The sequence below is a fragment of the Leiobunum rupestre genome, chromosome 4 (genome assembly GCF_980474605.1).
Source record: "Leiobunum rupestre chromosome 4, qqLeiRupe1.1.hap1, whole genome shotgun sequence".
In the NCBI taxonomy this organism is placed as follows: Eukaryota; Metazoa; Arthropoda; class Arachnida; order Opiliones; family Sclerosomatidae; genus Leiobunum; species Leiobunum rupestre.
In genome coordinates this window covers 62,554,007-62,626,095 of record NC_143387.1, presented here as the reverse complement: position 1 = coordinate 62,626,095, position 72,089 = coordinate 62,554,007, and the positions used below count along the sequence as shown (strand labels likewise).

Here is a 72,089-nt window from a genome sequence, read left to right as displayed (position 1 = left end):
CATTAGTGGATTACTCTTTCCGGTACACTGAATACCACTAGTGTAATTAATAGGTTTCGTCAGTGGATTACTCTGTCCCATACACGGTCTTCCCCTAATGTAGCCCATAAGTGTCATTATTTAATTACTCTTTGCGATACACCGTATAGCCTAAGTATAGCCAATATTTCCCAGTAATATATAATAGCAATTTTTGGGTATATTTATCACGTAGTATGTAGAATATCGTGCGTAAATTCAACGCGGAAAATGAAATTTTCTTCGTTCGTTAAAAGCCGTTATATTTAACAAATGACCGTGGTCCTTTCTCGGCTGGCCTCAGAAGCGGGTGTAATCGCGTTAGGTTGAAGCGGCTATTTGCCCCCTACATTGGTCCCCTCGGACCCATTCGGCAAGCTTCATTAACCATGTCCGAATTAGGCTCTTCGGGGAGATGCATTTGAATAACGCGAACAATTAGATGACCGTATTCCTTCGAGTACCCGCGCAAATATCATTCATTTCAACCGGCCCCTCTTTTCTTTCACCGCCTTGAGTCAGTTTCCGCACGGCCGCGGTTGATTCTTAAGTGCCAAAGTTTTCCAAAATTTGCCCAAATTTAATTTTCTTTTCTCCCGGCTCAAATCGGGGAAAGAAGCAGTCTCGTAAGAAAGCAACTGCCGCCGCTCTCGACAGGTTCTACGATTCCCACTTTACAATTTGCTCCTTTCAACCGACGAAGGCCCTACCTGTCTTCGGATTAAAACATTATTTCTTTGATGGCTTTTTAAAGATATTTATACACTATACAGGGTGTTTTAAAAGGTTAGGCAAAAAATTTAAGTAGCTGTATATGGGCTGAGTTGAGAAGTATGCCTGTTTTTTTCCATTTTCCTACTATGAATTAAAAGATCGCCAGAGAGCTTCAAAGTGTGGCCTACTAGCCCCTGGAAGTGGGCTGAAACAAGCGCAAAACCAAGCAGAAGGGAAATGCGAACATTAAGGTTTGGGTTCGTGTGATAGGTCAAAAAGGACTTTGTATACGAATCGTTGTAACCATCGTAAAAAAGTAAACTTAAAAAGTATTTAAGTCCCTGTTGCTTGGTTTGGCGCTTGTTGCAGCCTACTTCCAGCGGCTAGTAGGTCAAAGTTTGAAGCTCTCTGGTGCTCTTTTAACTCATCGTAGGAAAATGGGAAAAACAAGCATAATTCTAAACTCAACCCCTACAACTCCTTCAAATTTTTGCATAACCTTTTGAAACAACCTGTGTACATTATAAAGATTGTCTGAATTTGCTCTAACCAAGCATTCTCCTCAAAAACTATAATATACAGGGTGTTACGGAGAAGTATGTCAAGAATTCCGGGGCGTGTTCCATAAGTCCCAATGAGGAAAAAAATGTTCAATGAACATGGTCCTAAAGTGCTTCGTTTCAGTGATATAGGCTCCCAAAAATCAGCCCGAAAAACGGGTACACAGCCAAACTGACGAACTTTATTCCTCTACGTCTTCTGGAATATTTTGCGCTCTGTCCCGAGCGTTAGCTGGTGGCGCTTGTCCCAAAATTATCGGTTGTTCATTATAACAAGTGGCAACAGTTAATCATTGTGCTTTTAGAAGTAAGATAAGTCTGACAAGGGATAGAAGCTATTTTAAAAGTATTAAATAAAGTTTAAAAGTTTGGTCCTCACGAATGCTTTTAATTATAAAACTTAAAGATACAAATGCCGACAATTAATTTAAAATTTTTAAATCGGTGGAACTACAGATCGAATAAGAAAATTTTCAATTTCATTTAAGTATAAAATAGCGTTTTTTGGAAACATTCATCAACTGCTTGGGTGGTTGGTTCAAGCCCAACCAACTACTTCGACCAGAGGTCTATTGTGCAGCCCTACCCTTTTAGACCGGGAAAAGCCCAGTCTTAGAAACGAAGCGCCAGATCTGCTTCACAGAGATATTGGAAAGATCTCTCATTTCCAACCTATGCATACCAAGATGCTAAAACCTTTGAGCCACATAAAAATCACAGACACAAAGGAAATGAGTTGAAGTTTCCTCCTCTGCAAGGTACGCCCTGCACATAGGACTCTCACTGATGTCAATCATATGCAAATGCACAACCCATCAACAAGGTCGGTAATTGACTATAGAGTATTGTCGAAACAATTTAGTGGGGCAACATTCCCAATTAGCAGACCTCCACCAACCATTATGTAGTAACCGATAGGCACCCATAATTGCAACCTCCTCTATCAGGGTTTAAAAAAAAACATTTTTTTTAAATACCCAGCCCAGTGGGTTTTTTAGGGTTTTATGGGTTTTATTGGGTTTTTTATTTTTTAAATATTAAATATATTATTTTTATTAAATTATTATTGTTTATTAAATATATTATGTTTATTAAATTATTACTGTTTATTAAATTATTACTGTTTATTAAATATATTATGTTTATTAAATTATTATTGTTTATTAAATTATTATTGTTTATTAAATATATTATGTTTATTAAGTATATTATGTTTATTAAATATATTATGTTTATTAAATATATTATGTTTACTAAATATATTATGTTTATTAAATATATTATGTTTATTAAATATATTATGTTTATTAAATATAATAACAATTTAATTTTACAATTTTACATGTGAAAAGTCAATGAAACATGTGAAAGTCTATAGATATTTCCGCGCTGAACCAAAACACTGGTAATAGGCTAATAGTCTAATAGACTAGTAGCACTATGTAGCTTTGGCCATGGCCGCCATTTTGGTCGCAAATGTTTTATTTATAGGAAAGAGCATGGGTGACGTACTTGGACGTCACAGTGCCATTACTCTATAAAGATTTAGATATAAGGTTGTTTAGATAATAAAAGTAATAATAATCTTACTCTTAGTAAGTTAGTCTTTTTACGTTCTTTACAAGTTGTAAGAATATTTTTAAATTTCTAAAATAATAAACATCTAAAAGTTTTCCACTCGTGTTTTTTAAAATTCAAAACTTTGAATGGGGTTTTTTAAGTGGGTAATACCCAAAAAAAACCATGGGTTTTTTTGGGTTTTTTTTTTATTCGAACCCTGTCCTCTATGCACCACAGCAGGGGTGAAAGTACACCTCCTTCACTCTTAAAAAGGTTGGGTCAAATGGTACCCAAAATGGGTGAAATTTTACCCAAAACTATGGTCACTATTGCACCTATCCAAGAAGTTGGGCAAACCTTAAAATACCCAAATTGGCCAAAAAGTATTACCCAAATGTGGGTCAATCTAAAACTACCCAAATGTGGGTCAATCTAAAATTACCCAAGATTTTGGGTAATAAAATATTAACCCAAAAAATGGGTTATATTCCAAATAGCCCAAATTTTAAGGTTAAATTGTTAATTTAACCCAAATATCTTGGTAGTTTAAAATACCTAATTATAAGGGTTGATTGAAAAAGTGGCCTAATTAAAAGAGCCAAATATATATTTGACCCAAAGAACTGGATTACTTTATCAGAAACTTGAAATATATATTCACTCGTGAAGGTACTTATTCCACAATTCCCACTGTTACTAACCATTATACATCCAGGGTGCCCTATAGGTGAGCGGTGCATTGAATTTTACAGCGAAGTTATTCACCTTCTATTGCATGACGGTCGCTATACAGCAGACAGCTATTAGGCTCGAGCTTCTACTTGAAACTCCAACGTTAAGAAATATATCCAGAGTCAATATTTCAGTCAGAGATTCAAACCGCAGACCGGTTCCCCAATTTGGGGCTAATCAGCACTGTGTAGGAACTCCGTCTTTACTCGGAAGAAGCTGTCGATATTAGTAAACTAATATACATCCAGGGTTCCCTAAATGTAAGCAGTCCGTGCTAACTTAACAAACGTGTTTTATACTACCAACTATAAAAATCAACGTTACGTCAATTTTAAGTAGGGCACATTAAATCTTGGCTTGGATTAATTATTAACGGAACCTAATAGTAAAGAAGATTAATAGTACATGTTGCTTTAACAAAGCAACCAGTTCAAAGACCCAAATCTTAGGCTTTTTAAGCAGGGTTGGCAAAAAACCGGCTTTTTTAAAAATTGAAAAATCCAGTATGGTTAAATCCGGCTGTAACCGGTGGTTTAAACTGGTTAAATACATTAATAAAAAATGATCAAATTGCTTATATTAAACCCTCATTGCTCAAATTTCTCGATTTAAAAATTACGTTTTTGCGCGTGACAGTACCTTTACATTGTGAGGTATAGCAGACTTATTTACCCGCTTTTATACCCTAACATGGCAGCGTATTTTCACGGGCAAAATTAATTTTAAGATCCCCCAATTGCTTATATGTTAGCTCTCATTACTCGCGACAAAAAGTGAAGGTTAAGTTTTGTCAATGTTTCTAATTAATTTCTCAATTTTTTTTATAAAATAAAAGTGGTTTTAACCATGGATTTTATTTGGTGGTTAAATCCGGCTTAAACCAGGGTGGTTTAAACCAGTCTGGCTGGCTCTTGTCAACCCTGTTTTTAAGAGCTATGGCTTATTACAACAGTCTGGAAAGCTGCTGGTGAAGAAGTGGAAACTTGTCAACAGCCTAGATTTATGCAAATTAAATCTTATAATAAACCATTTATAAGTCGGATCTAATTCTAAACGCATATTAAGTACGATAAATTAATTTACCTTTAAGCAAAATTCTTCCAACGTCTGTCGCTATTTTGTGATTCGAAAAACGAATATTCGAAAAAGTGGGAAATCACTTTTATTTTATGAACCAGAAAGTTGAAAAGACGACCAAATTTCTTTTACTACTTTGTGGGCAGAAAATAACACAAGTTGGGCTGGTGCTATAATCCATAAATAACCCAAAAGTCTTGGTGAAACCCAGCTACCCAAAAAAGTAGTAATAACCCGAATTGGGTCAAAAGTGACCCAAAATGGGTCAAAAAATATTTTACCCAACCATTTTTAGAGTGTGCAATGAGGACAGCCCCGGCTAATGGTGACCCTCAGAGATTCACCAAGCAGAAAGGCTATCGCGACCCGATCAGTCAACATAGAATCGATCCATAGACACAACGTGTCATAAAGATTGACAGCCGCCTCATTATGTCCCTTTTGGCCCCCTCGATATCCAGAAAAACAGCTAGAGCTATTTCTTTGAACCTAATTGAACGTTCAAGGCAATTTGTTATGCCATGAAGGGTAGTCTCAGTAGATTTGCCCTTTGATAGGATTCATCTGCATCAGAGAGAGGTGTCACACCGAGAACCTCCTCCCTAATATGTCTATCAACTAATTTCTCCAGAATGCTTAGGAGAAATGAAGTTAGACTGATTAGTCTAAATGCCTTATCCTCGAGATAACTATTTTCCCAGGATTCATATATAAAGATAACCTTTGAATACTTCCAAGAGCCCGGTAAATTAATAAGAGCAATACAGTAGGATGGGTAAAATTCCATCCAGTCCAGGATCATTGTAGGGCTTAAATGACTTAATAGCCCGCATAAGCTGGGAGTTAGTGACCACTTGTTTGGCCGCATCCCTAGCTTCTTGCTCAGACTTCCACAGTGGTTCGTCAGATTTGCAACCTCCTATGATGGAAGGGACAAGGCATCATTAGGAAAATAGCCCGAAGCCAGCGCTAATTCATCTTCTCCATCAGCTGACGAGGAGAGGATTTTTACAGTGGCAGTGTCCCTAGATTGGTGTAATGAAAGAAGAAGAGCGTGAATACCCCTTCGTATTAAAATACACGCCCTAGGTTCAGCAGACTTATACAGCACCTGCATTTTTGAGACCCAGGATTCTTCCATTATGGATCCAAGGCCCTTGTATGAGGGCCACATCTAGTCCCTCCACAGCAGACCTTCGACAGAGAACTGCCGAGGCTGCCTTACAGTGACGCAGATTAATCTGAATCACCTTCAAACCCCTGAAAGATCCCACGAGTATGGAGGAAAGTAAATGGTCAACACCCGGGAGGAGGACTAACCGGTGGAAGGCTATTTACAGAGGTGTTTCACCTGGTTCCTCGAGGGGATCGTTAGCTGTACCGTATTTTCGCTTCCCCGGTACCATTCAGCCCTCAGCACGATACCGTACACCTTGGCTTAAGGAAAAGTAGAACCTTAGTTGAGGGTTCAAGGTTGCAATTTATAGAACACGCCCCTGAATTTCGGACATACTTATGCGGTTGGAGAAAGACAAAAACTTTAAATGATAAAGTTGATTTTTCACAAAGGTATGAGATAATGAAAAATAACAAATTGGTCATAGGAAATAGAGCCAAAAATTTGAACAGTAGACTGGTAGACCATAGACTAACGTGTGGGTTAGTTTATGGTGTACACATTCTGCCACGCGTGGAATTGTTGCCGATTACAGTAGAAGTTACCATGACCTAATTTTTTTGAATGAAGTTGGTGGATCGCATTTTTTCTAACACATTTTTGACCGGTCGTCCGTTGAAGTCCGAAAGTTGGATAGGCTACCAAACTCATACAAAAAAGGCAGCAATTACAACAGTACAAAATTAGGCCGGTTTCGCCGTTTTTGGGGCATATCAAGGCTCAACTTCCACTAGTAAATATATATCATATAAATATTGAAATTAAAATATCATAAATATTGAAATTAAAATATCATAAATATTGAAATAAAAATATCATAAATATTGAAATTAAAATAACATAAATATTGAAATTAAAAAAGCATAAATATTGAAATTAAAATATCATAAATATTGAAATTAAAATATCATAAATATCTAAATATAAATATCTAAACATAAATACATGAGAGTACATTCTTTAGAGGTCACAGATAATTAAATTTCGGAGAATGTTTTTCTCTTTTTCTGCCGGCTAAAGATAGAACAAAAGTGGACACAAAAGAGCATTGGAGCTCGGTATACGCTTAAAATAGCGAGTCTATTAGCGGGAGGAACAGAGAGAATTTGGCAGGCGCTATTGTAGCGGTGGGGGTGTTCGAAATGAGCACTTTCAGGGATGAATGGAAAAATAAGGAAACACATCGAGCGCCTCGAGAAAAAAGATGGCGGTCAGATAATGACATCAGTCTGCTCCGCGATTTGCCAGCATCTTCTTACGCTAATATACTCTCGAGCGTTAGTTGACGTTACTTTTTGATGTACGATCTTCGTTGTGATTAAAAATGTTTATAAAGTTTTAACTAGGTTGTCTATAGCGGCTCAACACTGTTTAGGGTAGTAATCTACCTCGTAACCTGGCTAACAAACGATCGTGATGGCCTAAAACTATTAATTTTATTTTTAAGGCCTTGAAAACGATTAATTACGCAATCTTGTGCCAAGCGTCTATTTCATTATACTTTAGAGGGAATGACTTCGTTGGAACAATCCACGGCCATCATGGTCGAATTTTGCGCACGCACGATTGGGGGGGGGGGGGGGGAGTTCACCGGCGTGGGCTTCAATTGCGTCACTTGCGAATGAAATATTTGCATCGTAAATTAAAGTGAAGCCCGCCATTGACAGCGCGTAGGGGCAACGTACGTGTAGGGTAGGCCCTTAAGGGGTCGCAGTGGTGGTTTTACCGGGGAGTCGGGGTCCAACTCTTGTAACCCATAAGGGCGGTGACGCACTGGGAGATGTTAGCCGTGATCAAATGGTCCTCTCTCCACCTCCGACTTCGGTCAGGTAGGAGCGGGAAACTGGGTTTCGGCCCAGGCTAATGGAGAGGGGCCAGGCATCCTGTCACCTGGCGGATTGGTTTGCCTGCTGTGGGGTGGCGGGTCTCCGGATGAGGCGCTGTGGCTCTGTTTCCCGGCATTTTGGAGCCCACCGGGATCTCCGGTGCCAGCTCTGCCGGGTTATGGGGACCACTGTGTGCCCGTCGTTCCCCTTTAGGAGCTCTTTCCGAAGGGTATGGCTCTCTACCTACGTAGGTAGGGTGTCGGATGGAGTTGCTATAGCATCCGCTCTTAGTCCGACTGCTGTGTGCGAGAGGGGTTGGTCGTCCCATTGTTGCACCTTCTGCTGGGTTGAGCGACTCGCGTCGAAGGTGGTAGGGCTCTCTCGCTGCCTTCGCTGTTCTGTCACCTGTCCGAGCTGTGGACGCTGGCGTAGGGCATTATGATGAGGACCTCCGGTGATGTGCGCTCTGTTTTGCGGTACACCGGGCTATAAATCTGATACACATGTACGTGTAGGGTAATTAGGTGGCGCAATCTACCGATTTACCTGGGACTCTAGCTTATAGCGCCATCTATTGAATGATATATTTTTATATATTATATTTTATAATATTTGTATATCGCGTACAAATTAAATTTGTAACTTAATAACGTACTTTATATTTATTTATTCATTATTAATTAATATTTTTAAAAAAGCAATCGTTACAGCATTTTCCAAAGTGTATTTAGAAGTAACTAAATTTTGTATTTGTGAGAGTTGCCATTATTAGTACTTTCGATTCCGATCACTAGGTGACGCCATCTGACTCTTACCAAAATAAATAAAAATATTGGTAGAACTCTCGGTAGAACTACATGGAAATGAAAACTGGATAAATCACAAATTTACTAGCGCGATTAAGCGTAGACAAGTGAAGCCCCAACGATTGACACCGTGTGGCCTAAATTGGTAGAGCTACGTCTATACACTCCTACACGGTCTACCCACACGTTTTATAACGTCGACGTGACCTGTCTATTAGAGAAAACCAAAGATTGGTATCCATGTGCACGAAGAATTCTCAAACTAATATTTCGTATTACCTAATTAATTAAATAGACGTCAATAACGGCTTAAATTTACAGTAAAATATATTTAAAAATTAAAATAAAATATTGCAAATTAAAACCGTTTTTTCATCTAACCAACTAAAAATTACCCAAATATTTTTACACATTGCGGATAGTTATCGATACGTAGATAAGTAATTTGTGGCTGTAAATGTTAAATGAAAGCTATTTTAAAACCATTCGAAATTTATTTTTATACAGGGTGTTTGAAAAGGTTATGCAATACTTTTAAGGAGTTGTAGGAGTTGAGAAGTATGCCTGTTTTTTCCCCATTTTTCTGCGATGAGTTAAAAGAGCGCCAGAGAGTTTCAAAATTTGGCCTACTAGCCCCTGGAAGTAGGCTGCAACAAACGCAAAACCAAGCAGCAAGGAAATGTGAACATTAAGTTGTGATAGGTAAAAAAGGACTTTGTAAACAAATCGAGGTAACCAGCGTAAAAAAATAAACTTAAACAGTATTTAAAGTCGTGATGGACCGTGATTTCTCGCAAATTCATCGTACCCCTGAAATCACATTTCCCTGCTGCTTGGTCTTGCACTTGTTGCAGCCTACTTCCAGGGGCTAGTAGGCCACATTTTGAAACTCTCTGGCGCTCTTTTAACTCATCGTAGGAAAATGGAAAAAAACAGACATACTTCTCAACTCACCCCCTACAACTTCTTAAGTTTTTGCATAACCTGTTGAAACACCCTGTGCAATTCGTTAGTTTTAATGTTACGTTAAACAGAAAACTTTCATTTACTCAAAATTCTTATTTGTGAAACCCTTTGAGCTGAGTTTCCTGCCTTATTCGAGTCATCGTAACTCTAACAACACGAATATCAAAAAAAAATTATATATATACAGGGTGTTACGGACAAGAGTACCGAAACTTTATATATGCATTCTATGGGTCTCTATGAGTAAAAAATGTCTAATAAACATGGGTCCTAAAGTGCTTCGTTTCAGAGATATGGGCTCCCAAAAAACTACCTCAAAACCCGGACACAGCCTTAAATCTGGCGAACAATATTCTTCCTTGAACCAAATTGTTTTCTTTAAACTATCAATTGTTTTTTACCCGTGAGGCGAGAAACTTTAACAACAAGTTGCAAAAGTTCATTAATGTCCTTTTAGAAGTAAAATGAGTTTGAAGACAAAAACAAGTCATTTTAATTTATTGGTACGATTTTAATTATTTAATCTAAAGATATAAATGTCATAAAAATTCTAAAGGAATGATTTTAAAATTGTCTAATATTGTAGCTAATATGGCACATTGGTCCAGGAACGCTTATTGCACGGACGGGCTCAAGAAAAATGGGTTAGAAGCTCAAAGATTCAACCAGCAGTAGATTCCTGAAAGGCTGGTGTCAGATTAGAGTTCTTAAATTACGGTAATTTAGGAAATCAGTAAATTACGCGGTGTTAAATTACATTATTAAACGATGCAAAAATACACTAAAACGCGAATAACGTTAGGTTTTGAGTTTTGTAATCTTGTGCGACGTATTTTAGGTACATTTTAGCCCGAAAGATCAAAGAAAATTGAGAAAGTGAAACACGAGTACGATGGTAATTACCAGGGTAATTACCATTTTCGTAATTTACCTGAGAAATTTGTAAATTACTGTTACCAGGGTAATTTACCGCGTAAATTACCAGGGTAAATTACCGATTCGTATCTCTATGTCAGATCGACTGGCGTTTGAGTCTGTAGATAGACGGCTATGAGAAATACAAGAAATTTTTATCTTTAAATTTAATAATTAAAATCGTATCAATAAATTAAAATGGCTTGTATTTGTCTTCAAACTCATTCTACTTCTAAAAGTACATTAATGAACTTTTGCCCCTTGTTATTAAAGTTTCTCGCCCCACGGATAAAAAACAATTGATAGTTTAATGAAAACAATTTGGTTCAAGGAAGAATATTGTTTGCCAGATTTAAGGCTGTGTCCGGTGTTTTGGGGTATTTTTTTGGGAGCCCATATCTCTGAAACGAAGCACTTTAGGACCCATGTTTACTAGACACTTTTTACTCATAGAGACCCATAGAATGCATATATAAAGTTTCGGTACTCTTATCCGTAACACCCTGTATAGTTTAATGAAATGAACTTATACATTATCTAAAACTTTAAACCTTTTCCGCTATTACAGCTAACGACGTTTTAAGACAATACGAACATATTATTCGTTCTTTAATATTTAATTTATTAGGCGCCTATCTAGAAGTCAAGGTTCATTTCATTTTAGTCATTGGACAAAATAATTAATTGTCCAGTCCCGTATGAATGTCAAATGTGGGAACGGCAGTGGGGGTGGGAAACGAAGCTTGTTTCCAGCGCGTGTTATAAATCGGAGCAATTTAATTCGAGCTTTCTTGACGTCAATTCGCTAATTATAATCAAATTTCATTTATTAGTATCCTTTATCGTTCTCCGTATGGTGGTGATGCGAAGACCATCTGATACGCGTTACTAACGCGTTTCCAATAGATGAAGATGGGGGAAAGCGGTGGCTCCGAGCCAATATCGGGAGGCCCAACGCATCCCTCCCCGTTTATTCCTCAAACCATATAATTGCTGGCCTACGTCAGCACCCCAGAGACGAGATAGAGACTTATTGAAGCGTAGCTCGCTTATCACCGACTCAAAATTAATGCCGACATGTTAGGATATTTTATACCTATTAATGTCCAGTATTGTTATGACTCGCGCCTCATTGAATTAAACCATATAAATAGAACGGAAGTAGCTTTTATACTTCTAGATACATTTTAAAGCATTGTCAAAATTGCAGTTGATACTCCTCATCTGTTTTCTTATCATAAGTATCTACTAACATTAAATATGATTACTATAAAAAATTATCTACCAGTTTGTCTATTAATTCTTATGAAAAATTATCACCGATCTGATTTTAAGAGATACTGAGCAATTAAGGATTAGTTCGGCACAATGCCTCTTACAATGTTAGTGTCTAAAAATGTTCTGTCAGATAATAAGTTTTAGAGCAGGAATCCATACCTCTACTTGGAATGCTTATGTTGCCGTATCACGCATGGTAAGATCACACTGACGGCTTCGGCCCGGCCTACGAGAGAAAAAATACCCTTTGCGCGAGCTCCCCTCTCACGCTGTTGTTTTTTAAGTTAACATAGTGACGTCAAAAAACCGTCAGCCACATCGAGACGAAAATCTGCCAAGATAAGCATTCCAAGTAGAGATATGGATTCCTGATTCGCTACTAGCTAGAGATACGTAATACGCTCTGCAGAGCTTAATAGATAAGTAAAGACAGTGCCGCATCCAGATTTTTTATCGGGGTCTTCCAGAAGTCCTGGCCCTCCCTCCTTCCCCGTTTAATAAATTTCTGTGTGCGTAGATGAGAAACAAGCAACCAGCGTGAAACGTAAAAAAACAAAAGGACGAGGTGAACAACATCGGGCTTCCAGAAATACAACCTTTTCCGCGCCACTAACGGGACTTCCACACCAGTGCTTATAACCAATTCGGAGTCGTGCCTTCTCCGCCTGTTGTTGACGGTTTCGGTAGCGATGTGAGCTTCCCCGCGAGAACCATGACCTTATAACGCAGACCCGCTGAACCAGATCGTTCAGATACTTTAGCTGGCAGCTTTAGGACTTGGATTACACGTCTAGAAATTGCTCAAGCCGCATAGCGTCTTATAATATTGCGGTCCAAGTCCAGATTAAGATTTCATATTATTCTCAAATATTCAAGTATTACCCTTCGAACTGGCCGGGTCTTCTATAGTCAATCGCCTTCTAGTCCCGCCGAATTTCTCTGGCTGACGCAAATATATTTGTAAAAACTAAATGAAAAGAAGTACGAAACCAATCCCGCGCATGCGCCAAAAACGGGGGATTACAGATTAATTCGGCGCCCTGTTTTTGAGAAGCATAAACAGGTTAAATATATAACTATGAAATCGGGGAATGGCAAAAAATAAAGGGGACGACTCGTTTAGACCAGTGGCATCGCTACAAAGATCAAATATCCCTAAATAAGCAGTCATGGACCCCAAAAATGACCTTGGAAAGGGCTATCGTGACCATAGAAATAGAAATGAGACTAGTAGCAAGACTAGATTGTGGTGAGATGTACGAGTTAGAAGGCTGCCATGAGAGTGGAATCGCCAGTATTCTTTGTGGGAGCACGCCATCTATTTAAAAAATAATAATAGATGGCGCACTCATGCGTGGATTAGTAGCGATTCCACTCTCATGGCAGCCTTCTAGCTTGCCCGTTTTCCTTGAGATTACCGGATAGCGCAGTGGTTCTAGTTTCATTTCAATTTCTATGATCACAACATAACAGCCTACAGGTGACTCATGCGGATAATTTAAAGTCTTCAAATACTTACTTAAACTCGACTCCCACCTTTGAGACAACTTCCGTTCGGTATCTTGTGCCTTTGAGGAATCTGGGTTTTAAAACCTCAATTTCAAGGTCCGAAATGCAGGGACGGCATTTCAAGATTTTTCAGGAGGGGGTGCAAATTATAGCTCGTAAACATTCCAGGGGGGGGGATTATTGCAAAAATAAAAGGCACAGTCATTGCGACCACAAGTGGCGTAGATAAGGAGAATTTCCGGATCTAAACCACTTTGACCAAATTGCGCATTTCCACCCCTTGACCTAGATTTGCCTCTAAAGTTACAGGAATTCCGTAACTAACTGAATATCTTAATAATAATAATCAGCTAGGCTAATACCCTTGGCAACACCCTAGGCCCAAGTCATCTAGCGACTTCTAATGCCTTTAATTCGGGTGCCGGGTTAAATTGCGTAGGAGGTTGGTGACAAGCCCTTCATTCCACCTACCTACACTAACTATTACCGTTAACCTCTTTAAGCTTTTATGGAAAGGGAAACCGAATAACACGGAGAAATCCCCTTTAACCAGTGGGGAGAGAACTTGCAAACTCAACGCGGAAGGAGTGGTTCCGAGATTTCACCAAGTGCCACAAGCTGGAATCGAACCCGGCTCCTCTCGCTGCTAAATACTCCGCCACAAAAATTACTATTAAAAACTCTGTAGTATATCTTAAAGGCCTAGGTTTTTTTCTGCCTTTAAATTAACTTAGTGGAGCACAAATACCCTGGTGGTAGGCCAACTGCTGAACATGTTGGCCTAATTTAAAGGGGGACAGGCAGAAGAAAACCTAGGCCTTTAAAGGCATTATAACCTCCAGCACGAAGACCTTCAAGACCCCAACAAACCCGAGGGGCTAGCCACTTCCTTAAATTCTGTACCCCGATTACAGCCTTTGGTAGTGCTAAATCTGTAATCGATTACGTAATCACTTTAGTACAGTCAAAGCTACGGGATTGTACAACGATTACGGATAGTGGTCAGCCCCTCGAACAAAACACTAAGCGGGAAATTTTATTACCTTTTTAAATATTGACTCTACGCATTTGACTTTCTAACAAGTACTCGCGTACAACTAATTTTAGATGTGTATATCTCCCAACGATACTTCTGTAAACCTCCCAGCAAGATGATAATTAGGATTTTTTGACTACGTTCGCGCGTTCAAGGCTGTACCGTCACGAGTAAATATTGACCTTCCCTGCCAAGGCTATACTCCCTTTAATAACCTAATAAAATCGTAATGTTGTTATTGCGTCAGTTATAAATATTATGTAACGTGAAATATAAAATGTTTTATTTCGTTATATTATAAAAAAGGCCGTTTCTCACTTTTGTTTTTAATAATAAGCGTATTTTTTCTTTATCGTTATCCGCAAGCTCGGTCGAGAATGTCAAAGTGGGGCTGTGGGGGGTTTTAATGTTAAATCTTTAACTTTTGAAGCGTAGAGCCGGTAAAACCCAAATTCCGCGTCTTTGCTTCCGAGGAATAAACGATGAATTTTGTAGCTGACTACTCGAATAATCTCCGCGAATTTTTCGCGTCCTTCGCTCGACGTAGATTGTCAAGTGTGGAGGGGGGTAGTAAAGGGGGACGGTATGAAAATAAGGGGGGTACGAAAACGGGGGGGGGGGTTCAGAGACGCGATAAATAAGTGAGCGAAGGAAGAAGAGGTGAGCGAAGGAACTTAGGAAGAAGGAAAAAATTAGTCGTATAGTAGCGCCTCGCATCGGTGAACTTTGAAAGTTCACTTCGTCGCTCCGGCTCCCTCACCCGAGGCTGTGGATATTTTTTATTTATTTTAACCCCCCCCCCCCTCTCGCAGGCACTCACTCTGGAAAGCAAAAGGCTGGCGATAAATATTTTCGTGGGCGGGTGCTTCCCTGTCAAACGAGATTTTACTAGTTTGAACTTCAACGGAGCGCCTTGTGAAAGCCATTCGCTCCGCTCAACGAGGGAAGTTAGGGGAGGGGGTACTATTTATTGTTTCCCCCCACCCATTTTTGGCACGCGCCCGTCGCGTGCCGAGGCGAGGGCCGCCATTTTTTGGATATTTGTAAAAACGTAAGAGCAAACAAACTGTTGGGTGTTTAAACATCTGACGTCGGAACGACGCCTCTTTCAATTGCTAGATGGCGCTTTGAGTAGAAAGGCTCTCTCTATCTCCGAGTGTACTTTGAGTAGGGAACGAAAGAGAACGGCAATGACAATGCCATCTAGCGTCGTGTTTTTCCCCTTTTGTTGTACCAGATTTGGTGGCGCGCTCAATGCTCGCTTTTCAAAAATAATAAAGTACAAAAAGAGAGAGAGAGAGAGAGAGAGAGTCCGTAGTTTTTAGGAAACGGCTTGAAAGATAAATAACTCGCTCACTCTCCTTTCGGAAAGAGAACTAAAGCGAAAATGTCATATTTTGTCGTTGCGCGCGTACGTACTACTGGCCTGGCGATTTTCTAGTGCCTTTGCACTTCAACAAAAAATTTTGATCCATAGTTTTTTATTGAAGTGAAGTGATGATAAAATTTGTTGGTTTTTTCTCTTTTAGATTTATTGACAGTTTTACCGGCTTTTAGCCAAAAAAAAATTCTTTGATTTCTACCATAAATCTTTTTGTCAGGTTGGAAATGTAAAAAGCATCCAAATTATGTCCACTCTGGTTTTTAAGGTAATAGATCGATTCCAAAGGGCAGTAGGTGCAAATTCCCTCCCCCTTTATTGTCAAGATTAACTCCCTTACGTCATAACGTCGTCTGTTCCGTGGACCCGAATTTCCGGTAGCTTCTCCCTTTGCACAACTAGGATCAACAAACACAGCGCCACACACAAGAAGAACGCAACCCGTCAAAAGTCGTGCATTTTCTTGTGTACAATTTTCATTGGTTAAACGCTTTAGCGCCTGCTGCCGTCGGAAGGGGAAAATTCCGAAATTGTAAAACGTTCAGCGTAAAGGCTCGTCCCATGAAATTTGTACACAACACTGCATTAGCGTGTTTAAAGGCTAGCTGCGTTCTCCTTGTGTTGGTTGCTCCTAGTTGCACAACGTGATTCAAACACATGATTCTGCAGCCCCTCCCCCAAATTTCCAACGGTTCTGTAGCCCTTTAAAGGAAGACGATGCAGGCAACACTAAGGTTACGCAACAGATGGAATTTTTTGGAGTACTATATGATTTTATATAAGACTTAATTAAATACTTAATTAAAAACGGCACCTGTGTATGTGATAATAAAACCGAAGTCAAACTACTTTAATTAAATAAATATACCTCTCCTCGGAAGAATTGTCCCTAGTGGTATTAATTTCACGAGATAACCCTTAAAGATATATCTCCGCAATTTAGAGTTATTTGTTAAAAATGTTATCCCAGTTCTATCCCGCCCGGTATAAAATTTTAATTATAATTAAAATAATTGAGACGAAACGAGCAATTTTAATTTATTCAGAATATCATTAGTTAAGTAGTTACAACAGTGAGTTAAACGTACTATAACAATGCACAATTGAATTAAACCCTTTTTACAGTACAAGTTTGTCAGTTGAATATAATACAAACCGAATTTTAATGAAAGAAATATCTACAGAGGGTATTATAACGACCGTTCGCTTTTTGGTTTATAATTTTAACGGAATCGGGCTGATTTTAATTAAACGATAGCTTATCGAAATTTGGTTAAAATAATATTCCCTAAGGCCGCGCGATAAATTTACGAGAATAATTTCCCGTCGCCGTTATATCGAAAATTTATTTGATTCGGGATTGCCAGAACTGTAATGTTGTGGGCGAGTGATTAGAAAATAAAATGGCAACCAGAATTATGCAAAATGATAAATGTTTATTTTTATTCAGAACAGTCTATGGAACGTTTTAGATTTAACTTTCATCAGTAACCCAACAATATATATCCCTTCTACGTAATTGTACAGAACTGGTACTCAAGTGTCTAAGACTAGATTTGTCTTAATTCATCGTGATTGAAAAATAAACCAAAACACACTTACACTTAAGTAAATATCATAAATTATACTGAGTAATTTTAACTAAACTCAAACTACCTAACTATAAACTGTCTTAATTAACAGCTGAGAGCTGTTCGCTACTAATTACTTCCAATCTACTTAATTAGCCTCACAGGTTGAGTTGATAATTTCAAGGGTATAATTAGGTTATTCCAATTCAAAAAATAAAAACAATCAATTTTATCTTACAGCTGACTTGAGTTAGTTCACAATTACTTTAACACTTTCAGTCTTAAACACGCACTGTTCATACACTTAAGTCCATTCGATCACGTTCCAAACGCGAAACACAATTTAACTATTTTCTTGTCCGAAGACCGAACATACTAATTAAAACCGCAAAGTTACCTCAGTAACTTTTGACCGACACCAGGACCCCGTCCTGTAGCAGTTCGTCTGACAGCCAAGAACTAAGAAAGACTAAATCTTCTATATTGACGGCAACGGCTTTATATACTTTTATTTGGTGTTTTTTAGACCCGTCAAGATTTGACTAAAGTTCGAAAAATTGAAGAGATTATATTTTTTACCCGGTTTGATTGATAGTTCTCCACACGGTGGCGCTATATTATTACTTTGATATAGTTTCCGCGGGAGTTTTGAATAATTATACTTTTTCTAAGCGTTATTAAAAGGTAACAATTAACTACTTTTTGTGTTTTAACGAAATTTTGTTAAGAATTTAACAAAAATTTAAAACAACACAAAAAACCGTACCAAAGAATAAACAAACAAAGTTCAATAAACAATATATACGGATATATACGGATATTGTATTAATCCGTTTAGTAAAAAAACCCGCCTTATCATAATTGTTCCTTTACTTTAATATTTTCCCTAAGGAAGTCAATGGCTCGGCGGTGAACTATCCGCATTGTTACAATGCGACCCGAGTTCAATTAAATAAAAGAATAATTTATAAATATTTAAAATGATGTAGAATAAATTATAGTACCTAACGTTATAACTTTGTAAAGGACATTCGCCAAAGCTGTTTTTTAGAAAAACACCGTAAATTAACAAGCGTTGGTGGCTGAGTGGTTAGAGTACATCTCTTGCACGAGGCAGACCCGGGTTCGATACTAAGACGAATACCGTGTACAACTGGTGGAAACCCTGCCATTGGACGTATAACACTCACCATAACACTCAGCACTCGGTTCGTCCCAAAGTCGTTAAGAAGAAGAAGTCATTGGAGAGAAAACGCCCGTACAAACACAACAAACTCAACACCCACAACCGTCATAACACGAACTCAACTTCCACAACCATCATAACACAAACACAACAAACTCAACATTCACAACCTACACATAAACATTACAATAACGAAATATCCAATCAAACTGAGTTAAAACTGTCGCGACGGTGAGCGTTGACGAAAAAAAACCAACTAAACCCAACATCAAATCAATCCGTTAACGCTCACCGTCACACGGTGGTTTTGCCAACCCTTCGAGAAACTGCGAACGCAGAAATTTCGAGAAATTGCGTACGCAATGATTAACCTTTGCACGAATAATGCGAACGCGTTCGCAGGACAGACACACAGACACACAGACACAGAGACACAGACACACGGACAGACAGACAGACGGACGGACAGACACGGTGATTGCATAACCCCTCCTAGGGGACTTTGTCCCCTCGGAGAGGTAATAAAAATTATAATACATTGTACAGAGCGCACGACTAGTTTCAACGTCTAATCCTTAGCTGGTAATATGTTACTTATGTTCGCAGCGAATAGCTGAATCGGTTTTATTGAAGCGTCTTTTATCGTGGTAAAATATAACTTAAAAAATAAGTTAAATATCGTTACGCTGTGTAATTTTTGAAACAATTTTTTAATGAGTTGAGCTACTATTTACAGTTCTTACTAAAAAAAAATTAGTGCCACCTAGTACGAATTATAACATTAAAATCGAACTTTTAAGGCCCCTAAATATTTGTTTCCCTCTAAGTAATTTGTCAATTGGTCTATATTAAGTTTAAATTCGCGGTCATTGAAAGCCACTTATATCAAGGGGTCCGTCATTCTTACAAATCCCGTACATTCTAGAGATAAAATGAAAGATTTTAGAAATTTCGAAATCAACTTCAAAATCCCGAAATCTGGGCAAATCAACACGAAAATTGCACTTTAAAATCTCAAAATCAGTTTCTTATTTCTGAAAATCCCGTACGCAAAATTTGCAAATATCGGACCGTTCGATCTAGAAAGATATTTATCTCGTAAGATCGATGTAATTTACTTCTGGTAAGACTAAACTCTCTAGACAGATGTGAACGATGCTACGCACTAACTCTTTCTAAATTTTCCTTATTTACCATTGGATCTTTGAAGATACGTTTGAAGGGGGGGGGGGGGGGACCTAAAGATAACAAAGTTCTCAATTTCTTCATATTACGAGCGACGTATCCAACAAACAAATCGTTAATCCTTCTCCAATGTTTTATCGGGTTGCGTTCACATGCGATCCATTCTGATACCCGGCGGGGGGAGGAAGGCTAAGGGGGAAGCTAAAAGGGGGGCGTAAGAAAAGAGGCAGGGAGGGAGGGGGAACCTGTTACCATGACGACATAATTGACGGTCGTTAAATGAATATCGCTTAAGAGGTTATTAAATGCGAAACACGGAATCGCGGCCGACAAACTTGTCCTTTAATAACTAGACTCCTTTTTCTCGAACATTTGACGCGTCGTGACATATCCTACACGTAATGATAGAGCAGGCCGGGAGTTCGCGGCTCAGGCGCGAGGGTGGCGGAACGGCGGTTAATTTGGAAGGGCGGCGCGTGTCCCCTAATTAGGTTTTCATTTTGTAGAAGAGTGATTGTTGTCGAGGAGGGAGCGTGGGTCGTCGGCCATCGTCGTTAAATGTTTTTCCGTGTCCGAATTAGATCGTCAAGAGCTCCGGAGGAGGGGACGACGACGCGGGAGCCGAAGGGGCTATTCACAAGCTCAAGCGGACCGTGGCGTCCGGTCTGCAAGAAATGGCCTTAGTGGGCGCTAGATCCAAGCCCACCCTGTCTCATCTGACGCCGGAAGAACGGGACATCCTCCAGAGGGTTTTCGAGAAGGAAGAACGCTTCGAAAAGCAACCTCAGTCTTTCGGGTAATTGACGCCAACACACTCGCCGCTTTCCCCTCAGCCTCTATCCCTGGCTTCCTGATCCTCCGCCAATCCCTTCCCTCGTCGCCCGTTTGTCTTTTCCCAGCCGCCATCGCCATCCTTTCTCTCAACGCTGACGGAAAATTACTTTTCGCGGTTTATTCATTCGAGCCTCTTTCTTAGTGAAAATGAGCCATCTTTAACCGGCTAGAAGAAGGTATCCGTCTTCTCGAGTCGGCTGCTTTGCGTTGTCATCCGCTTCATTGATTTCGATTTTATCGTCTGCTGAGCAGGACCCAAATATGAACTAATATTTTTAAGACTAGAGTTGCCTTAACCGAAGCCAATAATTATACCCGTTCCATTCTATATTTTGGGACCACTCTGATGTATATTAGAATCGTTTTAGATCGGAATTTTGTCATAGTTTACGGGGTAAACTATTCCAAACTTTACGCTAGACCGTTCCGAGTGTTCTAGTGTCGATAAATTATCAAATATTTTATCGTTAATTTTAATTTTCCAAATTCTTGAATTAATTAAAGAAATCAGACAATATCTACGTCCGCCTTTTAAACTCTCGGTATATCCGGAACCGTAGTTGGGGTGAGACAACGAGGGGTGACAGCGGCGGTCAGAAATAAAGAACGGATAATTGCTACGTGCACCTGTGACCGCTACACTTTTCTTACCTCACGAAAATTCATTTTCGTTCTTGTAATATCGGAAGTTCATCAAGTTCATTTTCGTTCTTGTAATATTGGAAGTTCATCAAGTAGGAGTATTTAACTATAAATTGAATTAAAAATCCCCGATTTCCATGGCGCCATTCTAGCTCACTTTTGATTAGCAGACCCCTTAGTTGCTTTTTTTAATTTTTAACGATGACAACTCGTTATAAACGGGTCAGCTGAACACTGATATCTGCATAAACTTCCGGTAATATAAATATTTCTACTGGTCGAATTTCACTCAATTTGAGTAAAATCGTATTGTACGATGTTGGTTTTGTAATGGTGTCATTCTATTTGCAGAAGTCCTAGTAGTAGCGGCTTGAGTACTCCCGTGATCACGACCCGCAAGTCTTCGACGTGCGGCGCGGACGGAGTATCGGCGCCCTACTGCAGGAGCTGCAGGAAGATCTTGAGCACGGACGAACTCAACTACGTTTGCGTCGAGTGCGGACAACTGGTTTGCGAAGACTGTTCCTCCTATTCCAAACCTGCCGGAGAACAGGGCAGACAGGTAAACACAACTAATTGACAATCACGCGCGATACCCGATAAGAGGAAAATTACGAACGCCATAAATATTTTTATTTATTTATTATTTATTATAAAATTATTTCATTTTAAAAGTACTATTTTGTCTACTTAGAAAATAACCAGTTTTCATGGCGAGTTTTTCTAAAGTCACGGTCAGTTATCACTTGAAACCAATTTTCGTGGTTTCTTTAAAGCCACGGTCACACATATCGCTTGAAACCAGTTTTCATGGTGGGTCTCTCTAAAGTCACGGTCACACATATCGCTTGAAACCAGTTTTCATGGTGGGTCTCTCTAAAGCCACGGTCACACATATCGCTTGAAACCAGTTTTCATGGTGGGTCTCTCTAAAGCCACTGTCACACATATCGCTTGAAACCAGTTTTTATGGTGAGTTTATCTTTGATGAAAACTAGTTTTTGACTTAATTCGGTCATCGTGGGATCGAATCGGATTGCGAAGTTACTGGTTGTAAATCTGGTTCCCAAACCAGCGTGGGTTGATAGTACCAAGCACATGCCTACTATTTCCCTACTTTAGCAAAAAACTTTCAGGTCATACTGGCACTTCAAATTGTCGTTTCATTCGCTTCTGAACTACTTTGCACTAGCATTGAATTCGTTTTCAATAGCTGTCCTGACCGTGGCTAAACGAAACTTCGAAGGGACGCACTTTCTCCCCGATAAAGCGGCCTAATGTACACGTACGTTAATCCACAACAACCGCGTCGACAACCTTTCAGGGGCTAGTCCCTCTAGAGAATTCTCGGATCATGATTTATTTTGTCGCAAAACCAAAAATGGGTTTTTTCCTCTTTTTAGTATCTTATCGGCTTATCTAATGGGGAGAAGTTTAATTTTTCGCCCACGAAATTTTCTTTGGAAAAAACTACACGCTTTCATTTTTATAAAAAAATAAAAAGAATGAAAATATGGTTCCCCGGAACGTCAAAGAAAGATGTTGCTTTTCTTCCTTTTTAGTCCGGTGCCAAATAGGTGGCGCCGGAGCTATACTCTGGTCACGAAGGTAGAGCAGCCCTTGGCTATCTGCAAACTGGATCCGAGAGTATATAGAAGACTTTTCGCTAGATTTAAATTTAGATTTAAATTTAGATTTAAATTTAGATTTAAAAGATTTAAATTTAGATTTAAATTTAGGTTTAAATTTAGATTTAAATTTAGGTTCATTTGATGATAACTTAAAATATGGATTGAATTAATAATGTGAAATAAAAAAATTAAAAGATAATTAGTGTTTTTCTGAGCACCAAATTAGTGGCGTATCCAGAAATATTCGACCCCAATGACAAATGGGACAAAGGGCTCCTCACCCTATTATCATACCACAGACAGTTAAAACTATTAATATGAAATTATTTAAATTAAATTCATATGAAATCATTTTTCATTAAATGCATATGAAATCATTTTTCATTATATTCATATGAAATCATTTTTCATTAAATTCATATGAAATCATTTTTCATTAAATTCATATGAAATTATTTTTCATTAAATTCATATGAAATCCTTAACATTAAACTCATATGAAATCATTTAAATTAAATTCATATGAAATCATTTACATTAAATTCATATGAAAGTATTTATATTAAATTCATATGGAATTATTTAAATTAAATTCATATGAAATTATTTAAATTAAATTAATTTCATATTAAATTAAAAATAAATTAAATTCATATCAAATTAATTTCATATTAATTTTTTTCATATTACATTAATTTCATATTAAATTATTTTCATATTACATTAATTTCATATTACATTAATTTCATATTACATTAATTTCATATTAAATTATTTTCATATTAAATTATTTTCATATTACATTAATTTCATATTAAATTATTTTCATATTACATTAATTTCATATTAAATTATTTTCATATTACATTAATTTCATATTAAATTATTTTCATATTACATTAATTTCATATTAAATTATTTTCATATTACATTAATTTCATATTAAATTATTTTCATATTACATTAATTTCATATTAAATTATTTTCGTATTACATTAATTTCATATTGAAATTATCGCGCTCTTCTCACGAAGGTAGATATCGACTTAAGCGCCGGACTATATTTTGGTTTTTGGGAAACTTTCTGGGAAACATGAGCCTGTGGTCGTTGCTCTGTTTCTCTTTTGGTCTCGGTCTCGAGTCGAGGGACGCCGAAAAGATCGCGATGAAACGGAGTATCTCCTTTTCATCCTGTTTATTTTGCCCATTTTGAAATGCAGGGGGCGCTTTCATTATTGATCCTCGTAATAAACAAAAAATAAGATATCTTCTTTTCCTTCCTTCGTATCATTTTTAGTGCCCGAGGTTTAGTCGACTTTTTGAAATATAGACCCTCAAAGCGACAATACATTCGCCAGAAATAAAAAAAGAAACTGCTTCCGCGTCACGATCGAAAAAGAAAGACTTAAAAGTCTCGCAATCAAAATATTTCCGTATTTTTTTTTCCATCGTTTGTTATTTAAAAAAAAATACTTATCGGAATTTGAAGCCAAGGCTTAAAAACTAAATTGGGTTGCTATCGGTAATTGATCTTTTTTATTTTTAAACCAAATTGAAAACGATAAAAAATAAATCAAAAGTTTACGTGACAGTACCGCGAAAAAATGTCAAGTTTGGTTTTTTTTTTCTCCAGGGTAGTACGAATTTGATATATCTTTTTTTCTGTCTTGGAACAAATTTTTACGTATATCCCTTCTCCCACGCCCCCCTTTTTATGTTGTCCAGGGCTGGAAATGCAGTTTTTGTCGTCGTCGGCAGAACCAGGATCGCATCGAGCTGTTCCCCCCGGAACGGGAATGCATCGGGTTCCTTCAGTTCGACGAATGGTAAGAAGCCCGTCCACCTTCTTCTCTTTTATATATCTCCATTTATGCCTCCTTTCTTTCAACTTAGTCGGTTATTTTTGAGGCTTGGCCCTTCTCCCGGTCCTCCTTTTCCACTTTCGTGAGTTTTTGCTAAGGGTTTTTGCTCCATTGATTTACTATCGGAAATGGGTCTTATTCCCATTAACAATTTACTACGGACAACTCTCCCATAATTTTATTCATATTTAGGCCCGTTTGATTTCTTTGACGAAGAAAGGAAACTTAGTAAGAAACAAAAGTGCCCTTATTCTTTTTATGTTTGTTATGAAAATACTCGAATATTATTAAATATCAAAAGGTTTCAAAATCGGTAAAAGGGCTTATATGCGAGGGGTCGGACATTCCCAAAAAAAGCGTACGGGATTTCGAAATCTCTGTGATTTCGCGATTTCGTCAAAGATTTCGTGATTTCGTCAGATTTCGCGATTTCGTCAAAGATTTCGCGATTTCGTCAAAGATTTCGCGATTTCGTCAAAGAGTTTTCGCGATTTCGTCGAAGATTTCGCGATTTCGTCAGAGATTTCGCGATTTCGTCGGAGATTTCGCGATTTCGTCGGAGATTTCGCGATTTCGTCTGAGATTTCACGATTTCGTCAAAGATTTCGCGATTTCATCAGAGATTTCGCGATTTCGTCAAAGATTTCGCGATTTCGTCAGAGATTTCGTGATTTCGTCAAAGATTTCGCGATTTCGTCAGAGATTTCGCGATTTCGTCAAAGATTTCGGGATTTCATAAGATTTTGCGATTTCGTCAGAGATTTTTTAATTTGGTCAGAGATTTTGCGATTTCGTCAGGGATTTCGCGATTTCGTCGGAGATTTCTTGCGAAGTGTACGGGATTTTGTACAAATGTCCGACCCCTCGCTTATATGGGTGTAACACTAGAAAGTGTTGAAATGTGCCTTAAAAAATAAAGAAAAGGAATAGCAACTCGGCTTATTGAAGCAAAATTAATACTGACCCGGCCACCTGTATTAATGCCTTCAAAAGTCGCTTGATGGCTTAGGGCTAAGGTGGAGGTGGTGCCTTGGGTATTAGCCTATCTTATTATTATTAATAAAATGTAAGCAATTTCTGTGAAATGTTTTACTAAATAGTGTCGTGAGGGAGCCCAATTTTAAATTTTCATCTCTGGACTGAGAGTAGGAAAAATACGAAATGAAATGCAACTCGGCGGATTTATCATTTCAGGGTACTTTAGACCTATGGCAATGTTAGGACTCGCGCCTCATTCATTGAAATATAATAATGATTATATTTATTTCGCAAACACTTTGGAGGCCCTTGTTAGAGCTGTAGTTGCTTGTCCTCTTCTATATTTTCTACGCGCGAGGTTCTTTATCCATCTCGCGCCACGTCCCTAGTCTCGAAGCAAAAGCATCCACGCGTGTCGTGACAATTTGATTGGTAGTCTGTGCACTATGTCTGATTTCGATTCCATTTGGCTGGCTTGTCAACAGAATGAGAAATTGGCCAACACTTTGAAGGAAGCCGAGAACATTCACTTTTCGGACAGCGAAATTTCGCTTCCGACGACGATCGAGCGACGAAGCCACAGCATCATCAGCGCGGGCTCCGACGAAAACTTCCGGATGCGGGCCAACAGCGTTTTCCCCATCGAGAGCTCCGGAAGTCTGGGCGACATCAAGAACAAAGGCTCCAGCGGCTTCATCTCGGCCGCCATGGCCTCCACCCTGGGCACCACTCGGCGACAAGACTCGGCCGGCACCATCTACCCCGGCGCCAGGAAGGCCTCCTACCAGGAGACGCTACTCGACGACAAGGGCTCCAAGAAGGAGTTCGCCGCCAAAAAGGAGTCTCGCTCCCTGGAGAAACCCAGGACCATCGACGACACGAGCCTCAAGGAAAATAAATTCCCGGAATTTATCAGAACTTCGCCGAATGCTTCCAGGTAATATTTTCAATTCTGAAATCTATAGAGACATTTTTTGTCGAATAACTGTTCCTGTCAAGTTCAGAAACGTCAAATTATTCGCTACTCCTTGGGGCGTTTCGTGTAGAGTAAAGAAAGGAATGATATTTTGCAAGATGACCTCGTAGTTTAACCTAACTGTTCGGACGAATAATTCCTAAAGATGTAATTTTGTTACATTATCCAGCCCAATATCAAACCGCAGACGAATTTATATAGCAGACTACAATTTAGGCCAATCTTTCCTATTTACACCGATTTCATTAAAAAGTGTAACAACAAATACACCAAAACTTTTAAAAACAGATTAAGGTGTAGTGTTGTTTGGATAAAAGTAATCTTTTCCTTGGTTTAAATGAAACTTGTAATTATAAATTCCCGCGTAATTTCAAAAATAAATTATCATTGGTATGACTACAGGCTATCAAGGACCCGTTATAAAATTAGTTGACGTAAAATGCTACGGCACCGTCAACAACGGGTTAAATGTATCCCGTCAATATTGTGAACCAGATCAAGTCAGTCATAAATTGGGTGTCCGAGGCCTGATTATTCGTGGCCTCGGTAGTCCAATGGTAGTGGCGTTGGCACGGCAACCCAAAGGTTCCTGCCCGAGGTGATATGATTTTTCTCAGTCACTCTGGAATGGCACCACACGCAGAGGTATTCCTTGGTTTAAATGAAACTTGTAATCTTTTCCTCCCAGTGTAAGTGAATACTTTTTGCTCAATATTATAAATGTGGGTTTTAAATGCTGCAATATTTTTACCAATACCGCAAATTCCCACGGTATAGCTCAAAATCCTAAATTCCTGTCATAGCAAACCATGAATGTATTCATTTCAACCATGAATATCGAACTACATCATTACCCTTTCTGCCATCTGGAGCTAAAATGGGCGGTGCCTTTTGCATCTTACGTAATCACTTGAGCCAATCAGGAGACAGGCGATCAAGTTCAATTCAAGTTCAATTTATTTTAAATTCAAATGGTATGTTTACATAGGGGATTAGGGCTAAGTCATTTTTGATTTGTAAGCCCTTGCTGATTAATTACGTAAATAATGATTATAATTATTTTTGGTTTAAATTATCCTTGATTAGCTAACAAATATGGAAATAAAAAAAATATTGAAAACAGTCACTAAGAAGTAAAACATCCAAAAAATACAATAAAAACTTAATTATACAAATCATATAATCAACAAAGATGATGTACAAATCAGTTTAAGGTTTTATTGTCGTTGACTCCATCCACAAAACGTTTCCGGTATTGCGCGACTCAACCGGCGAAGAAAATGACTCGTGATTCTTAGAAAAATACCTGCACTTTAACAAAATTACTTGATAATCATAAATAAAGGAATTTATTATTAATATTCTTATCTATTTTCGTTCTATCAAAACGATGTGTATTAAAAAAATTTAAAATAAATTTCCCGCTATGCCTTGGCACTGAAAGCTAGTCAAGTTTTAAATCATTTCCCTTCGATACAATTTTGAAGCGGCGGCGCGTGACCAACGTCATAATAACTAAGCTCCTCCCATCCGGGCGACTTAGGCTAGACTACCTAATGCAGTTCAATATTCATGGTTGAAATGAATGCATTACATTCATGAGCAGACGCAATATTGCAATTACAATACCGCCATCTCTAGATATGTTGCTAGATTAAAAGTTGCTCGATGACTTGGATCTAAGGTGGTGCCTTGGGTATTAGCCTAGATGATTATTATTGAAGCACCATTTAGCAGATGATAGTTTTTATAATATTGATCTAAGAAGAAATTTTCACCGCTAGTGGCGTGACGGGGTAGGCGGCTCTGGTTTTTCATTGTTTGACCCAAGGTTCGTAAATATTTGGCACTATATGGTCAAGACAAAGAAATGGAATAATCAGACGTCGTCTGCAAGGAGGATCTCTAGCTCCGTCTTGCTCATTGAGTTGGGAATAAATAGAGGTACAACTAAATCTGGCTGGCGCGGGACCATTCTCTTTCAATAAGGAAACTTTATCATTTTTATCGTTCTACCGTGGCGGCATCTGTATCTGGTGGTGGCCACTATATGGCAAGTTAATTTTTGCGCGAATCTGACGCGAAATTGAAATGTATGATTTCTCCTAACAAACAAACCTTTGAAGTGGTTTAAAAATAATTTTATTCTGTCAAAACGATCCTTTTTAACCGAAACTATGGTGAGTTAGCTACTAATTATTTATTTTTAGCCATATACCTTTACAAAATATAGATGGTGCTACCGCCTAATTATAAAGATGAATTTCGTACTGTCTTCTCAGAACATGTCCCGCGTAACCATGGCAACCGAAGTCGTAATTGTAATTCTAGCAGTATTATTCCCAATTCAATGGTCTTGCCACTAGCTTTCCAAATGAGTAATTCAGCGATAACTCTAGGGATGGCGCCACGTTTGCGGCTGCAAAACGGTAGTCACCGTGAGTGGGTAGGCTTATTTTATTTTTTAACTTTTTGACAAGGCTTATCTTTGGGAATTAAAACAAGCCCTTTATTTAAATTAGCCATCGTAAAACTGGTCTTTCTAGTGATTGTTGTTGTTTTCTATGTTTTATAAATTAATCTTTCTTTATTGGCGAGCCCTTTGTAGAGACAGGCGCTGGCTTGGGCTTTTTGCGTCATTTACAAAATATCGCGCGGGGTCTTAATTAGCGTTTCCTCGTACTCTTCTTTTTTTCGTCTTTCCCGCCATCTGGCAGGTATTGATTTCATTTTAGTAGCAACAGCGGGTTATCATAATTGTCTCGACAACAGTGTAATGTCCTCGTCGTGAACCATACTCTTCCTGGAATAATGATACGTCGTGGTAATTAAGATTAAAGTGTCGCTCTTCGTTAGATGAATCCTACGTTAAAAATAATAAGAAGAACAAAAAATATTTTCTCATCTTGCCCCTGTTGCGGGGGGGGGGGAGCAGTTACTATTAGCCCTAATTAAGATGCCAATTACTTGTTCTCAACGATTACCGTCAACCAGAGACCTGTTTTTAATCAGCTTTGGTCAGTGTCAAATAACATTAGGCTTAGGCTAGGCATCAGTAACATGGTAATAATACGGATAATGCAAAATGATACTTAATTATATCAGAAGTCACTGTTATTTTCGACCACTACCAAAGGCGGGGATTTTTCGACCTCCGCCCGAAATATAGACCGCTAGATAAAGTGACCTATGTTAAATATTATTAGATTAGAGTTAGGTGACATAAATTAACTGACACTTATACGAAGTAAGAGCTTGAAAGGGCTTGTAAAATAATTAGTATTCTCTTAAAAATATACAGGGTGTTTGAGAAGTCAGTGCAATAAATTTGAGGTGTTATAGGGGTTTATAAAGATGTTTGACTGTCTTTGTCGCGATCCTCTGCGACGAATAGGAAAAGCGCTAGAGAGCGTTAAAGTTTGGCCTCAAAACGCCTAAATGTAAGCTTTCAACGAAAATAAGAACCCAGATAGAAAACCGGTTTTAAAGGGGTAGTACTACTACCCTACAGTCAAACATCTTTACTCAACCCCTATAACACCTCAAATTTATTGCACTGACTTCTAAAACACCCTGTATATTCCCACTTCAAAATTGAATTTAAAGTAAGTACCTCAACCACCGTCATTCGTAATAAAACCAGCTTCTACATTAAAAACATCATGGTAACTCTGTTTTAAAAGATTTTACAACTAACAAGGGGAGTACCCGAGGTGTTTATTGCCGATTTTGTTCAAAGTCGGGCTTAATGTAGACCTATATGAGATATGAAATTTCCCAAAAGGAGACGTTGCGCTACCCATTTGATTTGCAATGGCAACCGAAAATGTTTTTGACCACTTAAAACAAAAAAAATCTCCATTTAAAAAAGCATGGAATTTTCTCGTTTCACTTACTAAATTTTTTTGAAAATCACGTAAATGGATAATTAAAATTTTATACTTCAAAAAACCTTTCGTACCGAGAAAATCCCATTCTTTTTGGAGATTTTTTTGTTTTTAAGTAAAAATATGAACTAATATTTGATTAAAATATCCTTAAAGTAAGTGGCGGCTCCAAAGAAAATACCTTGGATGTTCCTGTTGTAGGCGCAGCGCAAAATATTTTAATTTTATCACCCTATGAGAAGCTCCGGCGATTTTTTAGTTTAACCGGCGAAGAAAATTACTTCTAACTTTAAAAAAATACTTAATGTACTTCAATCTCTGTTGATAAACATATTTTTGTTCAATCGAAAAGATGTTTCTTATAATTCACGATTAAAATTTATCGCTAAGAATTGGTCATAGACGGTGAACGTGTTAAATTCGAGAGACTAGCGACACCGCATGACCCCGTTCGTAAATCTCAACCAATCGAACCTAATTCACTAGGTTGGAAGAGCTGCCTAAAACGACATCTATTGTGCCATCAAGGTACTACACTAGAGCCGCCATTTGCCTTAAGACCTACCAGGGCCGGATTACCCAATAGGCTGACTAGGCCTCGGCCATAGAGCATCAAGCCTACAAGGGGCACCAAGAAGTTTAAAAAAAATTAAAAGTACAAAAATTTTATCATTTACTTTTCAAAATATAATTTTTTCAGGAGGAATTTTAGTAAATGCGTCCACATTTTTCGGTACCATGTAAGGCAATTATTTATTAACATCACTAAAATATCCGCAAAGTCTACATTGAAATTGTATTTTCCATCCATTTTACAATTATAAATTGTGGAAGGAGCACCTCGCTCGCTCGTCAATGAAAGGGGGCACCAAAACTAGCTTGGGCCTATAAGGTCGCACACAGTCTTAATCCGGCCCTGAGAACTACGATTAACTATCAAATATTTAGTTTGTGTGGATACAATACGAACGTATTTCACGGGTAATTCTGTCTTTATTTCTGCCAATAATTTATATGCCGTCCATGGCGTTTATTCTTAACAACAAGAATGTATTGTGGTATCTAAGTAGATGGGAATGTAGAATTAGCCTCTTGTACCATCATGGAATAATTCGTAAAGTAAGTTCGTCCGCTTTTGAATCACAAAACGTAAACATAGATGGCGATCACCTGTGTGAAAGAGTGCCACGAAAAATCGAAAGCAGATTCTCAAAGGCACACGAGGATCTGCCTTCCCATATTCTTGCCTTCCTTGGTACCTAAATTCATTCTCGCTAACAATAAGTGTTTCAAGTAATTTTTGCGTATTTTTTTACACGTACATGTTAGACCTCAATCGCCCATAGAATTGGTGACAGGTCAATCTTCGGGCACCACTAGTGACCGTCGTTCATCTTCGGAGGGTGGGATGACTGTACCATTGAGTAGCAGGGCTTCCAAACATCACACTTCTACTAGTCGAGGTCACCATCAGCGTCACCCTTACCACGGAGGAGGAGGCAGCGGCGGTCAACTCCAACGTTCGACGGAGGCCAAATCGGACAGTCCGGCGCCACCAACACCTTCGTCTCAGGCCCAGTCGCCGGGCAAACTGTCGACGGCTTCGGGTAGCTCACCGGAGGAGATATCGCGCGAATCGGACCAAGAGAGGCGCAAGAAGAACCGTTTCCGTCGCAGATCTAAGATCCAACGCCAGAAGAGCTACGTCGAAGACCCGGAGGACTCCGACCCGGCGACGGAGGACATCCGGGCCGCGCATCATCGGGACAGCTGGAGATCACGCAGCGGCGGGACACGCGACTCTTCCATCGAGTCCAGCAGTGCCTTAGAAAGCTTCGATAACGAGTTGGAAACTTTCGCCTCTCGCCGGAAGTCGCACGTGCCACCGCCCAGCGTTTCCGGTTCCGTCGGATCCACGGACAAACCCCTGCGTCACATCGCGTCAGACGCCGCCTTGTACACGCGCCGTCAAAGCTCCGAAAGTTCGGACGTCAGCGACGTCAGTGGCGACTATTCGACGCACAGCGAACGGAGCGGCTTCCACGACCGCTACGACGTCAGCCGACAGGGCTCCCAGGAGAGGACGGCTGTGCCACCTAAGAAACTCTTCAGGTATACTTCTCATTGAAATGACATACTTAGAACGGTAATGTTTTTTCCTCAAGTTAAAATAAACCTTTAGGTCCTTTAAAGGGATGGTGAATCAACTAAATTTGTTTTTACCACTAGCATCGCTGTTGATTGATCTTTATGTTGACAAGTATCTAGACGCTTCTATTTATACCACCTAGGAGCAACAAACACAACACCCCACACAAGGAGAACGCAACCCGTCGAAAGTCGTGGATTTTCTTGTGTACATTTTTCATTGGCTAGACGCTTTAGCGCCTGCTGCCGTCGGAAGTCGAAAATTCGGAAATTGTCTTCCCCCCGCCCGTAAAACATTCATCGTAAAGGCTCGTGACGATCTTCCAATGAAATTCGTACGCAACCCTTCGTTAGCGTGTTTAAAGGCTAGCTGCGTTCTCCTTGTGTTTGTTGCTCCTAGATACCACCTTATATTATTCATTAAAAGAAGATACCATTAAGCCACTCACGGCCTAAGCTTTGAGAGGAGAATGTATTAAGTCAGCGGTTCTTTATTTTTTTTGCTATGAAACCCTAAATGATTCACCTAATTTTGGCACAACCCCAACTCATATTTTTTTCTTATCTTAAAAGACTCTTGACACAAACAAAGATGGCCACGCTGCAAATTCTCGGAACCCCTGTGACCCTTACGCGGAGCCATGGGAACCGCTGTATTAACTTACAACCCCCCCCCCCCCCCCCCAATTATAATCACAATTTTCAGCACATTTTATACTCCCCTTAAAGGCTGTTTTCATTAGGGAATTAACGCCATGTTGACCAGCGTCAATGAAAAAAATTTATAAAGCTTAGTTTCCACTAGAGTGCGTAATAATTTATTTCTAGCCACCTCCCTTCTAGATCTAGACGGGAAAGAGGCTGCTATTTTGTTGGCGCTAGAAACGTCGATTTCTCTTCAACGATAAAAATTCAAATTGATGCGTCGTTCGATTAGTATTAGTTACCCCACGGATAATAAATTCGACGTATTATGGTCAGAATGGATCCCTGCGGAACGTCGATTTCTTTTGAACGGCACTCAATTAAATTTTCATTGAAGTGTCATTCGATCGGTATTAGATCCCTCTGCCTAGCCATGCCATTAACATACCGCTGATATTAATAAAACTGGGATTTTGCTTCTGCCAAAATAAAAATGTGACATATTAGACTTCAAATAGATTCCAGCAAAACTTTCTCTTCAAAGGTACTAGATCAAAATGTAATTGAGAATCGGTAATAGTTTATTCTACTTAATCATGTCAGTACCTTATTTCGATAACGATATCAATTCAGTGCCGTTTTAAGATAAAATATAGGAACCAAAGTAACTTTATAATTGGCGCCTTTTCAAATTTGTGGTGTTATTTTGGCCCATCCAGTGGGAGAGAGTTGCCATCTTGTTCTTTAGGCGCGTAAAAACCAAAAAAGTTGGGTGACGCGTCGTTGCGTGCTCTAGTGGAAACTAATTAGGCTTAGGCCTCAGGTTTAGGTCTAAAGCATGTTTCCACTATCACTCGTGAAAGAGTTGCATTCGCTACGTTAGACAAGCTAGTGGAAACTAATATTAAAAGCTTGTTTTCACTGCGATAGAAAAGCAACGATGGCGAGCGTTGACGAAAAATATTGCATTACGCCTAAAGGATAGTTTTTACAAGCGCCAAAACGACACGATGGTGAACGTCAACGCCAAAAATGTATAATGCTTCGTTTTCACTGGCGCGTTCGAACGTTTTGACTCGCGTAAGAAAAATATATTACTACGCGCGATAGTGGAAACTAAGCTTTAGGGCTAACGGGAATTATTTTTGCGTCGACCCTCGCCATCACCGCGATTTAGATGTAATGATGACCGAATGTTTTTAAACGCAGACGACCGTAAGTAACTCCGTCCCTTTTTCTCGCAGACATAAACGAAGGGACGGGTCGGAACAGTTGGACAAACGGTTAAGTCCGCCAGGAGGAGGTCTGGACAGCAGTCCGTCGCCGGACGATACGGACAAATACAGACGGATCTCGAGCGAGCAGTCGCAGTCTTTCTCGATCGACGAGGGTGACGGAGGCGGGGGAGGCTACGGGCGGCAGTTGGCGGAGGCGGCGGTGGCGCCCCCCATCCCTCCGCGCCGGGACATTCCTTTCGTGCTGGTGGACAATGTGGGTGAAGAGCGGCGCCGGAAGCCATCGTACGAGTTGATTTACCCGCCCATCGACTTTTCGAGACGCAGCAGCACCGGAAGGGCCTTGCCCAAGATCCCCGATTCCAGCGGGTCGACGTTGTTCCCAATCTTGACGGGGAGGACTAGGAGCACCCACTCGCTGGACATCCCGCGCGAGGACCTCGGCCTGACCGAAAGGAGAGCTTCGGCCCCGGAGGGAGAGACCATCAAGATTGTTATTGACGACGTGGACTCTGAGAAGACTGGTGAGTTGCCATCCACTTCTCGCCGGGTTTCGAGGGTTTTATTCTCAAATTAAGCGACTAAATAAACAATACTTCAAACAGTTTCGCTAAAAGTGTCTAGTAGTTAGAGTTTAAGCTCTTTAATTTAATTAAAATTTCAAACGTAAAAATTTGGCAGTTTCCTTCAATCATGCGCCTAGTATCTAAGGAGACTCTGGATATGACTGAAAACTTTAGTTGAATTCTCACAGACTTAATGTCGCGACAGTTGAACGCAATAGACGAGTAAATAAAACCGCTTTCCATTTGAAATATTTTTAACGAACTTCCGAGGGAATTGTGGGTAGGAAAGGAGAACCTGATTGGCTATTACGGGAGTCTGCGCAGAACGTAAATTATACTACTTGTACACTTTTACAAAATGTTCCGGCTAAGTGGCGGTTCAGTGTTCCACATCTTAAACTAATTTATTTAAATATTGAGTGTTAATGATTAAAAAGGTTTCGAAAAAAGAAAAACGTAGTTTCTGGAGATGAACTTAACAACTAAAAAAAACATGGTATGATAATATTAAAATCTAAATTAAAAAATATTTTTCGGACAAGGCTTAATGCATCTTTCAATGTAGGTTTGCTTTGAAAGTGATTTTAAATGAAGATTTCAGTTTACCAAAAGGAAAGCTTTTACAACCTTTAAGGCAACACTTGGAACCACCCTGGAAACTCATTTAACAAAGCTAATTTAAACTAATTATATTTAATAATAGTAAAACGATAAGAAATCCTTCATGTATATCGTAATCCAAAAATAACAACATAAGCAGCCGACGTTCATAGACCAATGAAAATAGGTTTATAGTTGTAAAAATCAGCCGTAAGATGCCGCTACCATCACAAATATTACTGGATAACCCCCATTTTCTTCCCTCTGTTTCAAAATACCTTCCCCGTGAAAATTAAAGAAAAACTGGCAACAATTTCTTTACTCGTCTATTCATAAACCCACAAATCCCTATTAAACACAATCCCTAAGGGATTGGTGTGTATTAACTTCACGTACGGTGTAGCCGATCCCACCGCCGCCGTATTCCACATAACTCTCCAATAATTATGAAGGGCCAGGGATATCTCAATCGAAAGGATATAACATGCCGTCGGTAGCCCGTTGTGAATTTTGCAGATCGGTGGCCCACAAGCTGGTCATTGGCCCATTTTAGTGATTTTTGCCGTTTTTTGCATTAAAACCTACATTCTTAAATTAAGTTTGATTTCGTTGAAAATTATATTTTTAGTTAGTGCTGGCCATTTACGAACTATGTTTATGGTTAACTTAAAAATCTCACTTAAAAATGTTAAAATTAAAATTTCTCGGCCAATTCACGGGAGCCCACAGCCCACGTACGCTTTATTACATATTTGCATTTCGTACCGATTCAAGATTCCGAATACAATCGCCATCTGTATAGTTTGACCTTGGAAACCTTTACGGACTGTGGTCATTGTATTCTACATGGCGTTGGTTACTTTCGGCATGCTTTTTAGTGAACAAGCGTTTGTTATACAGGGTGCTAGCTATCTAAAATATTGCGGTAATTTTCTTATACAGGGTGTTTGGAAAATTGGCAAGGTGTTTAGGATCGTTGTTAATACACTAGGTTGTTGAGAAAGCGCTTCTTTTGGAAAAAATTCCTTTCGGGTGGTTAAATGGTGATTAACATAGTGATTGCAATATTGTTCCAAATGAAAAGGGTGATTGATAAAGCGTTGTAATTAATTTGTTTGTGGAAAAGTTACTCTTCGGTTGTTAAGAATTAGTTCCCTTATTATGTTAAAGGACAGGGTGATTGAATTATTGTACAGGGTGGTTGACTTTTTGTGACACTAACACTTCGGTTCTTACAGTGCGCTTATTAATTTAATGTACAGTGTGATTGAAATATTTTTCATCATTAATGGAGAGGGTGATTAATAAAGCGTGCTCATAGATTTTTACAGGGTGATTGAGATATTGTTTTTAATATACAGGATGGTTTAGAAAATGCTCGTTTTCGATAACATATCTCTTGGGTTATTATCGTATGCTTATTAAATTAACGTACAATATTATTGAAATTTTTTTCAAATTTAAATTTAATAGTAAAAATATAATTAATACATCGGGGGTGTACTTAATTGTCCGTGAGAAGATCTTACTGAATTTAGTACAAGATGAGAACGTACAGTAACAAAGTTTCATATTTAGGCCTACCGTGTAAAACGAGCGGCAACAGTGAGTACCCTAAGATTCTTAGGCCACGCCTAACGTTTAAAACGACCGGGAACGGCGAGTCCCCTTATATTCATAGGCCACGCCTACCGTGTAAAACGACCGGGAACGGCGAGTCCCCTTAGATTCTCAGGCCACGCCTACTGTGTAAAAAAACCGGGAACAGCGAGTACCCTTAGATTCCTAGCCCACGCCTAACGTTTAAAACGACCGGGAACAGCGAGTACCCTTAGATTCCTAGCCCACGCCTAACGTTTAAAATGACCGGGAACAGCGAGTCCCCTTATATTCTCAGGCCACGCCTACTGTGTAAATAAAACCGGGAACAGCGAGTACCCTTAGATTCCTAGCCCACGCCTAACGTTTAAAATGACCGGGAACAGCGAGTCCCCTTATATTCTCAGGCCACGCCTACTGTGTAAATAAAACCGGGAACAGCGAGTACCCTTAGATTCCTAGCCCACGCCTAACGTTTAAAACGACCGGGAACAGCGAGTACCCTTAGATTCCTAGCCCACGCCTAACGTTTAAAACGACCGGGAACGGCGAGTCCCCTTATATTCTCAGGCCACTCCTACTGTGTAAAAAAACCGGGAACAGCGAGTACCCTTAGATTCCTAGCCCACGCCTAACGTTTAAAACGACCGGGAACGGCGAGTCCCCTAATATTCTCAGGCCACGCCTACTGTGTAAAAAAAAACTGGAACAGCGAGTACCCTTAGATTCCTAGCCCACGCCTAACGTTTAAAACGACCGGGAACAGCGAGTCCCCTTATATTCTCAGGCCACGCCTACTTTGTAAAAAAACGGGAACAGCGAGTACCCTTAGATTCCTAGCCCACGCCTAACGTTTAAAATGACCGGGAACAGCGAGTCCCCTTATATTCTCAGGAAACGCCTACTGTGTAAATAAAACCGGGAACAGCGAGTACCCTTATATTCCTAGCCCACGCCTAACGTTTAAAACGACCGGGAACAGCGAGTCAACTTATATTCTCAGGCCACTCCTACTGTGTAAAAAAACCGGAACAGCGAGTACCCTTAGATTCCTAGCCCACGCCTAACGTTTAAAACGACCGGGAACAGCGAGTCCCCTTATATTCTCAGGCCACGCCTACTGTGTAAATAAAACCGGGAACAGCGAGTACCCTTAGATTCCTAGCCCACGCCTAACGTTTAAAATGACCGGGAACAGCGAGTCCCCTTATATTCTCAGGCCACGCCTACTGTGTAAATAAAACCGGGAACAGCGAGTACCCTTAGATTCCTAGCCCACGCCTAACGTTTAAAACGACCGGGAACAGCGAGTACCCTTAGATTCCTACACCACGCCTAACGTTTAAAACGACCGGGAACGGCGAGTCCCCTTATATTCTCAGGCCACTCCTACTGTGTAAAAAAACCGGGAACAGCGAGTACCCTTAGATTCCTAGCCCACGCCTAACGTTTAAAACGACCGGGAACGGCGAGTCCCCTAATATTCTCAGGCCACGCCTACTGTGTAAAAAAAAACTGGAACAGCGAGTACCCTTAGATTCCTAGCCCACGCCTAACGTTTAAAACGACCGGGAACGGCGAGTCTCCTTATATTCTCAGGCCACGCCTACTGTGTAAAAAAAACGGGAACAGCGAGTACCCTTAGATTCCTAGCCCATGCCTAACGTTTAAAACGACCGGGAACAGCGAGTACCCTTAGATTCCTAGCCCACGCCTAACGTTTAAAACGACCGGGAACAGCGAGTACCCTTATATTCTCAGGCCACGCCTACTGTGTAAAAAAACGGGAACAGCGAGTACCCTTAGATTCCTAGCCCACGCCTAACGTTTAAAACGACCGGGAACGGCGAGTCCCCTTATATTCTCAGGCCACGCCTACTGTGTAAAAAAAACGGGAACAGCGAGTACCCTTAGATTCCTAGCCCACGCCTAACGTTTAAAACGACCGGGAACAGCGAGTCCCCTTATATTCTCAGGCCACGCCTACTTTGTAAAAAAACGGGAACAGCGAGTACCCTTAGATTCCTAGCCCACGCCTAACGTTTAAAATGACCGGGAACAGCGAGTCCCCTTATATTCTCAGGAAACGCCTACTGTGTAAATAAAACCGGGAACAGCGAGTACCCTTATATTCCTAGCCCACGCCTAACGTTTAAAACGACCGGGAACAGCGAGTCAACTTATATTCTCAGGCCACTCCTACTGTGTAAAAAAACCGGAACAGCGAGTACCCTTAGATTCCTAGCCCACGCCTAACGTTTAAAACGACCGGGAACAGCGAGTACCCTTAGATTCCTAGCCCACGCCTAACGTTTAAAACGACCGGGAACAGCGAGTACCCTTAGATTCCTAGCCCACGCCTAACGTTTAAAATGACCGGGAACAGCGAGTCCCCTTATATTCTCAGGCCACGCCTACTGTGTAAATAAAACCGGGAACAGCGAGTACCCTTAGATTCCTAGCCCACGCCTAACGTTTAAAACGACCGGGAACAGCGAGTACCCTTAGATTCCTAGCCCACGCCTAACGTTTAAAACGACCGGGAACGGCGAGTCCCCTTATATTCTCAGGCCACTCCTACTGTGTAAAAAAACCGGGAACAGCGAGTACCCTTAGATTCCTAGCCCACGCCTAACGTTTAAAACGACCGGGAACGGCGAGTCCCCTAATATTCTCAGGCCACGCCTACTGTGTAAAAAAAACGGGAACAGCGAGTACCCTTAGATTCCTAGCCCACGCCTAACGTTTAAAACGACCGGGAACGGCGAGTCCCCTTATATTCTCAGGCCACGCCTACTGTGTAAAAAAACCGGGAACAGCGAGTACCCTTAGATTCCTAGCCCACGCCTAACGTTTAAAACGACCGGGAACAGCGAGTACCCTTAGATTCCTAGCCCACGCCTACTGTGTAAATAAAACCGGGAACAGCGAGTACCCTTAGATTCCTAGCCAACGCCTAACGTTTAAAACGACCGGGAACAGCGAGTACCCTTAGATTCCTAGCCCACGCCTAATGTTTAAAATGACCGGGAACGGCGAGTACCCTTAGATTCCTAGCCCACGCCTAATGTTTAAAATGACCGGGAACGGCGAGTACCCTTAGATTCTCAGGCCACGCCTACTGTGTAAAAAAACGGGAACAGCGAGTACCCTTAGATTCCTAGCCCACGCCTAACGTTTAAAACGACCGGGAACAGCGAGTACCCTTAGATTCCTAGCCCACGCCTACCGTGTAAAACGACCGGGAACAGCGAGTACCCTTAGATTCCTAGCCCACGCCTAATGTTTAAAATGACCGGGAACCGCGAGTCCCCTTATATTCTCAGGCCACGCCTACTGTGTAAAACGACCGGGAACAGCGAGTACCCTTAGATTCCTAGCCCACGCCTAACGTTTAAAACGACCGGGAACCAAGGTTGGAGCTGATATGTCTCGTATCTGTATATCCTCGAAAACCTTTGGTCAATAATGGATCTTCTCGAAACTGCTAATCGTCTAAAGGCTTGGTCTGGTCGCCAATCAGCCCGTACGGCCCTAGGTGCTAACTCGGATGCCACTAAATATGAGTTCACTAGCTAGCCCACCATTGTAGATATATCGGCGAAGTTATTCGGATTCTAGAATATTAATTCGCGAAACTATTCGGAACGTCAGAGCCAAATAAGCCGATCCCGCCCTGTCATGGTGATTAAAACGCCGTAGCCGCGAACGTGGCGCCATCCTTAGGCTCATGGCGTTAACGAAACTAGCTGGATACTCCTTTTGTTATTCCGATCCCTTTCTAGAAATTTCTGTCTGCTAAATAGTAATTCAGTAACGAATCTAAAGATGGCGGTAGTGTAGTTAGAAAACTTCGCCTGCTTATTAGAACAATTTATAGTAGATTGAATCTCTAGTATATGTATAACAAATTACGTGGTTTGGCATATTAACGGTTTTCAGTGTAGTACAAATTTTGTAATCTACTAGAAATCTACGCGTTAGAATTGAAACAGCAGACGACGTTTTCTAAAATATTATCTGTAGAAACTTAGCTTTTCAATAGGTACTTCGGAGTAGGTTTAAGAAGAGTAATCCAATGACATCATTTTACTCTAATCATCGTTTTACCCAAAGTGAATGCGAGTGGTCATTTTAGCAGACAAATTCTGGATAAGCGGACCGTTTTATTTAAACTCTTTCCTCCGGTTTTGATGAGGAGTAGAAAGTATAGGCCCAATACTCCGGAACAAATAAATAGTTTATGAGTCAGAGTAAATATCAACCCCGGAACAGGCGAATAAAACGTTTCAGAGTAAAAAGAGTACACTTTTAGTCCGGGAACGGGCAAAAAGAAACCACGCAATTTGGGTACAAATATTCCATAAGATATTTTTCTATACAACGGTACACGTAACCCTATACCCTCACCCTGGCAACGCCGCTGATTTATTCGGGACGAGGGCTTTGAAAAGTATTCTTCACTCGATACACCTTTCTTTTTGGCGTTGACCGATGAAAAATAAATTATTCTTGGCGATATTTTGAGAGTAACGGCGAGGGGCGCCGCCTCGCGGTAGAAGGCGGTACTGTTCTCTCTCTTTATTCCCCTCAAAAACCATTGGTTGGGTTAAAGGCGACTTTTTCCGCGCGAGAAAATTGCAGGTTCTTAGGATATCAGCTGAAAATAATACGAGGGTATTTTGCCTTCGCTCTCTGGGCCGTTGAATCCGAAACTGACAGCGCTATTACTTTGGGCGTCTCTATAGTGGCGCCACTAGGCAGCAAACAGCGCTTAAAACGAACCGAGAATTCTCCTTCTCCGAGAGGCTCGGGAAACGAGTCTTATCTCTTTTCCTCGCTTTATATTTGAAGAAACTAAAGGCGCGGATGTTCATGGGTCACGCGACTTTACAGCCGCTGTTCGGCAAATCTGTACAGCTGCAAAACTCGCCCCTTCCGCCAACCCGAAATGCAAATGAGCCTTGGCCTTTTCAATAAAGTTGAACCTCGAAGGGTGGCTATGTTGTCTCCAAATATCGACTTCCTAAGCCCATTTTGATAGACGTTACTGGAATCTCCAGTCAAGATCTTTTTACGGACAGGTCAGCGCACTCGCGTATCTCTGTCAGTCTCTGGTGGGGGGATAGTTCAAAAAGTGGAAATACCAGTGTCTCGTCGCTCCATCTAATGATCGCTAGTGTAAATAATATGATTTTTGGCGCGAAAATTATGGTAGATTGAATAAGGGCTGAACACTGCTATATATTGAATCCTAATATTTTTTTATATTAAATAAATTGTGTTTAAATATTAGAATGTTAGTGGAAGTAATTAAGAAAAAATAATTATGAAAGAAACTTGTTAGTTTGGGGTTACCAGCAAAGGTTTATTTTTTTGAATGCCTGAAGCTGACGAGCAAGTTGCACATAAACCAATGGAATGCGCTGGCCTGTCCATAAGATTTTGCTACAATCTAGACTTCATATAGGTTTCGCTCGAGTGTGTCAAGGAATTTAAACAAATTAAAGTATTGAAGTGAAGAGAAGCACATTGTGAAAAACTAAATTAAAAGAGACTTAAAACGGTTTTAAAATTAATAATTTATTTATTTAAAGTGTGTTACTCGGAACAATAGTTCTTTGAGCACAATATAAAAGACACTCCACCGCTACCCCCCTACTTGGCAACTCGTTGCTATGGGTTAAAGATTAGGTTTAGCTTCTCTTTTTGGTTTTGACCATGGACCAAGAATCAGGCTTTAAAAAGCACGCGTGAATACTGGGAATAGGAAAATCACCGATAATTTTAGTTCAATGTGGACAAACTTGACGTCGCTGAAGTCGATTTCCGACGTAGTTTCGTAGAGAAGCTGAAGGATTCACGTTCAATTTTTACAAAATGGTGTTGTAGTTGTCGGTTAAATGATTAGGCTTAGTAAGTTTTAGACCTTTTATTTTTGAAATTTAGCCTTTAAAAGTTTAAGTAATGGTAATTAACGATGGTGTTAAGTAAAAATAATCAGTAAGCTGAATTTTAATCAAATTTACTGGAATCCATTTCATTTCTAAACTTAAAAAATTAAATGAACTAAGCCTAACCTAACTTTCTCGCACGTACCATGCACGTACTGTCTCTTAAGCAGTGATAGTTGAACTTTCGTAGGCTCAACGCTACATTTCCAAAATTCGATTCGCAAGAAGTAAATTTCAGAGACTATCACATCGGGAAAATATAATTTATAAATAAGTAAACGCGAGAGTGAATTCGTCAGCCTTTTGATTTTTCGCGACTGTTATTGCAACACATTTTTAGAAACCCGAACGCAAGCAGTGTTTCGACTTTGCGGCGAAAACTGTCTTGGTGAGCATCAGAAACTTTAAAACCGGCGAAAAGGCAAAAAGCGGCGAAAACCATTGAAAACGTTGAAATTTGCGGCGAAAATATTTTTCGATATTTTCCATCAGAAAAACTAAAAAATCATCGTCTCTGTAGTCCCCCTACTGTGCCCCTAATGGTAACTCATTCAATTTTTTGGCAGAGATAAACTTTATCTAAAAGGTTTTTTTATTTAAAAAACAAATAGTTACCTTTTGTAAAAAATAAATATATTGCCTAAGTCAAAAATTGGAAATAAAGAGAAGAAACATAATCAGTAACACTAAAGTAAATTAAGGTAAATCTATGGGGGGGAATTGTGGCGAAAACTGGTAAAATTGCCCCTAAAATAGGCGAAAACCTCGACCGCAGAGTGGAAACACTGTACGCAAGTGCAATATTTATATTTTACATCGTAATACGAGAGTTACATTTTCGGCCATCATCCGCGTTTTCGCCTGTCAGAACTTACGAAAGCGCGTGTTTCACTCTTATCGCCTAGATGGGCGCTGCACTCGTACGTACTTCGACTAAGCAGTAAATGTCGACAATAGATCCCTCTACTTTTGGAAACAAATTGAGCCCACTGATCCGATTCAATTGCTAATACGAATTTCAATTTAGAAGTATGGACTTATCCAATTCGAATGTTAGTGTCCGTTATTAACGGTCTGTTCACCGCGCGAGTTTTAATTATAAAGAAGCGGACTTTCGATAGCGCTTTCCCACAATGGCCGGAACTCGCCGAAGTCGTCCAGGCAGCTCGTAAAACAGCGAAGGCCGAAGTCGTTCTCGTCAGCGATAACTCATTTGAAATGAACCCGCTTTTCCTCTAGGCTGGCCAACCATTGAAGGCAACAGCCTTAATTACTTCTGAGCCGAGGCGTTGAAATCCCGGCTCAGAGTGCGCCAGTACAACCTGTCCGCGTTATTCCGCTAAAACAGCCTCTCCGAAATCAGTCGCGAGAGAATTCGTGGTTAAAGCGTATCACTCTTCTCTAATCGAGCAGCCAATGTTCCGATCAATTTCTCGGAAATTGTTCCCTGATTCCGCCACTCTAGATCGCCTAAGCTCCGTTGCTCGTAACGATAACGACATTTTAGAATTTTAGAACTTGGAATTTTCCGCGAAACATCCGCCTCTCTACATAAATGACTCGAATATATCGTTCTTTACCGAGAACGTTACGTTACCCGAGTTTGTAAAAGTCGTAGCTTAAAAATAAGGTTTTGAGAATTCGGAGAAAATCTTCAAAAGTTTGGAATTGCTTTCGAAAATCAGGAATAACGAATGAATAAACAGTAGAAATGTTAGAAAGGTTTTAACAAATTTCACTGCCCTAGAAAAGCTAAAATCACAATTTATAATAGAGTAATTAAAATTCAACATTTATAATATTTAAGTTACAATATTTTCTTAACAATCACTAATATACAATTTCAATTTCCTTTGAAATTAATTTACTTTTTCGAAACAAATAATATTGTAAATGGTGGCAAGTTCTCTCTCAACTGGCTAAAGGGGTTTCCAAGTTCTTCAGTTTCCCATTTCCATGAACCAGAATCCTACAAGGGAACTTATTATTAAGAAGAGGTTTACGGCAAAGTGAGAGTTACGATGTTTTTAAACCCGGGTAACGATGACCAGCGCACCGTGATAATGTCATTTTAACTCGCTCTGAAGTAGAGAAAAGTTAGGACGCGACACTTCGCTCCAAGAACGCTTTATAATATATGGTAATTTGTTATAAACAACGCCGTTAGTGGAATGCCAAAAACAGTTTTTGATAACATCAGTTGAGAGATTTTCCACTGGCTTTCACGTGATAACTCGCAATATTGAACAATACACTTTGAACTATAAATTTCGTAACTTCAGTGATTCGCTTGGAAGTATTAATACATAGAGGCCAGCACTATGCTTCAAGAGACCGGTTTTGTGGCAAAAATTCGAGAGGGTATATACAATAAATATTTTTACATATTTGATTTCTCCAGAAAATTAGGATGAACCTAAACTGTAAAAGTTTTAGTGGCGTCCATTACCGCCATGTTCGTCTTCTACTGTGTGGTATCGTTTTCAGTATTAAATCAGGTAGATGAATCAGGTAGATGATACGATTAGTAACACATTATACAATTTTCATTACGATATCTTATTTACTAAACTTCATTTTTAATCGAATTTTAAAAACAAATCGGGCAAGTACATTTCACAAATTTCTATTAGAATAGAGAGATAACGAGCCTCTTTATCGTATCCGGTTAAACACCTTTGCGGTAATTCGTAGGTTTTCAGATATTTACCATCTAATTTGGAAAAACTATTCCACGAAAGTAGCCAATATTTCGCTATTTTTGGACTGTAAAAGAAAAAATATACAGGGTGTCCACTCACAAACGAAAAATGATAAATTTCAAATTTCTATGGAACATTCCTCGTACTGGGGGATATTTACTAGTGTAAAATTGAATGACCTTGAACGGTGCCTTCAAGGTCATTCAAAAACTATCTCGAGAACCGTTTGGTTTACGGATTTGGTTCCAATTATAAAGTGGTTGCTCGCTATATTATTAGTTCAAATAACTTTGATTGGACCAAATTTGAACAATCTGAAGCCGATAAATTGAAGGTTAATGAATTCAGTGTTTTATAATAAAATAATCTGATTAGTTTTATTGTGACTAAATCAAATAAATACTGAATAGTTTACAACGGTTCGATCATGCCACCGTCAGCTACGATACATGCTTGAGCTCGTTTAACGATGAAGTTCAATTATTCTAAAACTTATTGTCATGGCCAGTCTTACAGAAATCAGGTTCAATTCGTTAACCTTAAATTTATCGGCTTATTATTATTATTATTATTATTATATTTTTTGAATGACCTTGAAGACATGGTTCAAGGTCATTCAATTTTACACTAGTAAATGTCCCCCTGCACGATTAAATTTAAAAAAATAAAATGTTTTAAGTTATTTATCATTTTTTGTTTTTTAGTGGACACCTTGTATAATCATTTTAAAACACGATATAGCCGAAATAATTCTATTTCAAACCTTGAATGATGTTATTTTAATTTAGACCTAGACGTAGTATTATAATTTATTAAAAAAATATCTCGAATTATGTCTAAATTTTAAACTAGATGATTAATAAAATCAGTAGTGGCCCTAGCAAGTTTTTCAGGTGGTGATTTTCATGAAACGTCGCCACCGACCCAAATCAAATCGGCGCTATGCTCTATGTATATTATTTTTGCTTAGGCCAAACCGAGATTATTTAGCTTCGACGCTCATATTCGTGCTCTTTTTGCATTTCAAAAAATTAAAATTGAGGAAACAAATTGTGTTTATAAGATGAATAATAAACTTTTAAAGTAATATATTAAATTCCAAATTAAAGCATATTTATTTTACACCAGAAAATTAATTGCATTATAAATGAATCTAATATTAAATTGCGTCTATGACGTATAAATAATTGATAATTTACGTTCCGGTATAAAAAATTTATATGACGTAAAATTTTACCAACTGCCCCATTTAAAATGTAGTCTTATACGCACACCGACTTATCGCGTTACGTAATTGGTTTCTAAAATGGAAACATAATTAAATGCAAAGCATATACATGTAGAATATAAATGACTTTAAAACGAACTTACGCGAGTCGAAAACATTTTAGCCTTAACCGCAATAACTGTAGTAGTTCGTGTTACTTTCAAACAGAAGAATTTTAAACTTGGTTTCTGAACAAGCACCCTCGAGTGTTAGAAATCGGGGCCCTAAAAATCGGATGCCCTTAGCTAGTGGTTTGCTTAGTTTCGGCCTGCATTTCGAAACACTCTAAATAATTGCAGTCTAATTAGTCAGACCACTTGCATATAACAAAACGTTTAATTTGGGCAAATATAAAACGTTTTTGTTGAAAACAATGATAAAATACGCGAAGAAGTAGATTAGTCCATAATTAAAAGGGATAATATAGCTAAATCCTAAACAAATTTGAAGAAATTAAAAAAACTTACTAATAACTCGTACCAAATTTGTTTAGGATTTAGCTATATTATCCCTTTTAATTATGGACTAATCTACTTTTTCGCGTATTTTATCATCCTTCTCACAGTCCATAGGTGGTTTCTACTAACTTAACTTGTTGAAAACAAAGCGAAACTAGTAATTGACTAAATAAAAAGATTTTTCTGTTGTAATCTTGCATAGAATAGTTAATTTTATAAAATGTCGTTACGCTTGCCCAACTTGTTGAAATGTTGCCCTGGAATATTTCAGCCAATGATTAAGAATGAGTTCATAAATTCTTTAGTGGGAGAGAAAACGGATCAACAGCTAAAGTGGGGAGGCAAAATTTCAACAAGATGGCCAAGTTTATTTTATAAAAAGAACTATTTCAAATATCTTTCTTTTAAAAATATATAGAATTTAGTTAAATAAATAGTATTTAGAGGTTGGTTGTATCCGGTTTGTTTGCATTTCAAGTGTTTCATTGTTTGTTTTCTTTCGCGTGCGCAGGTCAAGAAGAGTCCAGTCCGTCTCGACCGTTCAAGGCAATCTTACACCGAGATCCCTCTGACACAGGTGCACGCAGTAAGCAGCTTTCTGTAGTTGGCGGCGGCCGTAGCTGGCAGCTTTATTATTATCATTTTCCACCCGTGCCACGGACTAAAAACCAAAACAAACATCTCTGTAGAAATCCATCATAGCAGAAGATTTATAATAGCTCTCTTACGAGACAAGTATCCATCAAATGAAACCCGTCCCTTCGCGGGCTCGAGGTATATTACAATCAGCGCTGCCTGATCCTAAAAATCTAATTATCGTACCTAGGGCTGAAAATTATCGATATCAAAAGACAATTATCGTACGCCTGGAAATTGGCGGCAAAGCTTAATTCGATCGGAACATTGACGTGAAAATTTTGTCAAAGTTATATTTAAGAGAAATCATAATTTTAAATAACGCTTAATAATTAAATCAATTTCGGCCCATGGAAAAAATCTTAACTAAACAAAAAACTAGTATTCAAATTTAATAATCTCGATCCGTCAAAAAAGGCATTGCGCATGTGGAGAAGGGGCGGAAATCGAAATATTAAACTATCGATTATGTAAGTTCAATTTTAAGTAGTGGCCGTATGTTACGCTTTGTCCGGTATTTTAGTCAAATCGTAAAATAAATACTTAAGCTGAAGTAAAATACCTGTTTATTTTTGGTGCCTAAGACTTAAATTGGCACCATTGACCGTATGTCGAAGCATTTCATTGAAATCAATTACGTTGGTGTTACAGACCACCACGATTTTGTATTTGGCCAATACTATCGATAGTTCGATATTTCGATAGCAGCCTCTTCTGCACTCGCGCATTGCCATTTTTGACAGATCATGATTTGTTTGGCATTTTTAATTTTTATAGAATAGCTTCTCTGTTTTCTGTCAAATTTTAAAATTATCGTACATTATCGTACGCTTTGGTTGAATTATTGAAAGTAGCGTATTATATAATACGCCGTCAAAATTATGGTACGTCCCAAAAATTGACGAACCATTATCAACTTGTTCGATAATTATCGCACATATGGCAACGGTGATTCCAATGCGCACGAATTTCTAGCCAAACCGCGGATATGTCATGCACAGCATCACGGTTCAAAATGTACCACATATATTACCATAAGTGTATAATATTGTTACATAAGTGTGACACTTTCTATTCTTCACACGAAAAAGTTTTACTGAGAGCTATTCACAAGACAGACTGCAGTACGGTCTTCGTCGCCGTTTTGCGCCCGCTCGCTATCGCGTCACACGTAGCCTTTGACAGCGCCTCGCTAATTGGTTATTTTTTTCTTGTGATGACGTCACTCCGTTACTAGCTCTCAGTAAAATATTCCCCAAAATCACAAACTTATGGAACAATATTATAGGCTTATGATATTACTTATTAATAAATCACACTATAGTGAGTTGCAGGCTAAGAAAGACAAAATATATAGTACAATCGGCGCAAGGATGCCTCAGATCGTTTCCGGTCATTCCACCGCGCGAAATTTGAATTTGCTCTTTTTGTCGTCTTTTAGCGCCATCTAGAGACCGAAATTGGAATCTTTATTTTTTAATTTCATAATTGTGGTGGCGAGCAAATTTAAAAGATAAGGCATTCCTATCATTCTTAAATATAAAATAGTATGTATAATTATTTATTTTTGTAAATGTATTTCTACGTCTTACCAGTTAAATCGGCAGTTTCTTTTAAAATAGTTACCACGCTTTCTTGGGGGTAAAGTTGTCTTAATGAGCTATAGACGTTTAAAATTATATTTTTCTCTTTACTTGTTAACAATAAACCTTTATCATGCTTTTTATAGTAACCTCTTGGGCTATTTAAAATATTTGGAGCTTCAATTATCGAACCTTCTTTAGCTGCATTCAGTAATTAAACTCATGACAACATGAAAATAAAAAAATAGATTCCAATTTCGGTTCCTAGATGGCGCGAAAAAACGATGAAACTCACGAAATTTGAAATTGACCGTAAAGTGGTCAAATTTAAATTACGCGCGGTCGACTGGCCGGAAATGGTCTGAGGTATCCTTGCGCCGACTGTACTATATATTTTGTCTTTCTTAGCCTGCAACTCACTATAGTATTCGTATACGTATTTTGAGCGAAAAACATTGATCAATATAACAAAATGGATACTTTCCTCGTAAGATAAATATTATGTACTTCTGACAACACGTAACTTTTATAGGAAACTTTATCCGTCGTTCTTAAGACATTTTCCATTAATTATCCTAACCACTTTCTCTCTCTCCATTTCAAGTCGTTTTTGCACACATAAAATCTTTCACAATCCTGAGATATAGCTATTGTGACATATACAATCCCAGTCTCAAACCCTGTGGGAGCGTGTCGTGTGGGGTGTCCTTCGTCGGGCATCTTGGACGTCTTGGCGAGTCGCGACCGGACTTCCTCGACCAAGTACCTAACAAGTTCTCCATCGATTTCTCAATTAAGCGGACACGAAAGAAGCCCGTCGATTAGACCTCTACCCCGAATTTATAGGCAAAGGGCGCTGCCTGTACACGTATAGGCGATTTCGTTGCCGCTTTTATTGAATGGAATTGCGGTGTGGCCTGCTTTTTTCAGGTTGGCTAGGAGGCCCGACACTACGGGAAATTGCATTTTTTTCCAAACTCGGTTTTTCCTTCCTCGTATTTTTACGAGATTGAATCTTTGAGGAATCCGCTCGCTGGCCCCTTTTCTCGCCGAGGACCATCTTAAAACGTTGAGAAAATAAATACCGAGATGTTGGCTCTTTTACGACGTCCTTTAACGTTGTTATCTTGGACGGTATATATTTTATTTAACCCTTTGTATATCACTATTTTATAGGCTTTTTTATCATCTCCAAAGTTCCAATAAGGTCAAACGAAGGGCAACCCAGACGACGACCCTAATTTTATTTTAATTTAGGCTAAATGAAATCCCTTTGTATTCAGTGGCGGCGGAATGTACTTAAGAAAAAACGCCGCTAACCCCTAGCGCTTATTTCTTCTCGTAATCTTTGCTCACCTAAAAATCCATTTCTTAATATTGCCCAAACACTTACTCCGTTACTGTTATCGTGTACCCAAATTTATCACTTACAATAACTAAAATGGATTAAATTGGTTTATTCAAACACTTATTCTTTCTCATTTACCCACATTTTCTATAATTCAAATGATTGGAAAAATTATAGACTGAAATGTGATTTATAAAATTTTGGGGAGGTACAAGGACATACTTTGTACACCCAACTGGAATCTTTGGGGGTGCAAATCCGGCGCCACTGGCCTTTTCAACAATTGTCCGTATTCCATCCACCAGGGCCTTGCAGAGTCAGTTAAGGCAATAGGCTCTGCATAGCCCCGGGTACACACCCAAACAAACAAGCCGTCTGTCTCTTTTCATATCTGATATCTCTCTATATTGCATATCCTGATGTCACATTCACGCACTGTTCTTCCATTGGCTCACGAATTTCTTGGATATCTCTATCTCTCTTTATCTCTCTCTCTCTTTATGGAACCAACCAAACCAAAATCACCAATAAACCAAGCAACCCCCCTTTTTGACGCATGACGCATGTCTTCTTTTGTTTCTTCTATATTCGATAATTACTCGAGAAAGACAAACCCGACAGGGCCATCGTAAAACTCGTAAAAGGAAACGGGAAGGCATTAGCGGTGGCGCCACCTAGCGCTCTGCGAAAGAAGTCTAGAGTAACATCGGACGCCATCTAGTAGTAAGGCCAGAACGTGTCATTCTATGGCGTTACTCCTTTCTCATTAAATAACCCTAAATAACCAGCGTGGACTCTCATTAGCGAATTCGGGCTCCCTAATGAGGATTTTGTTCGCAAGAGGCGCGCTACATTTGCCATTCTGCAGCCCGAGAGATGTCGCTTTGGCTCATTAAACTCTCTCTCCTCCGGTCTCTTCGCGTTGCCGCTAGTGGCGCTTTCTGCCCAACTATTTTCATTAATCGAATGTTAATTATTAATTAGATACGTTTCTTCCGATTGTTATTTAGAAGAACCATTTTCTTCCGTTAACCGCAAAGTACGGCTAATTCGGTAATTATCGAAAAAAGAAGTTGGACTTCGGCTTACGAAGTAAATACGTAATTAGAACTTTGATGACGTCATCGACTTCTTATGGCGTAATGAAATAGACCTCGGATTTCTTCGACGAGTTTTACGAGCGCCGTTCGGAACTGAGATGGTGGTACGCGCTTAAAATGATGTCCTCGACGGTAGCACCATCTCCGTTGAAACCCCATCGCTTCACTTGGTCGTCAACTAATCCAAGATTATTTTTCATCTCCCTGTCCCCTCTGCGTAGCGCGTGGCTACGGAATCCGTGTAATGGGTGGTAAGGCGGACGACGATGGCCGTTTGAGGGCCAGAGTCAGCTGGACGACACCCGGAGGACCCGCCGATCGAGCTGGAATAAAACAAGGTAATCCTTATTTCCAGTAAGTTATATACGTATACAAGTGGAATGTCTAAGGGGCCCACTTTATGAACGGTCCATGGAGCCCACTTGCCATTGGGCAGGTTCACTATATGGCCAGTCCGCCACTGATTCTAGACAAGACTTAATATCGAATCGGCGCAGATTTTAAACGTAACACGGCACGACCGAAAATCTCAACTGTAAATCACGCCCGTTTTTAAAAGAATAGCCCTTATAGCTTTACTAAAGACATTCCAAGTGTATTAAAATATAATTTCCCGTTATCACTCCTAGTGAAAGACTAATAACGGTCATGACTAATGTTTTCCGCTGATCATCCGCGAAGGTGACCGTATCATTCAATGGAATGGTCAATCTCTGGACGATTTGACGTACGAAGAGGTCAACTTGATACTGAATCGATCGGGGGACGTTGTGGAAATGATTGTTGAGAGTTATATACCACCTCCGAAGTAAGGCATTTTTTATTTTATTTTCATTTGCGCTATAACATATTCCATATTTGGGTAAAAAAGTAATTTTTATAAGATCTTAAGAGTTGGTTCTTCGAAAAAAAAAACCGCGTTGCTTTAGAGCCTAAGAACCTTCGAAATTTATCATTCGAAACGCGTTCCGTCTCTTTTACGTTAAAGAATGTATTTCGAAGGATACTGAATTCCTGGCACGATTTTTGCGTTTAAAACTAGGTTATCTCGCCAACCGTCGCTCGTGGTCATTTTTCTCCACAATTCTCGAGAGTTATTTTTATGGATATCGTTGACGCGTTTTAAAATCCATCTGGTTTTTCGTCCAAAGGAAATACGGCCATTAGGAAATTTCATACTGTGTTGGAGTAGGCTTCAGCGTGTTTATTTAATCGCGATTACGGCTCGCGCGGGGACCGTTGTGGGAACAATTCCAGTACCAGTTCTTTTTGAAGATTAGGCCTAAATTTTGTCAGTTGGTCTACGAGATAAAGTTCGCGGGATTAAATTGAAAGAAGTGCCTTCGGTGAGTTTACTTTCAAAGGAAGCAAATTCACCGTTAATTGGCGGATGTGTAGACGGTTCAAAGTGTACAGCGTCTACTTCGCAATCTAAGCGTGTAATATGTAAAACCTGAAACCGATTTTTCGGAGATCTCGTGCCGAAAGTGGGTAAATAGCTACGTTACAAAACCGTCAATCTGAAAACTCTGTTTCGAATCTAGTGTATGTAGTCTATATTATCTTTACCCCCGTTTTCGCTTTCGATTTTTCGTGGCAGTCTTTCGCGCTGACAATCGCCATCTATGTTTACGTTTAGTGATTAAAAAACAGATTAATTTACGCTGCGAGGTATGGGAGGCTGGTAACTAAATGGATGATCGGATTTACTAATATGAAAAGCATTTAGTTTTAGAAATTCCCTATAATTATTTTGAAAAATTAATGGTAGCCTGCGATGGTAGATCTTTCAAGCAAATAACTTTTGCAACATAAAAACGCGAATACTTTTATCGTAAAAGTTACATAATTTACTTCTGGTTTTACTAAGAGGCCATGATAATCTAGCTAGAAGAGGGCGTCCGCGTAATGGTTTGTTGAATCTAGCGGTGTCAGTGATGGTGTGACTAACGTCTTTTCCAGTCCGGATTTGAGCGCTCTAGTGGCTAAAGCGAATGGGCTACGAAAGAGGTCCGCCCCTTCCGCTTTGGGTAATGACCGTAATTAACTTTAAACGAATTTAACGATCCCGTCTGGCTAATTAACACTCTTTTCGGTATTTACTATCTTCCCTCGCGATTGTTAGACTCCATGGGAATTAGCGTGGAAGCTCTGGAACCCTTAACTCAAACCGCCAACGCCGCCGCCTCGGCGGGACGCAGGAGGCTACCCAAAACTCCGGTAAAACAAATAATACTCTCTTCCTTCGATTGGTCTTTAATTCGTCGTTCGCGCGGGGGGTAGGACCAACTGTGCCACGACCATATGCAAGGAGAGGTGGGAGTTCAAATTTGGTTTGATCAGAATCGCTCGGATCTGCTAGTGACCGTCATTGGTGCTCGAGGTCTGAGACGAAGACGGTCATCGACGGGTGCTTTACCGCGACCTTACGCCAAAATACGCCTTATACCTCATACGTAAGCCGGCTCGGTCGTCGAAAGGCGGATCCCTCCTTTTAACGGAGATTTCTGTCTGGCAGCGGACACGCATTCATGAAAACGCAAATCGCCGACCCTTGCGTCAATCCGGAATGGAACAAAACCTTCATCTTCACCGGCGTCACGTCCGACAATGTTCTGGAAAAGATGCTGGACATCTCGATCTGGGACAACAGTAGCCAAGTTAGCAACACCTTCTTGGGCGAGGCTCAAATCCCGCTGCGCAGGGCTGACCTCCAGGACTGCCCCGAATGGTACCCGCTGTCCTTCAACCAGCCCGCTCTCCTGTCCCCACCTCACAAGCTACCTCCCAGCGCCGCCGCTCTGGCCTCCTTAGGCGCCAGCGTCTCTTCGCCCACCCCACCTCCCACCGTACCCGTGCCCTCGACGCCGGCTCACGATTACGCTCGCCGATTGCTCAAGAGGGTCACGCCCATCGAGTCCTCGCAATCTCATTCCTTGTCGGGTGAGTCTCTTCTTCTTCTTCACACGTCCGTCATAATTCTATAACCCGAACGTCAAGAACCACGTCATGGCATAGTCAACAGCGGTGACGACTAACTCTGGAGTATCCTCCTCCGAGGTTTTAGTCGCGAAGAAAAGGTAAGGAGTCGTGTTGTGAGATGATTTTAACGCGTCAACGTAATGCCTGCGGTTTAAAGGGTGCTGACCTAAAATGGGTCGACACGTGGTCTTTGTTTCGCACCTGAAGTAATGACGTCAAAGTCACGGAACCGGGATTTATTTCATATTGGGTGTTTACCCCCTTTTTGCCAGACCCCATTCTCCCACTGCCATTAAGGTGACACGTAAAAAATGGTTCACAACGCGATTCCATACCCATTTCTCACGCTCTTTTTTACCTTTATCGGGAAACTGATTTTGTTTAAGACCAACATTTTTGCGTCGTTTTAAATATATTTTTAAAGTGTTTTTTACTACAAAATGTAATATCCATGTCCATTTTTTGCGTAATGTTAGAGCTGTACCTACCCGAGAGTGGTCACAAGGTGGTGTTTACACTGTGGCCAGAGGATGGTAAGTGTGCCGCCAATTGGGCGAAAAACCTTTGACCACTACCCGCATTCAGTCTTCATTCCTAATTCTAGTAGCGCTTCGAGCACTCTCTCTTTCACTCTGATCCCATTTTTTAACATCGCTTTTGGCACTCGCTCTCTCCAATGCATTTTATTTTGATTTTTGGAAGAAAAAAGTAAAGAATCTTTAAGAGCTCCGCTATGTACTTTTTATTACACCATTATGGTTGATACCGCTTTGCGAAATAGTTGGTCACTCCCGGTTATTCAGTCTAATTTTGGGGCTTTTCTCGGCAGAGGATAAAACGGAGGATGCCTACCTATACGACGACCAAAGAGGGATGGTACGCAGTTCCTCGATGGACTCGCGTAAGTTATTCTCTTAACGAGACTGGATACGAGGATTGGCGTTGACCCTAAAGAGGACCCAATCGTCGATATTTCGGCTCGGTTATCGTCCAGAATGTACCGGAAATCATTTTTAATTTCAATTGGTTAGACGACAGCAAAAAGGGTGACTCGGGAGGTGGTCTCAAAGTGGATGTACCGCAGGAACGCAAATCGTCCGCCCCCAATGTAGTGTATCAGGCGCAAGCGGTCGCCGCTTCGCAAGCGCCTCCCGCCCAGCCGGTTAAGCCGCCACCTACAGGACGCCGAGGCTCTCAACTCATCTCTCAAGACAGTCTACCGGGTCAGTATATAATCGGTGATAGTCCCTACTTAGCGCGTAACCTATTAACGAATAAGTATTTGAATGATCGTCCTTGTTGTCCAAACAGAGCTCTACAACAACTCCGAATCGAAGGGACGAGACAGACTAAGAAGCGCCAGTCTTCGTATGCATCGACCGTCTTTACGTTCCGACACCAGCCAAGAAAAAGGTAAACCCTTTTAGTAGCTTTCTAGCCTCACTGGCTCGTAACTAATCCCGCGAACCCGGATTGTCTTAATTCCTTTAAAAAATAAGAGATAACTTGGGTGAAGGGTGTGAAAGCAAACTGTGAACAGCGGGTTTTCAGGGACTCCACTGTTTCTCTCTCTCTTTTTGCCAAGGCTCGACGCCTTCCTTGATAGCGCCCCCTGGTGAGCAGCTCGAGCAGCGGAGATTTAGCACGATAGTCAAAAAGAAACTCTCTCGAACTCTTAGCCTCAAATCTTCCGAAAAGGACAAGAGGTCAATGTCCTTGGGTATGGGACGCTACGTCCAAAAGAAAACGGACACTAACCAAGTTTTCTTAAATTTTTGTTGGCATTCATGCAAGTTATTGGCCACCCCATCGTCCACTCACCACTTACCATTATTTTTATTAACTCAACCTTCAACCTAATCGGACATTGTGTCTTAGTTTCCAGTCCATTTATGTCGAAGGTCTTTGAAAGCACCCTTTTTTGCACAAGACTTCGCTAGTTCACTTTCCCAATGACGCATGTACCAAAGTTACCAAATCACCCGTTACTTAGCCCATAGAGAAATCGTTTCGATATCATGTACCACCGTTTGGCTCTTTCCCGAGTGTCCTCACGCCACTGCGCATTCATCATTCCTCTTTCTGGTATTTCTACAACCAATCACGGCGTGTCCATTGGAGTGTACCCACCTCCCCCCTTTACCGAAAAAAAGAAATCACAATGAATGGTATTATATTTTTCCGTGATAGAAGTCCATCCTCTTTCAACCTTGTCGCGGGTACTGGTATAGTTTTGATTGCCGAAAACCATTTTGTACCCCTCCCCCCATTGCGTGGTTTAATTCTATGTTAATTACCGTAATACGCGCCTAAAAGTGATAAGTCATTACTCGATTTCAAGAATGTATTTCTTGGAATCCTAGTTCCTGGTCTCGGAACCGGGGGAGTGTCAGCGGGAGGAGGAGGCGGCGGTGGTGGTTCCAACGAACGCTGGAACGCTCATTACAATCAGAGTCCGGATTTGACGCCGGACAGCGAGTCTGCCAGTCAAGAGGACGACGAAGGTCGAAATGACCCTCACGGACCCGGTCAGATCGTCAGGAAGAAATTCGCCGAAAGTCCCACCGATGGAGAACCTAAAGGTACACGGCCATTTGTGGAAAAGTGAAAAAAAAAACTTATAATTTCGTAACGCGTTTAGATTTTCGACGTCTGGGCGAGATTAAATTAGGTTTCTTAATGACTAAAGGTCAACTCGAAGTGGACATAGTTGCCGGACGGGGCTTAAAAATGACGCCTGGTGGTCAACTCCCTGGTATTTTCCGCTTCATCCAACACTCTTTCTCGTTTCCTTCAATGGTTTCTTCAATTTCAGATACCTACGTCAAAACGTATCTACGCGAGGGAGACCGCAAGCTGCAGAAAAAAAAAACTAGAGTAGTTAGACATTCAACCGAGCCGCAGTATCGGCAAACGCTCAAGTACAATGGCTCTGACGTCTTGGGAAGAATACTTCTGGTAAATATGATGCAATCCTCGAAATAAAACAATTCCACTTCCTAGGTTTTATAAACAGACTAAAGACTATTGTAAATTCCGGTCATGGCAGACGAAACGTTTTTAACACATTACCACCCTCTTTAGTTTCGTTTCTGAGTCACTATTTATTAGACTAGAGTCCCTGGAGCTTTTAATAATAATCAGCTAGGCTAATACCCAAGGCACCACCTTAGGCCCAAGCCATCTAGCGACTTTTAATGCCTTAAACAGGTGGACGGGTTACCTGTGTACTCCTGCCTAATCATTTGAGGCCTCCAAAGGTATCCCAAAACGGGTTTTCTAGTTCCGGCACGTTCGCCATAATCGCCATAACAGGATGGGATCGGCTCAAAGCCACCGAATTTTTCATTAAAAGCAAATAGGCGTATTTTAAGGAGAACCTTGTTAATGTTTAGCAAATGCTCTGGCACTAATTAGGGTAAGGAACCCCTAACCGTAGCGTATTGTTAGAGTAATGCTCAAATAAATTTCCTCGAACCTGAGGAAGAGCCAGCACGCTTCGAAACATCGGTCTCACAAATGAAAAGTAATTTCTAAAGTGTTACTTAAATTCCAATTTTCTATAATTTTTATAAAGCTATTAAGGGTCTAAATTGGAAATGTGCTACGTACATATTATAAATTATTATCTATTTAACAAAATAAAACAAACCCCAACCATTTATCTCTCTTCATTCTCGTAACAAAAATTAAAACCCTGCAAGTTGGAGATTATTTTAAAAAGTTGTTATTAAAGTGTTAATCAAACAAGTTGGCAAGCAAAAATATACCTCTCCTCGGAAGAGTTTCTAATTTCTTGTATCCGTGGTTCTGTGGTAGAACGCTCACCTGTCGTGCAGGAGGGCTCGGGTTCGAATCCCACCCGATACTAACGCAAATTAATAAAAGAATATAAAACATCCTATGACAAAAAGAGGGCGCTTTTGGAAAAACCTTTTCCCTAATTCTAAGAAACTGCGTACGCAGTGATTACACTTTGCACCGAAAATGCGTACGCGTTCGCAGCAAAGACACACAGACCCACAGACAGACACGGTGATTGTGAAACCCCTCCTAGGGAACAAAGTCCCCTCGCAGAGGTAAAAATTGGTCATAGTATTCGTAGTTTTATCCCCCAAAAAAATCATTATATCATAAAGCAAACAACAGGGAAACTTATCCAAAAATGACAATCAATCGTGATATTAATAATTTTTTTGTTCAGGTGATGATTTGGGAGAGGCAGAAAGGTTTCGAACATAACCAATCGTTGGGCGCGGCTGAAATCCAATTGGACCGTTTGGATTTGACCAAATTAACCGTGGGCTGGTACAGACTGTACCCCTTGGCCCAAACCGACACCGAATCGAATGAATCCGCTTGATGGGAATGTCAACTAACAAACGCGAACAAATATTATTCTTCGCCAAAGGTCGTCGCCGATCTCCGGATGCGGCTCAAATTCCAAAATCAGAACAAACAAGATGGCGAAATGATTCTACGTAAAACCAAAATATTGCTCATTTTCAAAACGCGAGCGAAACGAGGTAAGAGAATTATTCCGAACAAAAATGGAAAACCAGTCACGTAAACGGGAATTTTCTCTCTCCGCCCGTTTCGAAACATATCAATCGTTTGAAATTTAGGCGCGAAATTTGAAACCGCGGTAGTCACGTGTTTAATATGATATTCCTCTATCGAAAACGTTGTTCTCTATAATGTTATTAAACACGTATATGGTCTCTATTTTTATACTGGCAAATTTGGAAGCTACGATAACGAAAGAAGTGTATAGTACGTTAGAATTAAGTTCAAACCAAATATAACACGACTTCTATCGCAAACTCGTAATAATCGTAGGTCGTTGTGGTCCGAGGAGGCAATTTTATAACTCTATAATTTAATTTTTCCTATTGTCGGTCACTTAACTAGCTCGCTTAGTTATGATTTCGGTTATCACGGCCTTCGAACAGACGCGGCACGGAAAGACTAAAAGTTTGAGAAAAAGAATACTTGAATTTCAGTATAAAATTGTGGTTTGGGAGAAACTGAGATACAAAAAAATATTGAATATTGTCAAATCTCGTAAAAATATTATGCACCTGAACTTAAATATGCACAAATCACTTAAGTATTTCAAAAAAACTTCGCGAATAAGTTCTAATTAAATCCTATTTCAGGATGGGAGTGCCTTTCCAATTTAGTATACTAAAAGACAATTTAAGTAGCGATTGTTATTAGCCTCTTCAATTATTACTATTCAGCGCAATTCGCGAAAGCAACTGCTGCTCGAAAAGCTATTCTCCAAAATTTAGGCTCTTCATTTTTAATTAATTTTCATTTACATTTGAATTGGGGCCCGTTATTCACTATGGGAAAAGGATAAAAACGTTTACTAATAGTGATCAGAAATACACGAATTGGAATTATCAGCGACAGCGTTACATTTTCTTCCGGTCACAGGGCCCAAGTGGAAGTTACAAACAAAAACGCTTCGTAAATTTCAGATTATGTATTCGGAACGCATAGATGGAGCCAGGGGTGAGGGGTGAATATCCAATTGGAGCACGCTCCTTGTTTGGTCAGCCAATGTCGTCAGTTAGTCAAAATAACACAGATAGGAGTAATGTAGAATTGACGTCATACCCAGAAAGATAAGCGTTTACCGTGAAAAAAAAGCAACTTATTATCAAGCGGCAGTTCTGCATCCGCTCTCTGTGACGACGAAGCAAAGGGCACGTAATTACTTAGTCTGAAGTTCAGTGGCGTAGACAAGGGGGGCTTTCCGGGTCCAGACCCCCCCTTGGGCCTACCTTTGACTGTACTAAATTCCCACCCCCTTCTGGGCCCCCCTCGTGAAATTCACATACTTCGACCCCCCCTCTACGAATTTCTGGCTACGCCACTGCTAAAGTTCACCAAACGTTGAGGTTCTCAGTAAAAATTTAATATCCAGAAGACTGTGAACTATTACACTTATGTAAAAATAATAGGTGTTTCCATAAAATAAAACAAAAAAATTAAAGTTTAAAATGTTTTTCTCTGCGTCACGAGCCTAAGCTCGCACGTGGACTTCTAATTCCTACAACGTGACGTCCTGTATTTTATAGAAACACCTATTAAGGGGAAAGTGTTCGTTTGGTGCATTTATCAACCCAATATAGGCTTCGAGGTTAGGAAATATAGCGCCATCTGCCTTAATATCCATCAACTAAATATGTGAAGAAATAGCAGACGACTTTTGAAGTATTTCGATTGAAATTTCAGCTGTTGTGCAGAGGGAGAATTTTGATCGAGCAGACAGCTTTCATATATTCAATTCAAAACTCGGTAGGTAGGCGTCGATACTTATGACCAAAATTTAAACTACGCACGAAGCCTATAAAGCAGCGGACGATTCCAAATAGCAATCAGACTAATTATAAGCGTTTATTTCCTGTTAACACCGATCAGAAACCAAATACATCGATTTCTTAGCGTCAGTGGCTTAGCCAGCGGGGAACCAAGTCTTTTCTGGGCCCCTGATCCAAAATCCTGGCTACACAACTAAGACTTGGGGAGAATGACATTGTATCCTTGGAATTACTATATTGAGTCGATCAGCGCGCGTCATGGGGTGCCCCAAAATTATAAGAAGGAATTCTTCTCTTGAGTAGAGTTCTTCGTCAGTATTTTACCTCCGTGAGATCTCGCCTAAAATAGTCAAATGTAAAAAGATTCTTCTAAAGATGGCGGCTTACGAGAATGCCACGAACTTAAATATCATTTTTACACAATTTCACGACAATATAACGGAAGAAAACATTTGATTTATAATTTAAAAGGAATATTTCATCGGAAATTAACTTACCATTCTGAATTCTCTGAATATTAGCTGCCATTTTTATTTATAATTACCACCCCTTTTTGACCAAGTGAGAGCTCGTGAGAAGAGATTACGTCACTTCCAGTGAGAAGGACCGTCAAAATTTTGAGAAGTGAGAATTCTCACTATCAACGGAAGAATTCTTAGAATTTGGACGCAGCCCAAGTCTAGGTTCCCCAAGGCACGAGGGGGGGGGGACGTCACCGGAGGGAGCGTGCTTCAATCGCGTCGGAAGCTGAAAGGATTAAGGCTAGTTCCCACTTGGCGAATTTTCGAGACGAATAAAATTTTCGCGCGATGAAAAAAGACGCAGTTTTTCGGTCGCTGGGGAAGCGGTTCTCACTTTAGCGCGAATATTTAAAAACGCTGAAAACAACTCGCGCGGGTTTTTAGTAATGTTTTAGGCCTAACGTAAAACATCAGTTCAAAATGAACCAAATGGATGTTCCTGTTGATAATTTCAATAAATAAACGATTATATTCGAGAGATAATTACTTTTACTTCAGTATCTTGGTCAAGTTGGCTGAGCCGCTTTTTTAAAGACCTAGGCTTAATAAGTGACGGACGGGAGCGGAATAGATCGAGGGAACGCGTTTTCTGATTGGCTGAAGCTTTTTATCGCCAAGGTGTGGACGTCAAAAAATAGAACATTCGCTAGATACCGCGGAGACGCGGCTTTAGCCGCGAATTTGAAAAAAATCGCAAATTTTATTCGCGAGCGTCAATTTTCACCGCGAAATTTTTCGCTAAGTGGGAACTAGGCTTTAGGAAAGCCTCTTGCCATTGAGAACCACTTAAAACCCAATTTTCAAATTTAATATTTGGTTTTATTTGATGGGATGAACATCTTTAACAGGAACAAAAAAATCTCTCACCGTTTTGGTGTCTAAATAGAGATGCTTTAATTAAATCTTTAGAGAATGGCTCTAGAGTCTAGAAACTAAGCCATGGCTTTTTTTCCGTTTTAATTTCGAGCCTGTATTGTTGTCTAGTGTTGCAAGGTGTTGTTGGCAAATGGTGCAGTTAATGATATTCCATATTGAGAATATCATCTTATAAAATATATATTACGTTTTCAGGACCTTAATGAGAAACAATCTTGATAAAACATTGTTTGTTTTGGCGTGTTTCAGATAACGTTGTTTATTTGCTTTGAAAAAAATATATTATAAATATAAACTACATATATTTTAAAAGATTATATTGTTATTATTACGTCGTGATAATGTATTAATTTATTCGTCCCACTTTAATAATTGTAAATAATATTGTAAATTATTATTGTGACTCGCATTATACATTGTGTATATTCTTGTAAAAATGTGCGTTGTCATCATAATTGATATGGCAAAATACCTTCACATCTCCAAAGAGTGTATAGAACTAGGTGAACAAGAGATAAAACGGACGCCTGGTTTCAGTCAACTATATAAGAGCCACAGGGAGGGGAACTCCAAAAATGGGACCCTTAAAAACAGTACCGCAGCGCCATTACGGGATTCGTCCGCGGCTTTAGTACAGCCTCGTTTAATGAGAGTATTCGCGACCGAATCGAGTCTATAGTCAGTTGCAGGCTAAGAAAGACAAAATATATAGTACAGTCGGCGCAAGGATACCTCAGACCATTTCCGGCCAATCGACCGCGTGAAATTTGAAAGAGCAGACGACTTTTGAATGTATAATCTTCCACTAAGCTAGAGGAAAAAACGTGAAATAGTTGATTCACCATCAAAGTTTAAATGAGACTATATTTTAGAACTTCAAATTGCCAAATTATATTATAAATGTAATTTATGTTTATTAATGTAATATTATAACCCAAAAATGTCGTACGGTTGAGGGGTCTCGTGTTCGGAGTGCCTTCCCCCTGTGGCTCTTATAATATTGACCCAAGCCACCCGTCCCTTTTATCCGTGGTTCACGTACTCCTATTTACTCCTGGATATCTCGACGTGTTGAAAGTGAAAAAAGATATAATAAAAATGAAGTTTTGTTTAAAATTTGATATTACTTTTTTTTACAGTTGACATTTTTTTAACCACCGTCATGCATCAGATTTATAGCCCGGTGTACCGGTAAGATTGAAACCACACCACCGGAGGTCCGTCATCATAATGCCCTACGCCAGCGTCCGCAAGCCCTGACAGGTGACAAAACCAGCATGGGTAGCAGAACCCCACTACTGATGGCCGCACCCTCGACGCAATTTATTTATTAATTATTACAGATTCCTATGCAGTCTAATTTTAACACTTTACATGGTTAGGAATATAATAAGCGCGGTACCCTTTCAGCCTTAATGCTGTGTGTACATCGGCGGACAATTGAATCCGCGTCCGGCCTGCGAAGTTATGCGTTTCTTTTTGAGGGATTCTTTTATCGTAAGACAGATATTGTAAACTTCTGGTTTTACATATACTAGAAAATAGTGCATAGTTGAAAACGTTTACTTTAAATAATATTAGATCTTTACGAAGCGAATAATTAATTAATAATTGAAATTTCTTATTCGTAAAACTTAGAAGAAAAAAAACTCTTCGAATATTTAACAAATCTTTAAAATGATGACACTTCTTTAAGGCTGTGCGAGTATACGAACATCATCGATTACTTTTTTGAGATCGAGTACTCGAACTCGACCTCGAATAAGTAATTGGAAAATTATCGAGTACCAAAAAATGGCAAAGTTGGGTAGCCGATTACTTGAATAAACTGCTCGAAGTTCAAAGAGGGGTTTGAAACTTTTCGGGGTGGCAACAAACGGTACCTACATGACGTACAAACCACAAATGCTTTGAATGGCCTTGGGGATGGATCACGGTTTTTAATACGTATTGCGCATGCGCGGGTTTTGTCCAAACAATATTATTAAGTTTTGGTTTGGAGTGTCACGAGTTCGGATGTCCGCCGGCGTTAGGACTTAGGAGTCTTAACTTCCTAAGCAATATACGAAAAGACGGTACATTAAAAAATTTATATTGTATTTTTATTTTACTATTAATTACTATAATTAGTCTAGTAGCCTAGTATACTAGTCTTTTATATCCCACTAGTCACAATTAGGTTAGTTATGAAAAGTTCTCATTTTCAATTTAATTTCCAAATTACTTGAATACAACCAGCTCTTAATCAAGTACTCGATAACATATTACTCGAGGTTTTCTTCTGAATTACTTGACTCGAATAAGAGAAAGTTCCCCCTTAATCAAGTACTCGATTACTCGACTCGACATCAATATTACTCGACTCGAATACGCGATGAAAAAATTCGAACTCGATTGCCTAAAACCACTACTCGCACAGCCCTACACTTCTTTCCTAGCGTTATAAAACCCCCAAAATGTAATTTGTGAATTCAGTGGTGAATTGGCTCTGGGTTCTTTTACCACAATTACTTTAAGCCTTTTGTCCAGCTTCATTTAACTTTCGTTTTTAAGAAGGACTGGTGTTTTCATAAAATCCGGCTATGTTGTTTTCCCCCCGACAAAAATTGCCCCCTCAGTCTTTGATGGGAGTTCAGTTCAGTACGTTCCAGTTTGAAAACCGTCGACCGTGCTACTCGCACGAATGTACGTCAACAAGCTGGCAAACATGTTTTCCGAAAAATGAATAAAAACCAAAGACTACAGACAGTTACAAGTCCCTTCCTAAAGTATATCACCTCCTAGGCTGTTCTTTGATGGGGATTTTATGCAATTTCGCATCTCTCTGATGTCAGGACCTACGCGTACCATTTTCGGCATAAACAATATCTGTGGTTGGTGTTGATGTCATTCGATGATTATAAAATAAAATAAAATGAACCAAAAATATAAATATAAAATGTCACAAGATAGTCAGAAAGTCTTAGCACGTATAACTTGTAAAAGGGACAATGACGTAATAGCAGCAAGAAAACCAAAATGAATTGGAAGTACCTAGAGATATTGAACATCAGAAATTTTAACTCAACCCTCGCGTACTTTTGATCAAAAGCTCGTCTACTTTTCATTTTTCGAAACACTCTCTCAGACAGACGATCGCCATTAAAAAGAGGAAGAATTTTTGCTCTTAGTAGCTAGTTGCTAGTTGTTGCCCCATATTGTGCGCTGCTTAGTGTTTTGTTACGGAAGTAATCACTAAAGACCTCGTTGGTCTTTAAAAGCATTCAGTTTCAAAGAATCTTGTCGCGTGGTAGGACGTAAAGCGTTCATATTCATTGGAAAGAAAATGAAGGACATTCACTCGGATAAAAAAGCCTTTCCAGAAAATGTATTTAACAGAACACCGATTAGTGCTCAGAATGAAGATTTTGGAGAATTTGTCCTCGGGGAAACTGTCTAGTCCCACGTAAAATACGTATTTATATGCTTTAAAAAAGAGCAAAGGAGATATGTAGGAGTCAAGGCTTAATATTGACTAGGAGCCGAGTCTAGTTTAACACATTGCGAGCGAATTCTCCACGCCCGCTTATATGAGAATTATTAGATCCACCATAGTATTCCTTAGTCATTCCAATTGTATACGTATAGTTTCCTATTATTAGCAGTACCAATCATTTTAATGTCACAGAAGGAATTAAATTGTTGGCCGTAATGTAATTCAGACAAAACTTTGATAATCTTGGAGTCACGATTTTTGTTAAAATTTTACAAAGTATCGCTGATAGGTATTAGACAATCTACATTACTACATGTCCCCCTAAATGTTTTAGAGGGGTGGCGCTTAGCCCCAGTGGCGTAACTAGGAACTCCGCCCCCCCCCGCGAAAAACGACTCTAGGGCCTTTTAAATAGCACCGATTTTAATCATAAACGTTTGGGGGCCCCCTAGTTCTCGGGGGGCCCCCGCGGCGCGGGGTCTGCGGGGTGCTATTTACGCCATTGCTTAGCCCTCATCTATTAAAGAAAGAAATTAACGGTGTTTTCTGTGGTGTTTCGTGGGTTTCCAAAATGTTCAACTTTTGAAGTTATTTTAAAAATGGTCTGAAATATCACTCGCTGTGAGGGTACTTGGACTCTCGAGGACATACATCGGTAAGTGGACTCTTAATGGTGCTTAGATTCTTGAGGAAACAATACTCATGTGGTATTTGTGTGGTTCAACCTGTGAAAACACCCGAGGGTATTTGTGCGGTTCAGCCTTGTAGTCTTTTTAACACTGTGGGTCTGAGCTCTGGTGGTCTGGTGTGGAAGACTTGAAAGGTCTGGTGTTTAAGTCACGAACGACCTGACGGTGGCACAGGAGCCGTTACGTGACAAGGTAGGCTACAATTACAAAGCCTCGTCCGTTCAAGGTTTAACTTCACGACTAAAGCACGAACTCAGCGTCGGGGAGAGAAGAGCCCTTGGTCAGTCAGTCAGGACGCGGGAATCACCGTGTCTTTCTTCTTGTGCACTTATTGGTACTTCTTTTTTCCAAAGTCGTTGTGACATTACATCTCTTCGGACCTAGGTTCAGCATTTTCAAAACGATGACTCACCACCACCCACACTTCGCACAATTGCTCAACTGTCAAAGTTTGTTTGACAAATGCCGATAGAGTATCTATCTCCATAAAAAAACACCTATAGAAATACAGCACTATGGGCAGCACCCCTATACGCAACGCTTACACAAATATAAGTAATAAACATCTGCTGGCAAAGTCGACAAACCTTAATACTTTCTTTGACAATTCGCCAGTTTAAAATCTATGAAGCGGTTTCTTATTGAACGATTTTCCCAATTTCCGGTATGACGTTGCGCTGCTTGATAGATTGAAAACATTTCAAGCTGCTGGGGGAGCCGGTTCATTTGTAGCGTGACGTCACAAAGTTAAGGAAATTAATGGCGTCGAACCGATTGCGGGAGTACAGAAAAGCGAGCAGTAGCTCTTGACGTAACGCTGCAAACGATATGCAACGGTTCAGATACCACTGCTTTGGCGGTGCACGGGGTATATAAATACAACAATCTGATGCAGGTCCGATTCGATTACTCTTACTGAACGCAGCCCTTCTTGAATGATTTCTACACTTGTTGTAAATTTTGTAAAATATCGTCTGTTGAGGCTTCTGCAGCTACGTGACCATTGATCAACGAAATAATGGGTACGTTCAGTTGCTCTAAAAAAAGCCATCGATGCGAGTTTTTTATTTTCGGTTTTGTCGTCACGATGCTCATCGATGGCGCATCGAGGAGCCGATGCGACCGATGCCCATCGGTGTTTTTGTTGTTTTTCCGAAGCTCGCGGTCGCGAAGCACGTGGAGAATATGGCTTCAACAATGGAAATGAATAATGTCATCCGTACCCTACGTAATATTTGATGTCATCGAATCTCAAATGGCGATTATGCCGTCGTACAATTAGCTCTACGTCTGATAAACCGACGGCCATTATTTTAGTAAACAAACCGGTTTGAACAACCTAGGCTTAGGAGCTAAAATGAACTACAATTTACTGGCTAGTGCTGTTAATGCAATTAACATGCAAATTAATAAAGTTTTGGGAGACTCAGGTTCTAAAATAATTTTGCATTAAGAATATTTATCGGGTTTAAAATCAGACCCAAAAACTTAAACGGTGAATTTGAAAAACGGGTAGTACGTTTATGACTTGGGTATTTAATTATAAAACATGTTACCTAAGTTTTTGTGCTTTTTTAATTTAAAAAGAAGTTGAAAAGTGTTTTCTACTGAAAATCTATATTTATTTAGTAAAAATGGTAAAAATTTGTGCTTTTACGCATTGCCATAACTTTTCATCATTTAGATAATTATTCATTCTTATTTAAAATCTTTATTTAACTATAGGTTTCCCATTGATAAAGTATTGTAGGTTTAGACCTACAATACTTTCTCAATGGATAATTGCTATAAATCTCGAAAACTGTACACCTTCAAATCAAGATTTCATTTTCATGATCACTTTTAAGAACGGGATATACAGATTTTCAACGGAAAAAGGTTGCTAACGCAAAACGCCATTCCAACTCAGGTTTTGTTTCCAAAACATTTAAACAAGTAAAACTAACTAGTCTAAATAATTTTCTTTCTTTAATGTAAAGAAATTACATCAACTTCAAAGGGAAATAGAAAAAACCGGTGATGCTAACCTCTCACAGCCGAAATATTCGCGAGTCACGTCCATAGACATATGAAATAAAATAGACCCCCGGCGAATAGGGTAAGCCCACGGCCAACTTTGATCACGCGCTGTTCGCGCTACGACGGCCAACACATTCGTTGAAATTCTGCGAGCAAGGATTTTCCCCCTATAAACTGTACTATAACGTGTAGGAGTTCAGCGCCACGCTGGGTTTTTATATTGGATTCAATGTAAAAGCTATTCTAAAAATAATAATCCGCTAGGGGCGCTCACGTCATACACATCTTTTGCTCATAGGTTAACACAGAAACGTCAACGAATGAGATGGCCGCTGTAGCGCGAGAGATCAATGTTGGCCGTCGTAAGCCTAACAATCAACATGCAAACAAGAACTAGCAGTTATGAGGTAAATACAGTAAAAAGCGTCATCTGAAATAACAATTCTAAATTAATTCAAATTATCAAAACTTATTTCGCGACATCTACTGATGGCTAAAAGCAACATATAAAAAAGAACTAGCGTGGAATTCGACGTAGGCTTAAAAGAGACGCAAAAAGGTTTGGTATTTACAAGTGCAAAAATGGTCAAAAGTTGCAAGTTTTCGTATTGCCGAAATTAAAAATCAGGCACAAACGTATCTTTTCATAGGTAGGAGTAATTTTAAATATTTTATATTATTATTTATTGGCCTATAATTGACGGATTTTGAAATGACATTTTAGCGCGAAACACTACACAGCCTTCTTTGCGTGCTTTTTTTGCCATAACATGTAGCGGTATTTTCACGCGCAAAATGAATTTTAAAAGCCGTCAATTGTTTTAAACTAAAGGTTTCCCTTCTCTAAACCCGAAACACTCTCAAAATTGATTAATACCGTCAACCGTCAAGGCCGTGCTTAGAGGTCTCGCGGCCCCGGGCGAAATGCATGGGCGAAACTGACAAGTTGTGAGTGTAGCGGCCCTCCGGTATATACATCCCTATGGTAAAATTTTAGCGGCCCTGGGCGACCGCCCGTATCACCACCCCCTAAGCACGGCCCTGTCAACCGTGATAACTGGCATCCATCAGAGAACTATTTTGTTTGTAGTAACCATTTTTTAGAGGCTAATATAGAAATATTCAATGGAAAACGGAGACTTGTACCCAACGCAATGTTGAAGTAGAATCAATTATCCAAATTAATTTTATTTCAAGGGCAATAACTGCTCAGTTACCTTTGTAACTCTTGTTCATGTTACAAAACCTAAGTTCCGAATTCATTTCGTAACAAAACCTAGTAACCTACTTTTTAAGCCTCGGTCAAATATTATTTACATTTTAAATTTATATTTTATTATTTATTTTAATTTCATTTTCATTATCTATTTTAAAATAATATAATTTACGATTTGTCTACCTTTCATTTTCTACGAATTAATATATTTATTTGCATAATTAAAATTAAATTGCACCTTCATCAGATTATCGAATCATTTTCTCGACACTCGTGACCTTTGTGAAATCACGTGGGATTATATAATTTCTAATTTAATCTGGTCACTGATAGAGGGCGCTTTCCGCAGTTTTTACCTCATGCCTGCTAAGTCTTGCTGGCACATGCGCTCCGTGTAAAATCGGGGGTCTACTTTATTTCATATGTCTATGGTCACGTCAGAGTACCTAAAAGATTACAAACACGAACAAGTGATAATTTTTTATTTTATCACCTACTCGACAGGCGTCGCTTAAACGTAGTACCCCAGGAATACGGAACGAACAACTGCCGATTGTTTGCTTGGCATCGCTTCGGTATTAACCACCCGTAGAATATTGTATCTAAAGGTTTAAAGGTTTAAAGGTTTTTATTGCCGTAGTTGAACTACACTCTTTTTGAACAGAGCGGCTCCTTGCGAAGCTCAGCGATAATTTAAAACAACAAAATAAAAAACACATGTAAATAAACTTTGAAAAAATCACAAATATAGCACTGTACTGGAGTAGGGGGGTTACTGACTAGCATTGCAACTCAAGTTTGTCCTTCGCCAAGCTAGTTTTAGTCTGTTCCAGGAGCACAGTATATGGGAGACTACACCATGGTCCCAAGGGTCCTCCTTTAAACCGAGTAGAGATTCCAGGGGTTTTCCTTTATTTGCGACCCTCCAGATGCGAATATCCTCATCTACCTCTGTCTGGTGGCATTCTATCAACACATTCCATATATTTTCCTTGTCTGCCCCACATAGTTTGCATACCGGATTATATGGGCCGAAGTCGGCCTGCCTTTCTCCCGTCAGCAGCGACCCTGTCCTAGCTTGGAAAAGGAGCCCACTGCTATAGCTGTTGTTATAGCAGTTCTCTACACGGGGTTTGCTTTTAGACATATACGTTTTTAGACTGGATTTGGCTTTGACCTGGCCCCTCCAAAATACCTCCGCTGCATCTTTCATTTCAGTCTCAGTACACCTTAACCACTCCCTGTAGTTTGAGCATGTGCCTCTACTAGTTCCTACACTATATATCCTATCTAACTGATTCACCCTTTTAGTCCAATCGGTGTCGTGACCATTATTTCTGATAAAGTCATATACCTGTTTGACTAGACGGTTTTGGTCCAAGAACTTTAGACGTCCCAGGTATTTGACTTTACTTCTACACTCCCGGAAGGCCATGGAAGACCAGCCCATTTCCCCTTGTATAGCCGCATTGGCGGCGAAAGGGCCACCATTTAACAGCATTTTACCCACATCTTTCTGAGCCATCTCTAGACACGCATTCGTATCCCCTGCAAGGCAAAGTACCTCATTAGCATACGTGAGGACTGGTACAGCTACAGTCTTCCACAGCGTCCGACCCACCGAGTATCTATTGTAGGAAAACGAGGCCATATTGCTGATTGCCCAACGTAGCCTACTACTCTTGCCCTTAACTATTCTCCACATTTCACTGAGAAAGTGCTCCCCTTTAGATGTTATTACAATACCTAAATAAGTGTACTTATCAACAACAGACACCGCTTCCCCGCAAAGTTTAAAATCATACTCCTCATTAGTTGGGAAAGAGCCATT

The 72,089-nt window shown here is 39.7% G+C and overlaps 1 protein-coding gene across 1 annotated transcript; it reads left to right on the top strand.

The window, feature by feature from the left end:
• The first annotated feature begins 21,430 nt into the window (after positions 1-21,430).
• Fife (regulating synaptic membrane exocytosis protein fife) lies at positions 21,431-63,933 on the top strand. Its single transcript, XM_090173788.1, has 21 exons — positions 21,431-21,535; positions 24,330-24,430; positions 25,930-26,381; positions 31,637-32,419; positions 34,345-34,859; positions 47,993-48,058; positions 52,370-52,486; positions 52,830-52,956; positions 54,111-54,178; positions 54,274-54,368; positions 54,432-54,604; positions 54,667-55,091; positions 55,607-55,663; positions 55,960-56,031; positions 56,162-56,353; positions 56,442-56,543; positions 56,716-56,850; positions 57,494-57,712; positions 57,772-57,885; positions 57,946-58,088; positions 59,335-63,933. The coding sequence occupies exons 2-21, from the start codon at positions 24,338-24,340 to the stop codon at positions 59,491-59,493; spliced, it is 4,107 nt and encodes a 1,368-aa protein (XP_090029914.1). The 5' UTR covers positions 21,431-21,535; positions 24,330-24,337; the 3' UTR covers positions 59,494-63,933.
• The last annotated feature ends 8,156 nt before the right edge of the window (positions 63,934-72,089 follow it).

Excerpts from the sequence above, each read along its gene's own strand:
- Fife (XM_090173788.1), top strand. The coding sequence starts at position 24,338 with ATGCAGTTTTTGTCGTCGTCGGCAGAACCAGGATCGCATCGAGCTGTT. Across the intron at positions 24,431-25,929 it reads TTCCTTCAGTTCGACGAATG|AATGAGAAATTGGCCAACAC; the intron begins GTAAGAAGCCCG and ends GCTTGTCAACAG. Across the intron at positions 57,886-57,945 it reads GCCTGGTGGTCAACTCCCTG|ATACCTACGTCAAAACGTAT; the intron begins GTATTTTCCGCT and ends CTTCAATTTCAG.